Source organism: Sorex araneus, chromosome 2 (genome assembly GCF_027595985.1).
Source record: "Sorex araneus isolate mSorAra2 chromosome 2, mSorAra2.pri, whole genome shotgun sequence".
NCBI lineage: Eukaryota > Metazoa > Chordata > Mammalia > Eulipotyphla > Soricidae > Sorex > Sorex araneus.
The window spans coordinates 338,552,289-338,624,377 of NC_073303.1; the positions used below are offsets into that span (position 1 = coordinate 338,552,289).

The 72,089-nt window shown below is 37.5% G+C and overlaps 1 pseudogene; it reads right to left on the reverse strand.

The window, feature by feature from the left end:
• Nucleotides 1-19,175: 19,175 nt before the first annotated feature.
• Nucleotides 19,176-45,933, reverse strand: LOC101548215 (hsp90 co-chaperone Cdc37-like; annotated as a pseudogene).
• Nucleotides 45,934-72,089: the final 26,156 nt, after the last annotated feature.

A 72,089-nucleotide genomic window follows, 5' to 3' on the forward strand; every position in this document is an offset into this window, starting at 1 on the left:
TACTTATTTCAATAGTAAAGTTTCCTTTTGAGCAAGGAGCAAGAAAATTTGTTATAATATGCTTTTACAAATGTCTAGGGACTATTCTGATACCTTTTCAGCCCAAACTGGAATGAAAAAGATAGATGGTCAACAGTGATTCTGATTATGGCCAAAGTTAACAGACATGGAAGCTAAATGCAAAGTTATGTCACTACTGTGATAGAAGCCAAACTCTTGCTTTTAAAATAGACATAAATTTGGGTAGATTTTTATCAGCTACCCCAAATGCCTTCATATTCTGAAGCTGATCCATCTTTTTAGATGAATGGTCTTTCCTGCTTCATGAAGTCACATAGCCCAATATAGATGAATTAAGCATATTATGATGGAAATGGCTTTTAAAAAGCCTGAGAGGTAATGCTGTCACAGCATTTGGCTGTACCAACACTTCATTTAGGAATCAGCATTAATCTCTCATTTGCATGGACACTGCCTTCTTTCCCCAAATGACATTAATAGGCATTATAAATCTACTTTTTTACTTGCCAGTGGTATGCCAAGATATAATGCTGTAGAAAAAAATTATGTGGGAAATGTTTTGGACAGTGAATCTCTGTAGCTTGTCAGCTTCATTTGATTTCCCTGCCAGTCAGAACATGGTAACAAAAGGTAGGGCACAGAACACAAACAAATATGACAACTTTGATAAAATTAAGAGAAGACTGATACATAAAAGACAAGGATCTCACTAAAACCTTCAGAATATAGGTCAGAGAAGAATCTTGGTGAGTGTCAATAAAATGGGGTAAAAGATGCAATAATGGGAAATTTCGAGGGCTAGAGAGATGCTAAGGTGCTTCTTTTACAAGAGAAGATAAGGTGCTTGTCTTATAAGTAGCTGACTCTGGTTTAATTCCTGGCATTTAATACGGTTCCTTGAGCCCCACTAGGAGTGATCCCTGAGCAACAGTCAGGAGTAAACCCTGAGCAGAGCTGGGTATGACCCAATCCTTTCCACAAAAACAAAGAAGAAAAACTTCTAGAAAACACATATGTAGTATCAATAGCATCATTTAAATTAGTAAATTCTATTATTGTGAGGTTTATAGCCCTGATAAAATACTTATCACCATCACTGTCATTCCATTTCTCATCAATTTGCTTGAGCGGGCACCAGTAACATCTTCATTTTGACACTTGTTGTTAATGTTTTTGGCATACCGAATATGCCAGGGGTAGCTTGCCAGGCTCTCTGAGAGGGGCAGAGGAATTGAACCCAGGTCATCCACGTGCATGGTAAATTCCCTGTCGCTGTGCTATAGTCCATGTTAAATAATTATGTGGTATCAATTGATTTAAATTAATTTACAATAAAGACAAGTAGAGAAAGCAGAAGATAAGAAGTTTTGTTTTTATGCCCCAGAAACTTTTTATGTAACTATCACATTATGTCACTGAAAGTGAAACTTAAAAAAAAAAAACTTTGTGGCCACACGACCTCATATCTCTTCATTCTCAGCAATGGAAAACAAATTATCAAATGCTTCCTTTCCAGCAGGTCTGACTTTTGGGGAGGGGGGAACTCCAAACAATAATAGTGAGTTTTTTGTTGAAATATTGAATGTAATCAAAGTAAAGAGAAAGTAAAATGAAATTTATCAGCTACACAGGCAGGGTGGGGGGCAGGAGGGGTGGGGGTGGGGGGAAGGTTTACTGTGGTTCTTGGTGGTGGATTATGTGCACTAGTGAAAGGATGGGTGTTCAAGCATTGTGTAACTGAGACTTAAGCCTGAAAGCTTTGTAACTTTTCATATGGTAATTAAAATAAATAAATAAATAAATAAATAAATAAATAAATAAATAAATAAATAAACCTTTATTTTAAAGAAAAAAAAACTTTTAAAAAAACATAAAAAAAGAATCTGGATATAGAACTAAAGTGATCACTCACAGTGGCTAGATTCTAAGTCTCATATTTCTTATACTTATGTTAGATTGCTTCTGTAACTTCTGTTATCCTTCCATAGGCTATAGCTTTCCTCCTTTTTTGAAAATCCAGAACTATTCTCTTAAATATGTCTGATGAGAAGTTTTTAGAATCTGTAAAATTTTTTATTTCCAGATTGGTTTGGGCAGGCCAATGTACACACTGAGAATAACTAGAAAGACTATAACATAAAAATATCTCTTTGGAAGGGTACTGGAGAATTCTCTATGAAAGGAAGACAAGGGGAGCTTAGTTCTATAAGGAAGAGAACAGTAGCTGGTGGTCTGTTTTCCCCTGGAGGGACTAGCTATTTTTTGTTATAGGACAATAGTGTCTTGGATCTAACTAGATAGAGTTACTGCTGAGGAGACACAAATCATGAAGCATTTGAAGAGTTTATGGAATAGAAGTGAAAAATGTAGAGAAGTGAGTGCCTTTCAGCAGACATTTGTTTTTCCTTCGAATCATTTGCTGAATTCTGAAGGTACAGTGCAAATATTAAAGGCACCTCTAGACCTACAGAAATACATTGGGATTTTTTTAATCTGGTGATTTTGAGAAGACAAACATTTATATTGAGAATGTGTTAAAGTCAAGGATCTTAATAATTGCTACTCTTATACTTATAATCCCTAGAGTGTTCCAACTCAGGAAAGGGATGAAAAAAAAAAAGGTAAAGTCATTGTCAACAAAAATACAATGCAGTTCAACTCATGAGCTGATTAGGCTTAGTCGATGAGCTTCCTAAGCCAACATACTGAGAAGGGGCAGCTCATCCTTTTTTGGAAGAAGGTAACAGCACTTATGAGGTCTTTGATTATTTTATACAAATGCATATCACTTCTTATTAAAAATTATTAGAAATTGGGCTAAGTGATAGTATAGCAGGCATGGTGTTTACCTTGAGTGTGACCAACTCAGGTTCAGTCCTAGCATGACATATAGGTGTCTGAACCCCGTCCCCATCCATAAGAGTGATCCCTGAGCACAGTGCCAGGAGTAGCACTGTAGTAGCACTGTAGTAGCACTGTCAAGTGGGTACCAGTAACATCTCCATTTTGAGACTTCTTGTTACAGTTTTGGGCATATCGAATACGCCACAGATAACTTGCCAGCTCTGCTGTGCAGGCAAGATACACACGGTAGCTTGCTGGGCTCTCCAAGAGGGACAGAGAAATCGAACCTGGGTCAACCACGTGCAAGGCAAATGCCATAGTCACTGTTCTATCGCTTCAGTCCTCTAAAATGGAAATACAAGATAAAAATACAGTATTGTAGGAGAAAAAATACAGAGAATTTAAACTATCTTTCTTATAAAACTAAAATAATGTGATACAAAACAGGAAAATACAACTAAAACTGAAAACAATAAGATATATGGCTACTTGATTTATTATAATACATATGTTATTATTATAACATACATAATATGGTGGGAAATTATGGTCTAAGTGGCAGAGAGTCGTTTAAATACCTTTATTTTGTGGTTATTATTTTTCTTCCTTCCTTTCTTTTTCTTTGCTTTTCTGGGGTCACAGCTGGCAATTCTCAGGGGTTACTCCTGGCTCTGCACTCAGGAATCACTCCTGGCAGTGCTGGGGGACCATATGGGATACCAGGGATTGAATCCAGGTCGGCCACATGTAAGGCAAACACTCTACCCACTGTACTATTGTTTTGGCCCCTGTGGGATTATTTTTCTTATGCTTTTGTTTGTTTGTTTTTGGTCCACACCTGACTGTACTCAAGCCTCACTTCTGGCTCTGCTCAGGGATAACTCCTGGCCGGGCCAGCAGACCATATGTGGTACCATGGAATAAAGCCTAGTGGGCCACATGCAAGCCAATTGCCTTGCCCCCTGTACTATCTCTTCAGTCCCTGGATATCCATATTTTAACAGTATTAACCTTAGCCCTGTACCTCACAAGACACACTAAAATGATTTTCATATTGGTTGAAGGTATAAATATACCAATAATGAGGCATTTTACAATAACATAGAAAAATACCTTTCACTGGGAAGTTTGCCATTATTAGCAAAATCTGAGTAGAGCTTGGGGAAGAGTAAGACATTCCCAGAAAAGATCTGGCTGCATGGCGGGTCCAGGCATATTAGGACTCAGGCAGTTTTACTGAGCCCTTCTAGGTAAAGTGTTGATCAGATGGACAGGAGTGAGCAGCCAGGTTGCCTATGTAAGAAAGGCCTGATACAAGGAATGATTGACTTCATCTTAAAATCCAAAAGGAAAATTCAGGCCCATACAGAAAATCAGCATCTGAAATTTACACTTGCACACACCTTCCATACTTCAACTATCAAACTTTTGGCTATCTTGTTTGTATCACATAGTACTAATGAAGCTAGCATTTATTTTAAAGTTTACTATGTGATAAACACATTGAATATCTTACATTTTAATTTACTTCATCCTACCCAAACCCCAAAATGGAATTATTGGTATTATACTCATTTCACAAATAAATTTCCTCAGGAATAAAAATATAGAATAACTCATGTGAGATCTTAGAAATAGTTATTGTGGAGGAGGTGGGGATGGGTGACCAGGATTTATCAGGTATTTTGATCCCAAGCAGAACAGTTTTTATTACTTCAGAAGCAATCATGAAGTACGGATTTATATGCAACCTCCACCACCTTGATTGAATGGAAACTCAATACCCTTGACTTCAGCACTAAGCATTAAAAAAATTATATATCCATGTAATGGTTCATATATGTTCGGGTTTGTGGACTGCTGTTGATAAGCTTTATTCTAATAAGTAAACTTAGATAAAATACTCTGAAAAGTATATATACTACATGCTAGGCATTGTTCCATGGACATTCTGGACAGAAAATAATTTTACTTACTTTAATGAAGAAACTTAGAATTAATAGATTTATATGTGTATGTAAATATATAATATATATATGATTTCAATTCATTTTTTTTCACAATCACCAATCCCAATTTATTCTGAAAACAATTTGGGGAAAAAACTGATTTAATTATTCACTGTATCACTGTATCACTGTCATTCCATTGCTCATCTATTTGCTCCAGTGGGCAACAGAAAGGTCTCCATTGTGAAACTTGTTGTCACTGTTTTTGGCATATAGAATATACTACGGGTAGCTTGCCAGGCTCTGTGGTGTGGGCGGGATACTCTTGGTAGCTTGCCAGACTCTCCGAAAGGGACGGAAGAATCGAATCCAGGTTGGCCACGTGCAAGGCAAAGGCCCTACCCACTGTGCTATCGCTCCAGCAATATATATATATATATGTATATATATATACACACATATATATATACATATATACAAAATTTATTAGATTTAAAAATACATTCAAGTGTTTTTTGCTTTTTGGTTCTATGTGATTATAAAAAAAAGCATCAGTGTGGGGCTGGAGCGAAAGCACAGCGGTAGGGCGTTTGCCTTGCACGTGGTCGAACCGGGTTTGGTTCCCTGAGCACCACCAGGGGTAATTCATGAGTGAAGAGCCAGGAATAACCCCTGTGCATTGCAGGGTGTGACACAAAAAGCAAAAAAAAAAAAAAAAAGCATCAGTGAGTGATAACTTATTTTCTTATTTAGATATATACATGATCTAGTCAAGAAAAATATTCTATGATTTACCATGGTTTCTAACCCACCTTCTGTTAATGCTGATTTTTCTTTGACCAAAGATTCCAAGATTTTTCAGCATTCTTAAATCCCCTTCTGTTTAGATAAGCCATTTTGAAGAAGAATGAGCACAACAATAATTGCCTTATGTTAGTTAGGAAAAAAGGAAAAGTGAGAGGCCACGAAAGAAAGAAAAGACTCCTTTTCTGAATCATGATTCTGTTTACTGCTGCATTTATACTCATCACTGTTCACCAGGAGTTAAATGATGCATCTTCCCACCTTTTTCCTCTGAAACTTTAGCATAGATTTTGGAATTCAAGGTCTGATCTCAATGTCATCATGGATTAGTAGGAATCCTTAATATGAAAAGGTTGAGTGGAAGGTTTCCAATTTGAAGATGACGGCCTATGATTGATAATCTCAGTGATAATATTGATGAGTTTTACAGATAATCCTTATGTCATTTAATATTTGCAATAAATCAAAAGGAAGTTTTTCTTCTCAAGTTACAGAGGAAAACAGCCCGTTTCAAAGGGACCTTGTGGCTAACCCAGTACTACATAATGAATAAATGCTGGTGCTAAGAGTTGAACCAAAGTGGTCTCTCACACTTCAAAATTCATGTTTTAGTCTCCTGCCTTTGGGGCAAAGTGTCACTTCTATTTTTCATAAGGTAGCAAATGGGGATTTGATGCATTGATATATTGGAATTTTTTAAAGACTGACATTTGAGCTGCAATTAACAATTTAAAACTGTTAACTTGATGAATGATATATAATGATTGAACATGAATTATATAACACCTGTTCACAATTTCCTGAATAATTGGACAGCTCACTCTTACTGTAGTACATTCACATCCAGAGGTATTCCAAAGTAATACACACTGCTTCTTGTATCATCCGTGTTAAAATAAATAGAATCTCAAATCACCTAATAGGCCTTCAGAGAAAGAGAATGCATTTCACTTTAAAGCAACTAGAAATCTTATGTCTTTCACTAAATTAATGCATTATGTCTCAGTCAATATAGTTTTTAGTTCAAAGAAAACATTCCATGCAATAAGGGCTAATTGCTGTAAGTGTTCAGGTTGATGGCGGTGTATTAGTTTCCTGTTGCTGCTGTAACAAATTACTACAAACTTAGTTGCTTAAAGCAACACAAATTTATTATCTTACAGTTCAGAAGCCAAAATGTGTTTTGCAGGGTGGAAAACAAAGTGTTGGCAGGGCTGCATTCCCTCAGGAGGCACTAGGGTGTTAAAAGAAAACCAACTGTGTAAATTTTGAAAATCCTACTGATTTTATTCAATGATTCATGGATCATCCAGCATCCAGTCTAGCAGACAAAAAGAAGCTTCAAAGAGCTGTACAAAATGAAAGATGTTTATAGGTTGAAGGGAGGTAAAAAAGAAATTGCACCAAGCAAGAAAAGGGGGTTGTTCATTGAGTGTTTCAATCCTTCTAAAGGATGTGATGACAGGAGTCTATTATTCAAGTAATGTTTATTGAATTTTGGGAGCTAGAAGTATAGATAGATAAAGAAAGGGCAGTCTTCTGGACCTTTCAATCCAGAGTGCTGGTGTTCAGAGGTAGAATGATCCCACCAGAGGGCTTCTCTATCTCTTCTTAGTTTCCTTCCTTGAAAGAACTTCCTGCTGTAAAAGGCCTTTACAAAGACCATGATTACCATGACTTTCATCATCATCATCATCATCATCCCATTGATCATCGAATTTCTCGAGCTGTCTCAGTAACGTCTCCATTCGTCCTAGCCCTGAAATTTTAGCAGCCTCTTTTTACTTGTCTTTCCCAACGATGCCGCATTGGAGGCTCTTTCAGGGTCAGGGGAATGAGACCCAGCATTGTTACTGGTTTTGGTATATGAATACACCATGGAGAGTTTGCGAGGCTCTCCCATGCGGGCAGGAAACGCTCGGTAGCTTGCCAGGTTCTCACAGAGGGAGAACTAGGCTATACAATGTCGCTCGGATCATGAATTTAGGCCCTCAGACATGTAAAAATCTACTATAGTTTAGCGAAAGAATGTTCTCCTTTTTTGTAATGACTGGTTCTAGGCTCTAAGCAATAAATATTGATTGTACTTGGAGGACAGGGCTCTCAGTCTGATGTCGGTGGACCCCACTCTGGCTCACATGAGTCGAGAAGAAAAAGCCATCACTTTCTCTTGATCCGCCTCTGCTACCCGGGACCCAGGATTATTGGGTTCTTGTCTCACTCACAGAAAAGAATTTCAGGAGTAGACAAGCAGTGAAGTAAAATTGATTTTATTTGTAGGTTTTTTTTTTTTTTGAAGGGAAGGAGGGAGAGAAAGTGGGAGAGAGTGGAGAGAAAGAGAGACAGAGTAACATGCTCAGGAATGAACATGAGATTCTCCAAGGGCAGAGCATTAGATAGGAAAGCATAAAAGTACACATCTCAAGAGGGAGATGCGGGAGACACCTCATGTGCTCGGCCACACAGGCACAAGCAGCACGAACTGGGGCAGCATATAGCACCCTTCCTTTGTTCAAGGTGACTTTTATAGGCTCTTCTCGGGTTGGCTTGATCTGGAAGTTCTGGAGTCTTCTTGAGACTGGATCACATATTAACCAGATTAAGGGAGAGGTCTGAAGTTTGAGGAACTTCACAGGAAGGGGTCCAACCTCCTCAGCATCTACTGAAGGTCTTACCAGCTCTGTTTTCTATATCCACAGGGTGGATCAGTCTTAGGATTTTCCTCCCAGAAGTTCTGTTGACCTAAATTTTATTGCAGAGGGCCTTTCCCTGTCTATTTGCCTACATCAAGTCCATGAGGCTGTTAACTCCCTGGCCACAGGCCTTTTATATTTTAGTTTTGTCTCTATCTTTAACCCTTATGGTTCCCCTGCTTCAGGTCAGTTCACTGGGGCTAGTCCTCCCAGCAATTGGATGGTTATGATGTAGGCAGGCAGCTAGACAGAGAAGGGTCCCATGGCAATGGAATTACGATATCACAGTAGGTAGCACGTTTGCCTTGCACACGGCCGACCCGGGTTCGATTCCCCTGTCCCTCTCAGAGAGCCTGGCAAGCTACCTAGAGTATCCCGCCTGCACGGCAGAGCATGGCAAGCTAACCATGGAGTATTCAAAATGCCAAAAACAGGGGCCGGAGCGATAGCACAGCGGGTAGGGCGTTTGCCTTGCACGCGGCCGACCCGGGTTCGATCCCCGGCATCCCATATGGTCCCCCAAGCACCGCCAGGAGTAATTCCTGAGTGCAGAGCCAGGAGTAACCCCTGAGCATCGCTGGGTGTGACCCAAAAAGCAAAAAAAAAAACAAAAAAAACAAAATGCCAAAAACAGTAACAACAGGTCTCACAATGGAGAAGTTACTGGTGCCTGCTCGAGCAAATCAATGAGCAATGGGATGACAGTGACAGTGACAGAATAAAACTACCCATCCTAAGGCTCTCAAGACCCACCTTATGGATATAGAAACCAAGACCTGATGAGAGAACCACCAGTGCCAGCTGCTGAGGAGGCTGGATCCCTGAGGACAGAAAGGACAAATTTCTGCAGACAAAGACCTTGATAAGAATCTGAAGACAGACCTGAAGGAAATTCCTAGAGAGCTCCCAATTCCTTCCTTAATCTGATTAACCCTCAAGGCCCAGCTGGCAGTACACTCCAGGCCAAGGCAACCTGAAGAATTTACTTATACAAAATCCAATCTTAAAAGCCATTCAGAACTCTCCAACTTTGGAGAAGCCTGTATGCACTCTCTTTCCCTCCTTCTCCTTCCTAAAAAAATCCTCCAAATAAATGTTTTTACTTCACTGTTCATCTCTTGATATTCTTTTCTATGAGAAGTACATGACCTGTATGCCCTGGGTAAGGCCCAAGTGTGGCTTTCTTGTCCTAAAAAGAACAATTCCTCACTCCAGCCTGAGTCCGAGGCTCCCCAAGGAATTGGGTGGTGGAGATTGACTCCTGTGCTGAGAAGGTCAAGTGGACATCAGATGTGGCTTGACAGACACCTAGTGGGGCTGGTGGGGCTCTGGCCCGTGTCGTGAAGAGGCCATCGCAGACTTTACCAGCCCTAGCCTTCCCAGCTGGTCCCAGGGTGGCAGAGGTGGATCAGGAGAAAGTGACTTCTCTCTCCTCTCTGCCTCACATAAGCCATTTGCAGGGGGCCACGGACTTGTTATTTTTTTTCTAGTTTAAGATCCCATTTCTGGAGAAGTTTGAAATTCTTAGTAAGTTAGGTCTAAATTGGCAATGTGGGGCTCCATCTTAAGCCTGTCGCCTTTCCTTGGCTTTTTCAGTTCTTACAGCTATGTTTGTCTACTAACGGCCCTTTGTCCCTGTTCAATGGCAGAAATGTAGTATACTTAAAATAATCTTTCAAATTTCATCATTCCATAGGCTTCTTAGCCCCCGATCAATCTTCTTCCTATTATAAGGTCAGCTATAGTTGTTTAAACCTGTCTAGAATGGTTAGGATATTTATTCCATTACAGGGTCTTTACCTGCAAGATCTCTTTTGTCATACTAGATAAACTTCATATGTCCTGAGATTAGGTATTAGTACTTGGATATCAAGATGCATGTGTGTGAGGTGGAGCAATGGGGAGTAATATTTAACTAATCACTATAAGATATTTTTAAATTTTATATCGCAAATAGAGGAAAGGATACTTTAGGGCATTTATACTATCTGCATCAAACCATTTGTAAGCATTTTAGGAATGGTTTATTTTTCAACCAGGATAATTGTAAATAGTCATTATTTTATAATAGTACTTCCCTTGGAAAAGCTAATAATAAACTAAAGCAACAGTAATGAATTAAGCTCTGCTTCCATGCGAATTGCATGGTAATTGTTTCACCAAAGATATACTGCTATTTATTTCTTTGGTGAAGTAATGTTAAATGTTAAATGCTCAAATGTTAAAGAATCATAAAAATAAAAATGAAAACATTTAATATCAGCCACGTGAGATTTGTAGGGTTTTAGTTTAGCTTTAAAAGCTTTTCAAAAACCAGGAAGTTGCGATAATATTTGAATCAATGTCATTCAGATGTCTGTGCAAGGCAAACAAAGCTCTATCAATTGAACAACCAAACCACTGTTCAAATTAATCAGTAGGAACTTGATAAATTCCACTGATGTAGAAAATTAGCACTTTGCATGTTTCCCAGATTCTGATTTCATTTGGGCGTCTGGTCATGAATTATAACCACTCTTCTTGGACTCGAGCTATTTCACTTGAAATCCATTATTTCTAGCAGAATTATGAGTCTTGTTAGGGAAATGCCAGCTATTTCCATTTTGAGCATCTGCACTGCAGTTCTATTATTAACATGGAGCTCATTTAAAAAGGGGGAAAGAATTAGATTTGTGTCTTTGGGGCAGTGGGGGATGGGTATGTGGTGGTGATTGGAGCTTCAGTGAAACAAACAAGCTCACGGGGCTGCTTCCAATTGACACAGCTGTCATGTAAATATCTGTCCCTGCTGTATAGCTAAGGGATCCTGGGCTTAAAGACCTTGTAGCCATATGTAAACAATGCAGCACTGATGACAGGTTTACAGCACTGGAGACAATATGTGCAGCTGTTTCTTCTCTCCTTCCTATAGTGAGATACAAATGTTCCGAAAGCAGATTACAGATGCTTAGAACAGTTCTAACTTCCAGGGCTAGTCCTCCTTTTGTGATGAGCTTTGCATCACTGCCTTGCAGGCCATGCCCCGCAACCCAGAGCGTGAATGCTTGCGCAGTCTCTCTGCCAGATTTCTGTCGCCTCTTCCTTTCTTCTAGTGGTTGGACCATTGTTTCGTCTGAAGGACAGTTGGCAAAGTATCTCAGGGCCTGATTCACACACCCTTCATAGGCTGTGCTGATCATAGGATTCCTCAGACCCATTATCTATGAGGTGAATGTTCAGATAAGTTATCTGCTCTTTGCACTTACTGCTGCATTTTCTTCACTACATTTTTTAAGTCTTAAGCCCAGACTCATTACAAAAGAATCAAACAGGAAACCAACTGTTATTTCAGCCGAGGTTCACTTAGTACAACTGAAAGCTACTGTGGATGTGACCAGGAAGGCAATTATTAGACTGACATCAATTCAGAGAAAAAAAATTATTTTCTTTCTTAGTTCTTTATATTAAAACTGGGGTGACCAAGCGTATTTCTTCAGACTTATAAAATCCTCATTATGACTTTGGATATGTTTCTATATTCTTTCAGTCATTTTTTTTTTTTGTAAATTGTAAATTACCCAACTATTTGGTTTTTCATAGTCCATTATGTGTTTTTGGACCAGCTCAGTAACAATGATAACTTTTAAATTTTCCCTTTTATTTTAGCCATTATTCATCAGAAGCAATAAATAATGCATTCTAATTTTTGAGTTTTACTATTACACTGGACTGGAGCGATAGCACAGGGGCCAGGGCATTTGTCTTTCACGAGGCCGACCCAGGTTCAATTTCTCTGTCGCTCTCGGAGAGCTAGGCAAGCTACCAAGAGTATCCTGAGTATTCAATATGCCAAAAACAGTAACAAGTCTCACAATGGAGATATTACTGGTGCCCACTCAAGCAAAATAGATGAACAACGGGATGATAATGACAGTGTTACTATTACACTAAATCAATGGTTGTTACTTAAGTATAGGGATAAATATTAATTAAACTTGTGATTTGGGTTGCTATTAAAACTAAGCTAAGGACTCATGGCAAAATAGTTTACTCATCTATTTATATACATAAGGACAACTTGGTTGTTCCAAGGCTTAGGGAATTATGAATAAAGTTTCCAAAAAAAATACTCATGTGCAGATATTGATGTGAACATTAATTATTTGAGTAACATTTTAGGTACAAAATTTGTTATTGATTTTTCAATCTGTTGAACTCTTTTAAGGTGCAAAAGTTGGTGTTAATTTTAATTTTAACTTTTAACTGTGTTTGAAATAAAAGTATGTTGATACAGAGAAAAATAAATAAATAAATAATTAAGGAGATTTATATGAGTTAGCAGAAGTCCTGAAGGGTCCATATAGAAATAAGTCTGGAATAAGTTAATTTGACTCAGATATCAAATTACAGACAAAAGATAATTATTAATGGCATTGAACAATGATCATTACAATTTGAAGCAAAATTACTAAGTGGTGTTTTTGGTTGTAGATCAACAACTTACCTTTTGCCTGTGTAACAATGGTGGCTGACACAAATATTTGATTTATACTGTAATTCAAAAATCATAATTTATGGGACAAACTAACGAACCAAAGAATACTGCATTTCTATCCATTTCTATCTTCCTCCAAATACAGAAATATCTTCTCTAATTCCTAAGTACATTGATCCCTGATACTGTTCTTTGACTGTCACAATGCTTCTGCAGAACTTCAACTAAACTGTTGTTCAATAATGTTACCTTTCTTTTGTTCTGTATTCTATGCTCCTGATCAATTGTGACTTCATATCATCAAATGGATGCAGTTGTAGCATCATTCATAAGTAACAGAAGGGCTGATATGTCTAATTGCCTCAGATGGATTGCATTTTAATAAAAGCTCTTCTGAATCCAAAATAGTGTCCATATGATAAAATGTATTAGTTAAACATCATCTTAAGACTAGAAAGCTTCTCAGACTTTCTTTACATGACTGCACTCTGGTAGAAAAGAGAATTGCATCATTTGTTATTCTCCTTTTTTTGAATGAAAGGGAATTGGATAGATTGCTATGATTTCAACTGTGACTGCTGTGTTTCAGAAGTATGCTGGACGCTTTTAAAATGACAGATCTCTGGTTTTACTTTCCAAATATTTGTCTTCCATACTTCATGACTCAGTGAGTTTCAATGACCTACCCAAGGTCAGGCAGACAACTGAAGAACCTCTGCAACTTGCTTTCTGATGCCATCTACACAGTACTGTTCTAGGAAACAGACTGAAAACAGGTTTCAAAACTTTACTATATCTGTCTTAAAAAGTCAAGTTCTTTTAAAAAGTAGTTTTCAAAACCTTAAGCTATTTACAAAAGGTATTTTGAAGGACAATATTTTGATCATTTGATGCTAACAGAAAATTATCTCAAGTTAACTGCATGTATCCACATAACAAAAGTTATATAGATATGAGACATAGGTGCTTTTCCATTAATTTTACACAGCATTCATGTATTCACAATATATTCTAATAATTGAATTATTAAAATTAGAATATGAATATTAACAATATTCACTGAGTGGAAATTATGTACCAGTACTAGCCTAACCCTTGTATACATATGTTATAAGAAACTCAAGATATAGATAATATTATAAACTAAGCAGTAAATGAATAAATAAATGGAGGGAATGATAAATAGATGAAGCTATGGAATTCAGTCTCTATTTGGGATTTATTAATTGTACATTACTAGAAATCTATAAAACATTACAAACAGAATAGAATTGTCTTGAAATAAATTGCTAGCAAAAAGACTTCACAACTGGACCCTCTGCGCCTAAAGACTTTGATTACAGAGATGTAACACATTCGAGCATCCAGCGCAGCATCTGATAGCAATGCACTGGGACTGCGAACTGGGCTACAACTCTGTGCTGCCGGGGGTGGATTTTTTTCCCCCCCACCCTGTCTTCCTGCATGGAAAGCAGCGGCCTGGCGGCACCCACGTGGCAGGCACCATCTTCTGTGACTCCAAACCCAGAGGTATTCGGTTTTTACTTTTGGGGCTTCCAGGAACTCATGGGAAGAGGGCGTAACTGGCACGCCCTCGGCCCAGATAAATCCGGAGCCGCTGAGCACGAATCAGACACTCTGCGCCTAAAGACTTTGAATTCAGAGACTTCTTACAGCAATGCACTGGGACTGTGAGATGGGCTATGTAATTTCTGACAGAATTTTCCCTGGATTTTATATAGAAATCCAAAACCGCGCGGACGCGGCAGCGTCCATGCGGCTTAACATTTATAATTGTCAGCAATGTAAAACGGTTCCTTTTGAACAGGTCTGACTTGGGGGGGAAACTCGAAATAATAACAGTAAGTTTTTGTTGAAATATTGAAGGTTTTTAATGTAGCAGCCACCTCTCTGGACTGTGAATTAAGCAAAAGCCCCACGCTGGCCGATGCGGCGTGGCATACACCATACTATGAGGCACGGGAAGGGGGATGAGGGGGAAAAAGAAAAAAAAAAAAGGAAAAGGAAAAAGGGAAAAAAAAAAAGAGAGAGAGTGAGAGTTATGTACTTGTAGCAGTGGGGCTACATATCTCTTCATTTCCAGCAATGAAAAACTAATTATCAAATGTAGTAGGTCTGTCTCTCTTGGTTGGAAACTCCAACAACTATAGTGAGTTTTGTGTTGAATTATGGAATGTAATCAAGGTAAAGAAAAAATGAAGTGAAATTCATTAGTTATACAGTAGGGGGTAGGGGGTGGGGGCGGGGGGTATACTGGGGTTTCTGGTGGTGGAATATGGGCACTGGTGAAGGGATGGGTGTTTGAATATTGTATAACTGACATATAAACCTGAGAACTTTGTAACTTTCCACATGGTGATTTAATAAAAAGTTTAAAAAAAAAGACTTCACAACTGTATGCTAAGTTATGATGAATATCTAGCAGTGGAGAAAATTAAATGTAGCCAACAAAGCAATAACTAACATAAGATTGTCAAAAAGGAGAAAAAAATAATAGCTAAAGTTATATGACTATGAACTTTCAAAAGCATCTGATTTTGTCAATTTGTGTCTTGGAGAGAACTAATAAAATTAAAATAAATCTATCTTTCATCTCTGAAAGAAGAATTTACCTTCAGCTCAATAAATTCACAATAATAATGTCAAAGTCAAAATATTAGAGATAACATACTCAAGACCAGGAGTTTTCAAATATTTCTAATTGTATTGTTATTATAATGAATATACTATAAGTAATGTATTTACCTAAGAGGAAATTCACAAGGTATGCTATATTAAACTGCAGAGTCTGTACAGTTCAGGTTTTACAGTTGATAGATTTATAGCCTCACATTCATCCTGAAAAAGTGGTTATTTACTCTCTTTTATCTTGTGACTTTAATTTGAAGGTTTCCATATCCTTGCTGATACTGGTAATTTTCAGTATGTGCTAGAAATAATGACTGTGTTTATGACACACTGAATATTTTTATACTGTGCTCTCTCTCTAATGGGGTCACAAAGCATTTAAGCACAAAGAATTTATAGTCACTCTGCTATCTAAAAAAAAACAATGCAAGGAATTTTAGCGTGAAATTCTATACATAAGTATTTCTTATTTCTTATGCCAGAAATAGGCAGTGGAGACTATTTAATAGAATAAATTAAGTCCTTTTTAATAGGCAAGCTTCTTCTGGAACGAGATATTATATATAATAGAGGTTTATAAAATCAGGACAAAAGTTTCAAATTCTTAGTTTATTATGCATGCATTACCTTACATTTTATAGTTCAATGGCAGCAGAGTATAGCTCTCCCAATCTATGCTGACTACGCTCCTCCATCGAATAAAGTATAAAACAAATCTACCAGTCCTACTGTTTCTCTGCTAATGAGATCTACTTGGTGAAATGCTTAGTCACTAAAAACTTAAGAACAGAAATAATAGGATACATGGGAATTGAAGTTCTGGCATGCCTTAACACTTAAAAAGAGTAAAAGTAATAGTCAAATCATATTTAATAAATAGCCACATAGACCCAGACGTTTTAGCCGTCATGTTGCCAGGGGTCATGCAGTAAATAAATTTTCTCTACCTCACTTCTAGGACATAAAATCTAGGCAATGTCTTAATTAGATAGTGACTTGGGAACTGGACGTGACAGCCAGTAATGGATTCACAACAGGAGCAAACGTTTTGTTCTCTCTTAATATTGCAGGTGTATACAAGTTAATGTCAAACCCAAATCAGATAGACTCTGATATTAGAGAAAGTATGGAATTAAAAAAACATAACAGACATATTAATCAGTGGTAATAAGCCTAGTGTGACAAAAGAAATAACATCTAAAACAAACTTTAAAATCTCTATAGGGTGGAAAAAGGACAAAGATTTTGGGGAGTCAAAATTTGAGAGTAGGTCAGCTCCTTGCTTTGCTATTTTTGCCTGAGAATGGAATGCAATTGCTGAATGAATCAGGGAAGCTGAAACTCCTGTGTGTGTTCCATTCCCATTCCTAATACATAAGTCCTACATCCCAATTGACTTTACTTGGAGTTAAAGTTTTAAGGAAAATGGTTGAATTAGGTCATCTGATAGGACTGATACTTTTATAAGAAAGTAGAGAGATACCATCATGCTTTCTCTCCATCAGTATTAGCCCTTATCTATTCCGTCAGAAGCAGTTCATCTCCACAATGAGCACTATATTATCATCACATAGAGTGAAGAGTTTGTGAATGGTCTGTCATTTGTCACAAAGAGAGGTTTCACCAGAGCTAGCTCTAATGACTCCTTGAACTTGGACTTCCAAGAACTGTGCAACCAGAACTGTGAGAAAACATATTTTGTTGTTTGCCTGAGCCAGTCTGTACTCGTTTGTTATGATATCCAAGCTACTGCAATAACTTTTTTGTTTAAATTCTAACAAAGGCTCTGGGCTGAACAATAATATGTTTAAAGTAGCCTGCAGTTAAAGACTGAAATATCAGAACTGAGACTTGAGCTATATCACCCATTATGAGAAAATTCTTTTCACCTTGAAGTATTTCTCCTCTTGCTTACTCTAGGCTTTAGCAAGTCTTTGGAATGAATTTTAATTAAATCATAGCGGGGCCTAATATTTTCTGTTTTACCATAGTCTTCGAAAGGTCTTTGACTTTGTAATTGGTTGACCCTTGCAGCCTTCTGGGATGCATAGGGTCTCTCATCTCTTTTACTTTGCCCTTCTTCTCATGCAGACAGCTGTTTTCAACTCAGTAAGAGTTTCATATGCTTTGGAGAACTCAATGAATTCCTATGAGAAGAGTGGGAGGTAGCTGTACAACATATGTGAAATTCACTAATCTGATTTTTCATGTCAATCCACACATTGTTAGTAAAACTGTGAATCTAGGCCTATGCCTCCCTTTTTCTATTTCTCCCAGAGATGAAAGCAGCCAATGTATTGTTCTCTTCTAAAATTGTTCATTTTATTCTTTACTTGCATATTTTATGCTTTGTAATAAGCAAAAAAAAAAAGAAAGAGAGAACAAGAAATCCAGCCTATGTTAAAAGCTGTTTCACAATCCTTATTATGTTAGCTTGAATGTGATAAGTCTAGTAATTTTCATTTTATAAAATAACAAAAAATTAAATTTATATTATTTTCCTTACAGAGAAAATAGTCAGGCTTCTTCTCTCTATAAAAATGAGTAAATGAAAAAAGTCATAGCTAGAACACTTAGATGATTTTCATACACATTTTAATTTTTTAACATAAGCAATTTTTGAGCAGGCAAATTAAAATGCACTGCAGTTGCAAAATTACTTTTGTTCAGAATGCTTAAATTTGTTTGGTATGAATGAGCTTACTACGTGACATATTTTCAAGCTTTTAATAATTTTTAATCATTTGTATAGAGAATGCATCATTATAGAGCTAACCAAAGACACCAATAGTATCATTAAACAGAAACAATGAAGCAAGCAGGAAAGAAAATTACTCTTTCTTATTATAAAAGAAATTATGTCAATGTTGTTTTCAGGAAGACATGTTCCAAATATGACTTTACTACCACTTTTTTTTTTTTTTAGCTTCTTCTTTTTTTTTTTTATTGAATCACCATGTGGAAAGTTACAAAGCTTTCAGGCTTAAATCTCAGTTACATAATGCTCGAACACCCATCCCTTCGCCAATGCACATATGCACATATTTCACCACCAACTACCACTTTCTTAATCTTTCTTATTTTCATTATTTTGCTAAAATTTCAAAAGTCTTAAGTATGTGAACCAGGAAGTGTGGTGCTAGCCAAAAGGTTAGTGTATTAGGCCAATAAATACAGGGCCCATGATATTTAACTTTATGTTGTATGTAAATTAAGTTTTCAAAATACTTGTTTGGTTTATTATAATACAATTAATGCTTGTCACAATCGCTGAGACCTAGTGAAATCTCAGCTGACTGACATATCCTGACAATATAAGTCTTCAGTTTATTAATCTTATGTTAGAATCAGTTCATATTTTCAAAAACCTCAATTGTTCTTCAATGAATATTGCCTAAAAAATTTCATTCTATCACCATAATTCATTCCATCACTATATGTATCTGAAGAATTAAAAGTTACAAATTTACAAAGTTACAAATTTTAATGAAAATACTTGGGAACCTTATAGGGAACTTTAGCTCACACCTTAATTATGTGCAAAATTTTATAAACATTAAGGTTTATTGAGTTTTTGCATTTGCTCAAAGTAACAATGATAATGACTATTTGTAGCATACTTAGACATACAAGTCTGCATTTCTTTTTCTTCGGGGGGAGACAGTATCTATTTTCGTTTTCTGAAAAGGAGTGCACTGGGGGAAGGGGGGAAGGCAAGGCCTGTAGGCGAGGGCCGGCGGGTTATGCGCTGACATCCTTCTGGTCCCTGGCCTTGGGGCTGGCGTCCGCCGCGGGGTCCTTGGGGGCTCCCTCCTCTCCATTCTTGGCCTCACTTGACTTGGAGTTGGGGACCCAGAGACCCGAGTCGATGCAGCGCTGCATGTGGTACTAGGCGTCCGTGGGGTCCATCTTGCTGGTGGCATCTTGGAGCATCTGCACACCCTTCACGTCGAAGCATCTCTGGAGCTCCTAGGGGAGGGACTGACAGACTTCGACGGAGTCCAGGCCACTGGGGCCCAGCCGCTTCTGGTGCTCCTCCTCCTCGTACTCCTTCACCACCTTCTCCATGCGCAGCTTGGCGCAGCCGCACATGCGCTCCTTGAACGCCTCCAGCTCATCATTGAAGCCCTCCACGTACTGGCGGTCGGAGGTCTTGATCTTGGTGAAGGACTGCCGGAAACAGGCCCTGAGGTCCACCTTCAGACTCCTGTCCAGCTCCAGGATGGACTGCATGACGATGGTCTGGTGGGCCATCTGCTCCACGAGTGCGCACTTCTCCTCCACCTCCAGGCCGATGCACCAGGTGACCAGGTAGTTGGCGGTCTCCTCGCACGCCAGGTGCACGTTGGCCGACAGGTACTTCTGGCTGTAGTCCCAGGGGTGCCGCATGCCAAAGTGCTTGATCTGTTTCTCGCTGCTTCTCCACTCAGGTTTTGTGCTTCTGCTCCTGCACCTCCTCCGACTCCTCCTCCCCCTGCTCCGGCTTGGTGTTGACCATGCTCTTGCTGAAAGCCGTCCTTGCTGAGCGTGTCCACATTCCAGGGCATGCTCTTCTCCTTGCACCGCAGCTCTTCCATTCTGCTCCGCTCCCAGCCCTGCACCTCCTTGCGCAGCTTCTGTGCCTCGGCTTGCAACCGCTCTAGCTCGCGCGGCCACCCTCGCCCTCGGCCACCTCCAGCTCCCTCAGCTGGCGCTGGCACTCGGCCACCTTGCGCTGGCACTCGAGGCAGCCCCAGTCCAGCTCCTCTTTCTCCTGCTGGAACTGCTCCATGCGCTCTACGCGGGCCTGGTGCCGCCAGTGGAAGAGGCTGGCCGTGTCGATGTTGGGGTGCGTCTCGTCCTCATCGTCGGACACCTTGATGTGGTCCTACACGCTGTAGTTGACCGTCTTGCCTCTGCGGCCCAACCCGCTCTGGCTCAGGCTAAGGCGGCCACAAGTCTGTATTCTTTCAATTTCTCTGGATAAGAATGTTAAGTTTGGAAGTAGATATGAATTCAAATTCTGGCTTTGCTAATTACTTACTTAATGAGTTTCAATATGTTGTGGATGGTTCCTGAACTTTAGTTTCTTCTTTGTCAGGTGGTAATAATATCTGTTATTCTAGAATCTGTAATTCTAGGATTATTATGGAGCAAAGGAAGAAAATATGCAAACATCTCCATATCATGGTTTCATATAACACTTAATAAATTACCACTGTGGTTATTATTATGATTTGGGGAGGTGGTTAACCTGACAGTGCTCAGGGTGACTCCTGGTTCTGTATGTCCTCAGGAATCACTCTTGGCAGGCCTCAGCAACCATGGGGCTCTAGGGATCAAATCCGAGTTGGCTGTATGCCAGTTAAGTGTTCTGCCCACTGTGTACTCACTCTGGAATCTGATATTACTATCATATACCCTCCACCCAGAAACAGACTTACTTCTTTGAACTCAAGATAAAATACAGCTGATTAAATACCATTAAGAAGTTAATAAGGAAGAATCCGGGCCATTCCGGTAGCACCGCAGGCCAGAGAACGCTCCGGACCCCAGACTGGGCCAACAACACCGGGGTGCCAGACAGGGAAGGTTCAACCAGCACGCCTTCTCCAGATGGAGCCCCGGTGACACTGAGCTTCTACAAACACGGCTTGGGTATGCGGGACTGGACATCTCCAAACCGCGCGGCCGCGTGACCTTTCCTTATATACAAAATATATGCTCTGGAATGGCTCCGCCACTCCTGAGCATCCATTATCCCAGAGGCACAGAAACCAATCTCAGAATGCAGCGGCTGCTGGCAGATATACTCCTGGACTCTGAACTAAGCTACAGCCCCATGCAGTCCCGGGAGGGAAAGGGTTTCTGTCCCTCGGCCTTTTCCCCCCTGTGACATAATGGCGCCCACCACTGTTCAGAATCAATTGGACCGAGAGGTAGGAGTTTGCAGTGATGGAACAGGATACACGGGAATCTTGCGATGGGGGAGGCAGAACCGGCCCTGCCTCCTGCCCAAATGAGACCCCAAGCAGTTGCCTATGGACAGCTCCTCTGCTCCTGAACAGCCATGATCCCAGTGCAACAAAAACCAATCTCGGAATGCAGTGGCTGCTGGCCAAAATACTTCTGGATTTAATACCAGAATTCCAAATCTGGGCGGCAGCTTCGTGACCGTGCAACATCATATGCTCTTTGTTACCAACAATTGAAAACATACAATCTAATGATGTCATTCCGACAGGTCTGACTGTTGGGGGTAAAACACCAAATAATGATAGTGAATTTCCTGTCGAAAATTGAATGTAATCAAAGTAAGGAAAGAGTAAAGTGCTAATCATCTGCCACAAAGGCAGAGGGGGAGTGGGAGGGGGGTATGCTGGGGTTATTGGTGGTGGAACATGTGCACTGGTGAAGGGATGGGTGTTTGAGCATAGTATGACTGAAACTCGATCCTAAAAGCCCTGTAACTGTTCTCGCGTTAACTCAATTAAAAAATAAATATAAATAAATAAATAACTTGTCTCAAAAAAGGAAGTTAATAAGCAATTTTAAGCATGATTATCATAGATTTCTGTGATTTGTTCCTTATTTTAAAAGCTGTGTTCACTATAAAAATGTGGTTTCTTTCTTGAATAAACTCAAAATTCTGTTCTTTGGAAATTTCATTTCTAATGGTAGCACTGCACTCTACCACTGTCGTCCCATTGTTCTTCGATTTGCTCGAGTGGGCACTAGTAACGTCTCCGTTTTGAGACTTGTTACTGTTTTTGGCATATTGAATATGTCACGGGTAACTTGCCAGGCTCTGCCTTGAGGGTGGGATATTCTTGGTACCTTGCTGGGCTCTCCAAGAGGGATGGAGGAATCGGACCCCCGTAGGCCTCGTGCAAGGCAAACGCCCTACCCGCTGTGCTATCGCTCCAGTTCATTCCTAATTTCTAATTTCTAATGGTATGTATTATAATACAAGATACATGCCATTTACCATTGTTTCGATTTAATCAGGTATCAGATCAATAACTAGTCCACACACTTCAATTGTATCTCTTGAGAGGGCAGAGAGATAGTACAACTGGCAGTACACTTGCTTTATACATAGCCAACCTGGGTTTTTTTGTACAGCACGTTTTATGCTATATGGTCCCCTGAGCCCTGTCAGGAATGATCCCTGGGATGGGGAGTAAGCCTTGAGCACAGCGAGGCATGGCCCCCAATTTTTTTTAAAAGTATTTTGATTCTGGCGAGAGATTCTTGTACAAAATAAATCCAGGTGTCTTCAACAGAGTAAGGATTTTTGGATACAGCTTTGATAATATAAATAAACATGCGAATCAGATTAACTTCAGACCTAGACCTGAATTTCCTTTTATCAGTGTACCATAGCTTATTCACATCAACCACCTTAATACATATTTTAAAAACTCCCATACATAATATTTTATGTTCATTTGGAGATAATTTAATAAAAAGTGAGGCTAGATTTAGATTTCACAAATAAGAGTAATTAGGATAAAGGTGATAATTGGAGATAAAGCAATAAATTAAATTTTCCCAGGAAAGAAAAGAACTCAGGTTTGACTTTTAGAAAATATTCTAAATATGGGAGTAATTAAAGCAAGTGAGCTATAAAAAGAAAAACAACAGGACCTTCTGCTGATGCTCCACCATCCACTGGAGGCAGAACCCCTCCCTACTGGGCAAATTCCAGCAACTTCCATATATGACTTGCACCATATTAAAGACCCACACTACATCTGATCCTGAAGTAACAGATCTACTCAATAAATTACATGATGCTCACAGTTATTCTTCCTGTAATTCTGTGACAATGGGCAAAGAACCAATGGGGAAAACACATAGAAGCCCACCAAGCTCGAAGAGTGAAACGATATCACTGGAGACATAAAAAGCACCAGTAAATCTTCAGACAGGTCTTTAGCAACTCTATGATGAGGATATCCAATGAGTTCAAAGAAGCAATAACATAGCTAGTCTGCGAAGCACAGGAAAGTATCAGAGTCAAACTGGGAAAAAAAAACAACCATAGTCAGAAATGGCATAAATTAAGAACATGGTAAGTGATATTAAAAAGTCAATAGAGGGGCTGGAGAGATAGCACAGCGGGTAGGGCGTTTGCCTTGCACGTGGCTGACCCGGGTTCAAATCCCAGCATCCCATATGGTCCCCTGAGCACGGCCAGGGGTAATTCCTGAGTGCAGAGCCAGGAGTAACCCCTGTGCATCGCCAGGTGTGACCCAAAAAGCAAAAAAAAAAAAAAAAAAAAGTCAATAGAAACTCTGAATAACAGAAGCTGAGCAAAAGATCAGGAGCTCCAAATGAGAGGGAGAAAACTGCTTGGAAACAGCAGAAGGTAGAAAATAGCCTGAAAAGAAATGAACGGCATACCAGAGAAGTATAAAATGTGTTTAAGAGGAATGATTCATGAATCATTGGAGTCCCTGAAGAACAGAAAGGCAAACATGATACAGAAACAGCAATTAGAAAAGTCAGCAATAAGAACTTCCCAGAATTAAGGAGAATAGGCACTGAGATTCAAGAGGTCTGAAGAGTGCCAGTGAACATAGACCCAATCAGGAAAATTTCAAGACATATTATACTCAAAATGACAAAATCCAAAGACATATATACAGGGTACTGAATGTAACAAGATTTAAAAAGGAACTTAGGAACAAGGAAACAAAGGAAAACCAATTAGAGGTAGAGCAGAAAAATATGGAAGGTTATTCTACAAAAACTCAATCAAATGAACACCTCATCAAGAATACTCTATCCAGCTAGATTATCCTTTAGATTTGAATGACCTATACAGAGTTTCTTAGACAGGCAGCATAGGGAATTCATCACCTTGAATCTATTTTTGCAAGAAGAGCTAAAAGAGGACAAGTGAAACTTCCTATAACGTGGCTTTGAGTATGGCAGTCACTAATAGTGCATATGGTTGTCGTCTACTAGATTAACAAATGTTAAAAACATATCACAGCTCATCATCACAAATTGACACCTATTGATTCATTTTATGATAACTCTATTTGCCATATATTTAAGTTTTATTGGATGACATAATCTGAAATAAATTTGTTATATGCCTGCCAACCGGGTAGGCTGGGGCTTTGGAGGGAAACTGGGGACATTGGTGGTTAAACAGGTGTTTGAATGTTGTATGTCTGAAACAAAATTATTATAAAAAAACTTGTAAATCACAGTGTCTCAATAGACATTCCTGGGGCAGGATGGGGGCAGGAAAAAAACTGAATAACAGCATTTGAAGAAAGAGTAGAAAAGAATAGCTTCATTTTGAAGGCAGAAAAATTTTTTAAAAGGAAGTGGAACATCAAAAAGAACAAAACTACCAATAATCATGCAGATATTGGGAGAAAGGGTCTCTCACTCATTGTTAGTGAGAATGCCAACTGATCCTCTCCTTTTGTAAAATAATATGGGCAAATGTCGTCAAAAAAACTGCAAATTGATCTTACCTGTGGCCTAGCAATACCATTTTGGGAATATACCCTGGGGGCTCAAAAACACACAGCAGAAATGCCATCTGCACATTTATGTTCATTGCAGCATAATTCACAATATCCACAATTGGAAACAACCTCAGTACCTTAGAACAGATGAGTGGATAAAGAAACTATGGTACATCAACACAATGGGGTACTAGGCAGTCACCAGGTAAAAATAAAGTCATGAAATTTTATTATAATTGGATGAACATGAAGAGTGTCATGAGTCAGAGAACGAGGGACAGACACAGAATCATTGCACTCATTTGTGAAATATATAAAAAACACAATATAATACTAATACCATGGTCAGTAGAAGCAAAAGGCAGGAGGAATGGTCCATGCTTGGAACTGTGCCACAAATGGTCATGGAGGAGGGCAGTTAGGATAGATGGTCCTACAACAAGGATGGTTGGAAATGATCACTGGACAAGAGTTGAGCACTGAATGTTAGTAAAGGGGCAAACATAACAACCTTCAGTACCTATAGTGCAAACCATAATGCTAAAATGAGAGAAGGAGAAAGAAACAGAGAAAGAGAGAGAAAGAGAGAAATAGAAATAAAGAGAGAGAGCTCTACTATAGAGGCAGACTTGGGTTGGGGGTGGCAGGAGAGAAACTGGGGACATGGGTGTTAGGAAATGTACATTGGTGACGGAATGAGTAATGGATTATTGTATGACTGAAATCCAATCATGAACAACTTTGTAACAGTGTATCTTATGGTGATTCAACAACAACAATTTAAAAAATAAAGAAGTGAATAATTGGTAATATTAAATGTTATAGCACACACATATCAGAATTCTTATACATTGCACGTTTAAGGATGAAACAATAGTAGGTTTCTGAGTTTTCAGTTGAATTTCCAGCAGAAGAATATAATTAAAAATTCAAATTGCATTGTATTGCATATAGTTTTCACAGGCTATGCAGTTAGTAGCAGAAAAATAAGGTGAGAGACTAGTAGTCTCCAAGCCATACTTGGTGCCAGAGCCAGGAAATAGAAAGACAGAGTTGTATAAATAAATGAGAAAGAACCAAGAAACCAGTTGCGGATGTGGTTCAGACTTAAAGGGAATGTCTTACTTGTGTGAGATCTGGGATTTGATTCCCAGAACCACTCATAGGATTCTTTTCTATTTCAATAAAGTGACCATTATAGACTATTCTCATGGGAATGAGGCAAAGTTGATACCAAGACTTATATTCACTAAAAGTAAAAGTTAGTTGGCACAGTAACGTTAAAGAAGATTATAATGGGGGGAAAAGAGCAAGAGCTAGAGGAAATTATCATGGATGATAATAAATGAAGCTGGAGATATTTACAAATGGCACGCATCCACTTTAGTTGCCATGATTGTATCAGTGAAGTCGGAGGCAAAGTCAGCCAAGCATGAGTGCTCTTAAGTAAAATTATGAATTTGAAACAAATGGAAAAATATTCAGATTATTTGCCGTACAGAATAAGCCAGGGAGTTAAATAGGGGTGAATAAGAGTCATGATGAATGTATCAAAGGCTTGGTTAAGGTTGAGTAATAACTGCAAATGGCATTGCACCAAATTAAGTGGTAAGATTTTAACAAATGACCCAATAAGGTAGAGTCTATTATTATGTTGAGCAATAAGACCTCACAATGGATCATTGAGCTGGAAGTTAATCTGTGAAAGCACATCTGAAGTTACTTTCATAACTTTAAATGCTGCCTCTAGACAGCATTTAAGCAGGGATAGCTTTGAGACAGATGAAAATATTTTAACGTTCGAGCAAAGAACTATACTTTGTTTTTATAGGAAAAGGGAATAAATCTCCTTTTTTTAAATTCTGACAACTTGCTTATAGAGATTTCCAAATAATAAGTATATATAGACAATTTAGAACCAATTCTTGTGGATTGACTTATGAGCTGGAACAAGGTTAAACTTCCTGTAACTGGAGAACTGGTGACACAATTATTACCAAATCAACTGACCATTTCAAACTAGATTGCGCATGCTCAGAGTGTTGGGCCATAGACTCAACTGATCAGATGAGCTGAATGCCTATTCTATATTAGATCAGAGTTTGATAATATCAAGATGGTTGGCTTCTTTCTTTCAAGGGTCTTACAATAAAGATACCATGATAAGTTAAAAAAACAGAGATAAAATGTATGTGGGATGCTACTTTTAAAGTGTGCCTTGGGAACTGTGGTCACACATGAGGGCATCTCAATCCTAAATGATTATTTTTTTTAATTGAATCACACAGTATTACCAGTATGACAGTAATATCTGGGAACTCCTAGCTCCTGTTTTCTCTGTCCATGGACATTAGTCTTCTACTATAGTAAAACTAAAGGTATCTTCAAAGATGAAATGCCACTGACCAAGCAAGTGAAAACAAAGATAAACAAATGGGACTATTTTAAACTAAGAATCTTCTGCACCTCAAAAGAAACAGCGACTAAGACACAAACACAGCCTATAGAATGGGAAAGGTTATTCACCCAATACCCTTCTGATAAGGGGCTAATATCAAAGTTATACAAGGCACTAGTTGGACTCTATAAGAGATAAACATTCAACACCAACAGAAAATGGGGAGAAGAAATGAACAGAAACTTTTTCAAAGAAGAAATTAGAATGGCCAAAAGGCACATGAAAAAATGCTTCTATATCACTAATCATTAGGGAGATGCAAACTGAAACGACAGTGAGCTATCATCTCATACCACAGAGACTAGCAGACAACAACAAGAACAAGAACAACCAGTCCTGGTGTGGATATGGGGGAAAAGGGACTCTTCATTATCATTGGGAATGCCGACTGGTCCAGCCTTTTTGGAAAAATAATATGACCATTCCTCAAAACACTAGAAATTGAGCTCCCATTTGACTAGGCAATACCACTTCTGGGAATATACCCTGGGGCCCAAAAACACAGAGCAGAAACACCATCTGCACTCCTATGTTCATTGTAGCACTATTTACAATAACCAGAATCTGGAAACAACCTGAGTGCCTGACAACAGACTGTTTAAAGAAACTTTGGTATATCTACACAATGGAATACAATGCAGCTGTTAGGAAAGATGAAGTCATAACCTATATATGGATGGAATGGAGAGCATCATGCTGAGTGAAATGAGTCAGAAGGAGAGGGACAGATATAGAATGACTGCATTCATTAGTGAGATTGCTTTTAGAGCAGGGAGGGGTGAATCTTACTTCCATTTCGCATAGCACATGAGAAAGAAAAAAAACAGCATTATGAAAAAGTATATCTCCAATTCTAAACATGTCTATCAAATACATATTTATTTTTTTACATTTCCTTAGAATTTCTACAGATTCATATTTATAATAGTCATAGCATCAGAAAAATATATGTGCTAATTTTAATTCTATGTATTGATTTAGAAGGAGAGAATTCTGTCAGACTTGCAAAGATTTTAATAAAATGATGAAACAGAATAAAGGGAAATAATAAGCAAAACATTTGCATATGAGAGGAGCTAATTTCTCATGTTTAAATAGCTTAAAATATTTGCTTATCTGTCAACTATATCTATATCAGAATTAACTATTAGATAGCAGATTAGCAAAATGATAGTTTGTAATAAATTCTCTGGATTGATAACATGATGAAAGCATAGCTAAGGTTCTTTGAACCTTTGAACAAATTTCCTAGTGGTTAATTCTGATTATGTTGAGAACTCTCTGATATATGGTGAGATTATTTTGTTCTTAAAAATATTAAAGTGAAGACTGGAGTAATAGTATAGAATGTAGGGCACTTGCCTTGCATGGAGCCAAACCAAGATCAACCCTTGGAGCACAGAGTCAGGAATCACTCCTGGGCAGTTCTCATGACATAATCAGGTGTGGCTAAAAACCAAAAATGTGAGTGGATTCAACATCTTGGAAATCACCTGCATCTCAAACAGAGTTGTGTAAAAGAAACCACTTTTATTTTTTTATTTTATTTTATTTTATTAATCTTATGACACAATCATTATCTTGGAGATAGGCCTGCATCTTAACCTTACAAAATGTGTAATTTTAGCTATTTTCCCTCCAGAAGAGCCCATGTTCTCTCTTGAAAAATTATTTTTATCCCATCATGTCTCTAAATAAAATTGTCTTTCTTTCTGATAATTTCATTTTCCATTTCACTGTAAGCTATATGGAGTAAGTCTGTTTGTGATTAATAAGGGGGCAGGCTTGAGAGGGGGTTGGTGGGAAACTAGGGATGTTAATGGAGGGAACATATATTGGTGGTGGGATTGGTACTGGAACATTTAATGACAGAAAGAACCACATTCTTAGTAAGTTTGTAAATCATGATATTGAAATTTTTTTTAATAATAAAATATTGGGGACAGAGAGAATGTAGAAGGTTAGGTGCTTGCCTTGCATTTGGTAGACCAAGTTTCATCCCAGGTATCCTAGAAGTGTTCCCTGAGCACAGAGCCAGAATAAAGTCATGAGCACTTTCAGGTGTGGTGCAAAAAACCAAATAAATATACAGGAAAGTATGAAAATTATGTGTTTTTTGCAGGCTGCCAAATTCACAGTCCAGTAAATCATCATTAAATGATATTCATTAGCCAAATTTGCCATGATCCATCTAATTCTGATGCTTAGAAACAATATTGAAAAAACAGATGAGTCTTTTTTTTTTCATTAATGCAGCTAACAAACTGGGCATGAAGAGAAATTATGGCAATGTGATAAAAATTGGAACAAGGTTATTAACATGAGATAATTTAATAGTGTATACCTGAGGTGAGAGGAAAATGAACTTCTAAACTGTATACTATTAAACCATAGCAAAAACAAAGGAAGCAATAAAATCCTGCAAAAGCTACTTAACCCTGGATATCTCCCAGTGCAGCCGGACAACAGTCCCTTGATGAAAAATGATTTTTATCAACCTCATGAACTGGACACATAATGGAAGCCATTATAGTATTGACCTATCAAACTTGATGAAAAGATCCACAGTGAAAAGTAGAGGGCATAAATAAAAAAATATGAAAATGTCTTCTTAGATATTTTTCTCATCAAACAAAAGAAATTGAAAGAGAACATCCAAACAATGTAGGAGCCAAAGCACAAAGACAGGTAAGCTAATTATTTCCCAAGTCTTCTCAAAGGGTCTTATTTCTAAGGAATGAGGCTTTTGGTCAGGAATAACTAGTTTATAAGATTACACAGATATTAAAACCTCAAATTTATAGGTTTTTTGTTTCTATACAATTTCTTTTAAAATATGATATTGAGGATTTATATCTCTAAATAAAATTGTCTAAGTAAAATTTAGACATAGCACAGCGGTTGGGCATTCGCCTTTCAAGAAGCCGACCCGAGTTCAATTCCTCCGCCCCTCTCAGAGAGCCGGGCAAGCTACCGAGAGTATTGAGCCCGCGCGGCAGAGCTGGCAAGTATTCCATGTGGATATGCCACAAACAGTAACAGTAAGTCTATTGATGAGAGACCTTACTGGTGCCTGCTTGAACAAATCGATGAGCAACGGTATGACAATGATACAATGACAGTGAATGTAAGACATAGGAGACCCGATTATAACCTTCAGTGCATGAAATACAGTAAATGTTTACTGTGTGTAGATTTCAGTAGTCAACTTATTTCAATCTTAGAAGATTTTTAGATTTCTTTTTAACTTATATTATAAACAACAAAAAAGGAGAAAAGATTAGACTTTTCTAAAAACCATTGGAAAAGGGGACTGATTTAATTGAATAGAATATCATTTTTAAAGAAGATCTTAAATTGAATTTCATTTTCTGACCTAGAGATATATATGCATACAATTAATGGTTAATGAATGCCAGAAAATAGAGGTCTTTCCAAACTGGATATAATATAGAGAAGCTGATTATTTATGAATGAGCATATTATGAAAAATTTGGTAGGATCATACTGTTTAAATAGATTAAAATTTTGTGATTAAACCTGTAGGTTAAATCATTAGAGGTAAATGGTAGTTAAGGTCAGCTCTGAATTATCCACATTCTGCATTTTAAATTTTGAATTAATAAGATTTTATTATAGAAGAGCAAAATATTAACACCCCAAAATATGTCTTTGGCTACAGGTAAATTTCATAGCATTGGCCTTAAGGATAGAATGAAGGTCACCCTTGAAAGATATTTGCTTGTAAATATCTCCCTTCAGAAGACAATCAATGAAGAAGGCTGAATCTGCATACATTTGTTTTACTGTACTCCTGTAAGACCTCTCTAACTGATCCTTTCCTTTCCCCAAAGTCTTTTTCACTAACTAAGCTAAAGATGGTGCTTAAGAACAGATAGGAAGTCACATCGTTTTTCTGGGTCTCTCCCATGTCATAGGAATTCTATATGGTATTAATAAATTCCATCTTACATTTCTTCTTAACAAACTATCTGATGCTCTTTGGATTAGATGTCTGGCTAGTTAAGATCCCAAGCAAGTAAAGAGTAATTTATTTTCTCAACAGTTTAGCTGAACTTTTTAATGTTGAAGGAGAAACCTAATTCTATGAAATTGCATACTCCAAAAACTTGGACTGGGAGAATGAATAGAATAAGGTCATTAAGTAGTATCTAACGTCTGTGACTTGGGAAAAGAATATTTTCAAATTTATAAAAATAACAGACAGTAAGATATTTATTTTTTTTAAGTATTTTTAAAAGGGGGGGTGGCTAGAAGCTTGGGCTATATTTAGTGGTAATCAGGGGGCTATTCTTGCTTCAGCTCAGTAGTGACCCCTGGTGCTGACAGAGATTTGAACCAGGGTCTGTGGAATGAAAGGGAAGAACCTTAGCCCCTATACTACCTCCCTGTCCCCAAAGTTTAAAAAAATTGAGGGTCTCTCAAGCAGTGCTCAGGGGGCCTAGGACCAATCCCTGTTACACCAGGCCAATTGGGCCAGATGGTTCAGCGCTAAAGCCCTGTGATGTATGTCAGACCCAACGTGCTGAGGCCACTGTTGCTATGCCCAGTGGTGCTTATGAAAGAGGAAGCCTCAATTTATCCTTGCCAGCTGCTCTGATAAGTACCATTTTTTTTTTTGCTGGTGCATCGTACATTTTTGACTTCCAGCAAATTCCTGGGTTTCCTGATAAATAGGGAGTAAACAATTATCAATCATAAAATCCTGCCCCAGAGCTTAGGCTCACAAGAAGGCTACGATAATGGCCAATAACCTGAGCCAGACGGCCAGAAGTTTCGAACCGGCCAGACCACCCTGTAGATTTCCTGCATTCTCTGTAATATTGTCTATTAGTAAGAAATGCAAAGGAACTTTAAAAAGGCCTACACAAAACTTTTACTTTTTAACTTAGTCCTATACTAAGTTCCTCCCCACCTTGGGAGTTCTTTTTCCTTCTTTTACTTTTATTTTCTAGAAAAAAAGTTATTTTTCTTCTACTTTCCAAAAAAACTTTTCGACTTTCCAACTCTGAGTCTGATCATCTTTATTATTCAATATTTTCAAGAGTGAAAATATGAAGAACCTGGAAATTTCAAACCAACAGAGACCTGCCGCTGCAGCTTCTTCATCATCTGCATCCCGTGGAGGACTATATACAAAGTGCTGGGGAGTGAACCTATGCATGTGCTCCTGACCCCAAATTATCTCCCTGGATACTAAGATATTTATTCCTGATACATTCAGTCACATGTTAAAATGAAAAGCAGAAATGTATTTTTAATATCATATATTTGGGGGATGGAAAGACAGTATAGTGGGTAAAGCACCTATCTTGGCTGCAGACACCCTGATTGAATATCCAGCATCACATATTGTTCCTTGAGCCCCACCAATGGTGATCTTTGAACACAGAGTCAGGAGTACTTGAGTGCAGTCCTGAGTACTGCCTGGTATGATTCAAAAACTAAAAAATAAACCAAATTTAAAAAATTATTATATATATTATCCATAAAGTGTACACTAATCTGTATGCCCATTTAGTTAAAAACAAACAAATAAGTATCTTCAACAACACTTTAAACTCAAGGTAAATCACATGCCAACTCTGAAGAATGAGTTACTCTTTCATTCTGTAATAATAGATTGAGAGCTTGTTTGGAGGTTCTAGCAGGGGAGCACAGCTACTCGTATACTCTTGACCGAAGGTCGCTCTCTATTTGGGGAAGGCTTTCCTCTTTGAACAAGCGAGCAGCTTAGGGAAGGACGCACATGGAGTGGTGAGGGAGGAAGGGGACACCCGCCTAGCCAGCCAGAGCAGAATAAACCCTGGTGATCAATGGGATGACAGATGTCGCAGCCAGATTGCCCTCACATCCAGATTGGACTGGAGTGATAGCACAGCGGGTAGGGCATTTGCTGACGGAGATTCGATTCCTCCGTCCCTCTCAGAGAGTCCCAGCAAGCTACCGAGAGTATCCCGCCCGCCTGGCAGAGCCTGGCAAGCTCCCTGTGGCGTATTCGATATGCCAAAAACAGTAACAAGTCTTACAATGGAGATGTTACTGGTGCCTGCTAGAGCAAATCAATGAACAATCGGACGAGAGTGCTACAGTACTAATATTAGATTGTAAAGGAATAATTGAAATATCTTTAGGATGCATGTCATTTTACAAAGTTGTTTTCTTTTTTAGACAACTATCATTCTCCACTCTGAATTAACAGCTTTAGCAATTATATTCCACAAAAGTGTGCAATTTTTTAAATTTATGAATTCAGTAAAAAGGACTCTTATTTAATTCTAAGAGATGTGTGATAACCCATTTTTACTACTTTCCTCACATTCTTTGCCCTTTCTAACCCAGTGTTTTGTCCAAAGAGTCTTACAATAAAATCTGCCTTCATTTTACTTTTTCCCAAATGGACTACTTTTCTCAGTATTTCTCCCTTTCCCCTTATTCTTACTATTCTCCATAAAGCATGTCTGAGCAGTCCTTCTCTGCACTTCAGGATTTAGTAATCTGAGAATTATATTACCCAAAGAGCATTTTGAAAAAGTATTAATGATTTAACTTGTCTCCCATTTCAATAAACAACTTTTTATGATTCACGTTGAGTATTCAAATAAAATTCAATAAGCATATATTATGATGTGGTCAAGAATATATTTTGCAATACCATCTTCTAGCTTTATGAAGTCTGAAGAGACTTGAATTAAGTAAATTCCTGAAAGTCACATAGACATTTCATACTGGATTCAAAACCATTATTTGTGACTGTAATATAATCAATATTATAATCTAATTTGATCTAACAGAATTATTAAACACGGATCTAGAAAAGCTGTAGGAGAGCTGTTTTGACAAAAATGCATGCTGTGATAGTTTGAGAGCTCACCTGGACAGGCAGATTTGTGCTCTTTCATTGTCTAAACCGGTGGTATTAGCACACTAAGCTTTTGAAAGATGGCTGGTGCAACTGAGAGGAGCTGGAAGAATAAACTGCACAGCAGAGTTCAAAGGCATAATATTACAAATAATGCAAATGACTTCATTAACATATTGATTGATACTTTAGATATAAAGAGTTGATGCAGAGGACAGGAAACCCCCCTCCCACCAATTGCAATGATATCTTGGGAAGTAATAAAAAGCAACTAGCCTTAAAGCTGCCATAAACCCCACCTAGTGAGCAAAGAAATTAAAGCCTGATATGACTTTTACCTCTAGTCAGCAGAGACCCAGGAAGACTGGACAACTCTCTTAGAGAAGGTTCAGCAGGAACGTAGGAACAATGGGCAGGAAAGGCATGTCTATGGAGACCATCAACTACTCCCAACTCTATCCCGTGGCAACCAGCCTAGTAATGGACTGATCTTGCCTAGGTAGATAGCCCCACATGGAACAGATTGGGAGAAACCCTGTAAAAGGCAAATTGAACAAAGGAAAGGCATGTGCACATGCTGCCTGAATCCATGTGCTGCCTGAATCTATGTGCCGCTTGTGCCCATGTTGCTCAACACACGTAGTTTCTGAATACACGTGTGATCCCTTATTGAAATCAATAATTTCATAAATTTCATAAATTTATTCTGGCATGTATACTGGGGCTCTCTCCACTGGAGGGGCCTGCATTCTGGAGTCCCCAGACTTGCATCCACTGGGGTTTGTTGAAAACCAGAATACTGAATGAATCACAAGAAGTACTGAGTCAGTCTGCATTTTTAACAAGATGTCATAATATGAGTATTTCTAGTACAGCTTGAAAACAACTTTCTTGACCAGCAATGTTTCAGGGCAGACACTGATCCTTATTTTTCTATACCTTTGTAATTTCTTGAACATATAGTGTCCACTGACAGCACAATTTCATGTAAAGGCCTTGGTCAAGGCTTACTAACTACTGGTTTTATACATAATCAGCTATTTATAGAAGGTTTGCTCCAAACCAAATGGCGAAGGTGCAGGACCAAATGGTGACTGGCTGATGAGATAGTCACATCCCCAGAATCAAAGATTCTGCCCCCAGAACAGAAGACAGAATTTATGGCCTGTCAACTGGTAACCGAAAACCACCAGGCTGTGTTCCTCACACTCATCCTTTACAGATAGCAGAAGGTCAGACCAGGCACACTGATGGAACCAGTCTGGGCTTTGTTTCCTTTTCTCGTCCAAGACAACTTAAAATCATGCTTAGCCTTTCCCAGGGAGAAGCTCAAATGCAGCCTTGCCATGGGCCTGTTGGATACACCAGGAGCGCACCCCAATAAACTTCTATTTCTTCACCTTATTCGTCTCAGCCCCTCTGTCTATGCCGACTGAAGTCAGTCATCTATCAATTTATTTTCTATTACTCTTACTACTTTTTCCATGTCAAAATGCTGTTAGTTACCAATATCACCTTTGTGAGAGTAATATTGAGTTAAATTTTTTTCCATGCTTCAAACACTAAAGATAGCAGAAGACAATGGCCTGTGACAAGTGAGTAATATGACATATGAAAGTCATGTAGATATTTCACTTCTTGAAATAGGAAAACCTGGAACTAAACAATTGTAATGAGTAAATCCAACAATGCTGCAAGGGCATAATTGTCAGCCAGTTCTCCTCAGAGAGTGGAGAATATGAAGGTTATTGTTCAACAGTGCAGGGAGACAGGCTGTTGCCTTGGTCTGTTTTGTAATTTGCAATTTGGGGATGAAGGGAAACGAAGCAATAATCTTTTCTGTTCCTTTTCCCCTTGTTCTTGTTACAAATAGTTCTCATTCCAGTTCACAACTCCGCCCCTACTTATGGAGGAATTTAGATAGAGTTTGTTGCTTCTGAAAGCAAAGTATCATGCTAATGAATCACTAAAAAGAAAGCTGGTCTAATTATAGCCAAATGGTGCAAAATAATCTTACTTATGATTGCCCTTGATTAGGTGTAGGCTGCTATGTTCACTGCAGGGGACTGTGGATGATCACTGAAAAGCAAGGTGCCCACTGGCTGTCAGAGGGGGGAGGACTTACAGAAAACAAAAATACTGCAGTTATATTCTATTATTTTGTGGTTAAAATGATATTTTATGGTTTCCTATACTCATTAGCTCACTGGCATTGCTTCATTAAAGCTCACTAGTGAATTGATCCCATGTTCAATAGGTGCATATTAATCAACTAATAATTAACTATTTACCCATAAGCTATGGTTGTATTGTGGTCAGATTTTATTCGTATATGCATAGTGATTTGTTTAAGTCACTACTAACAAAGGGTGATTTACTGGAAATCTAAGTGGAATTTCATGAAACTCAGAAGTCTGGCTTGAAGAGTGTCATTCTAGAATAGATTTCAGATAGCCCAGAACTAGCTGTAGCTCTGAGAAGGTCCAGAGGATTCAATGGCTACTCTGAGACTTTCCATTTATTGCCCTGCCCCTCCTTCACCACACACACATCCCATCACACCTCTACAAGGCTCAATCTCCAAACATATTTTTTTAATTACTTGTTCCCTGACTTTTACTTCAACATCATCATCTCCCTCCTGTTCCCCATGTCAACTGCCAGGGCTATTCTCAGCAGAGAAGCACACAGCCCAAGTTTTTGAGCTCCCTCCTATACAAAACATTCACTCATCTCTGCTAAAATTGCTTCTTCAAAGATGTCAACGGGGCCAGAGAGATAGTAGAACAAGTGAGGTCTTTGCTTTGTTTGCTTTCCTTGCTTTATTGGGTTCAATCTCGAGAACCACATAGGATCATCCCCTCTGTCTAAAAGTTCTTGAACAACCTGGTCAGTCACTCACCTCCAGACATTTCAACAGGTAAATCCTTTGCATCCTTCAAGTCTTCAGTAAAATTTCATGTTTTGAAAGGTAAGTTCGATAAAGTCTGTTATGATTATTCTGTTTATTATTGTGAGCTACCTCTGTTAAATCCTATGACCTTGATTTTTATAAAAATGTGTTACTGCATTTCAATGTGCCATATGTTTATTTATGATGAACATTGTTTATCTCTCTTTTTCAGTGAGTATTTAAGTTCCTTAAGGACAGTGTTTTTTTTTTATTTGTATAATGATATGTCCCTTGCGTCTATACCACAGGAAGTTTCAATAAATATTGAATGAATGAATAATAGAGTCCTACCTCACAGGCACAGCATTCATTTGGCACTTCTGAATCCTGCCACATCCCTGTGTGCTGCTGAAGAATAAAATGGGTCATCACGACTCAAGGGTTCCATGATCTTTAGTCTCCATCCTGTTTGGGAACCATATCTTCTTTCTCTTGGAGCTTCTGTTCTCCTTCTGATATAACCCTTTTAGGAAACAAAGCCATGAGGGAGGTTATTTTTAAACAGTGGAAGCTTTTCACCTTGGCTCAAACCTCTGTTAGAAATGAGAAGAGAAAATAAAAAATAAATAGTAATTGATCCAACACCCATAGCTGCCCCTGTCTTTCTTAGGAGAGACAGTTGTGAAAAGCCTCAGGGCTATGGTGAATCCAAAATTTGTGGGAGAAAAATTTAGAAGTCTCAGTTTTCAGCCTATTGATACTGACTTAGCTTTCTAAGTGGCTTTGTAACTAAAACATGGTGTCATTTCTGTTTATAAGACCTTGTTTAGTACTCTATGTCAGCTGGGCATTGAAAGTTAGTTTATATTTTCTGATACAAAATATTTTTAAGCCCATGTCTCACAGTGTCATATGAAATGCACTGTAGCACTGTAGCAACTGTCTTCCCGTTTTTCATCAATTTGCTCAAGCGGGCACCAGTAACGTCTCCATTGTGAGACTTGTTGTTACTGTTTTTGGCTTATTGAATATGCCACAGGTAGTTTGCCAGGCTCTGCTGTGTGGGTAAGATACTCATGGTAGTTTTCCAGGCTCTCCAAGAGGGACAGAGGAATCAAACCCGGGTCACCTGCGTGCAAGGTAAACGCCCTACCTGTTGTGCTATTGCTCCAGTCCGTTAACTGATATTAAAATAGACCTTTTTTTTTCTGAATTTACCTTGCTAGGTAACAAACAATTACTTGATTACATAAATATGTTTAACAATGAAAATATGGTGCAAGACTTCTCAAGGATAAAGACATATTTAATTGAATGTTAGATTTCAACATCTAATGGGTTTAGATTTTACTAAGCTAAAGATTAAAACTATATTATCAGAGAGAAACTTTCAAATTCTACTTTAAAATATATGTAATTCTAAGAGGATAATACCAAGCAGAAAATTCACATTAAGGAGAATGGTTAAAAAAATACATTTGTTGTTAGTTGACCTAAGTGAAAAGTTTTATTTGCCCACAAAAAGAGAATTCCCTCCTGCATGGAAGAGTCTGGCAAGCTCTCTGTGGCATATTCAATATGCCAAATCAGTAATAATAACAGGTCTCATTCCCCTGACCCTGAAAAGAGCCTCCAATTGTTGGGAAAAACGAGTAAGGAAAGGCTGCTAAAATCTCAGGGCTGGAAGAAGAGGATGTTGGGAGGACACATTCAGGTTGGAAGATGAAAACTAAAAGTAGACTATAGACCGAACATGAAGGCCACTCAATACCTCTATTGAAAACTACAGCACCCAAAAGGAGATAGAACAAAAGGGAATGCCCTGCCACAGAGGCTGGGTGGGGTGGTAGGGGATGGGGTGGGGGTGGTGAGAGAGATACTGGGATCACTGGTGGAGGAGAACGGGCACTGGTGGAGGGATGGGTAAATGATCATTGTATGAGTGAAATGCAAACACAAAAGTTCATGTTTATAACTGTACATCACAGTGATTCTCGAATAAAAAATTTAAAAAAAAATCTCAGGCCTGGGACGAATGGAGACGTTACTTGTGCCTGCTCGAGTAAATTGATGAACAACAGGATGACAGTGATGACAGTGATGACCTATAAAGCACCTAGATGGGTTTAAAATCAGTATAATAAATTCAGTAAATGCTAGATGATGTCATTGCTTTATTTCTAAGTAAACACTATGAACATAGCTTTAGAAACAGGATATTTTTCTGTGTGCATTCAAGTTTAAAAACTTAACTATGTTAATGGTATCTTCTTATTAAGTTTAATCTATGTATATTATTAGAATTACCACAGATTAACTTTCTTATCATCTAATCTCTCTACTATCCCTTCTAACCTCATACTGTTCATGATTATAATTTTATGTCACATAAATCTTCACCCAAATTATTTATAAATCTTTCAGGGAAAACAAGATAATGTTCAGATCCCTAAATTTCAGCCTTGTGAACTTAATTGATGGTCTCCAAAATTAGCTTTTTTTGGATAAAATTATTCTATCTGTTAAGAATATTGCAGCTTTATTTTAGTCAACATTGCATTTCTTATGTTCATATTTTGAATAACAGTAAGCTTTACATATTTTTATATTCCTTGCTAGATTTTATAATTCTTGTTATTAGGACCAGGACACATCAATTTTATAATTCATTCATTTAATCCATAGTATGTTCGAGCTGGAGTGCTAGCAGAGTGGGTAAGGTGTTTACCTTGCACAGTGTACAACTCAGGTTTGAACCCTATTTCCCATATTGTCCCCAGAACTCACCAGGAGTGATTCATGAGCCCAGACCCAGGACTCCTACCAGTGGTGAGTACCACCAGTGGTGCCGAAAAGAAAAAACATATCCATAGTACATACCAAAGTGCTTTATATATATATACACATATATACATATATACACATATATGTATATATACATATATATGTATATATATACACACATACACACATATATAATCCTCAGTAGATTTTTCCTGCGTTAACATGATAAAAATTGATTTAAGGCAAAATTTATATGTCATTGACACTAAAACATTATTATGCTTCAATCAGAAAAATTTCACCATATTTCAGGCAATAAATATACAACTTCTAGAAGATGATCGAGCTTGTATTGTATGCAATACAAGCCCCCTACCTGCTATGTATCTTTCCAGCCCTGATTCCCACCTTAGAGATCAGTAAAGTGGCAGTGATCACAGCAAAGTCTTTCTAACAACAACTTTATTTTCCAAACATTACATGATTTTTTTTTCTTCATAAACTTCCTTTCCTAATTCTTCCATCTTAAATTCCTCTGGTTCGTATTTTAATGAAAACATGTTTGCAAAGCATAATAAACTCTTTAGAATAAAACATAATAAAATTACATTATATGTACAGTAATGTGATATCTTGGTTACTGCCATAAATTCCAGACTACTCCAAATTGGAAGCAGCAAAGCAATGTACAACGGGAAGTTATACATAATACATAGCACATGTCCACTGAGTGTCCAGAAAACTAGAAGCACTTTTCTGCTGGCTTTCCTAGAAAATTTTAGGAATGTGTTTTATCTAGCACATGAAAAAATTTGCTCTTTATTAAATTGGAACAAATTGAAATTGGAAGCTAATTTTAGCTCAGTAATGTTAATTTTGATTTATTGAACCATCATGGAAAAATTGAATAATCTTGGACAATAATTTTGAATTTCAAACCTCGGTTTCTTTATCTGTGAAATGTGGAATTAGAATCGGTCATCTCATTTACTTTCGAGATCTGCCAAAATGTCAAGCAAACAGGCTAGCACAATTTCTTATGTAGAGATTTATGTATACACTATTGTATATGACATTACCATGATAATTTGAGGTCTGAATGATGAGGATGAAAAATGAGTTCATGGTTTAAACATAAGTGACTTGCAGAAGATTGCAAAATTTAAATGATTGTCTTAAATATTCACTATCTGCAATATCTTCTCACTTATTCTTAACATCAGATACACTCTGGGTACCCTTTCAAGTATAGAACTAATAAGATTTTGTCTTCTAGGCTGTCCCTTATTGCTATTTCACTTTCATTCCTTACATGCATTCATCCACCACCCAAATCATAAATTCATTAAAGAAAGGCATAAGTTTTGGACTTTCGATCTTTGAAAGGGATTTTATATCTAGGCATCAGAGACTGAGCTCTCAGTGAATCAGTAGCTTTTATCTGATCATCATATCAGCTACATTACCATTACCATTAAATTTGAGCCACCTTAAGTGCCTGTGTAATATATCATAAGGAGAATCAATATGGTTCCAAAGACCAACTATGCTAAGTCTTCTACCTTGTAATTTTCAGATTTGAAAAATCATAAATCGCTGCCTGCCTTTTAGAGATGTCACAAGGATTATGTGAAATAATATGATCAATGTTGACATATAATAGATAAGTTCTAACTATCAGTAAGTTATTATTAAAGTGATTAGAGCAATCCGTTTGCTTCTGTACATTTATAAAAGTAATTGGTGGTTTCTGACTTCTATGTGCAGCAAGATTTAAGACTCTTTCCTAATATTTTAACTCTTAGAACTCAGTCTCTGAAGTATGACTTTATTGCTCCTTGGGATTAAGAATGCTATTTTACAGATTATTTTTAAAATAACAGCCATATTTTTAAATACTTCAGTTAGGGCATTCCTCAGAGTCCCAAAGGTATCAAACATTTGATTTTCTATTGTTAAAATATTGAAATAATTTGATATTTGTTAGCTTTCAAGTTAGGCATATTCTTGAAACAACCTGGAAGCTATTAACTTGAAAAAATGGAGATAAAATTATCTAGTATAACTTTTTGACCAAAAATCATAATTGTTTTCTCATAACCCTACGTTATACAAGAGGCCTCCACCCTTCATATTATACCATCACATCAAATTTTCTAGTTTGATTAAGGTTTCAGCTTATCCACATATTCTTTAAATTTCACTATTTTAGGATTTTTTTTTCTTTTTGGGTCATACCGGGGATGCTCAGGGGTTACTTCTGGCTCTGCACTCAGGAATTACTCCTGGCGGTGCTCGGGGAATCATATGGGATGCTGGGAATCAATCCGGGTCAGGTGCATGCAAGGCAAATGCCCTACCCGTTATGCTATCACTCCAGCCCCAGGAAATATTTTTTATGGTGAGGTTTATAGTGGTTTTCATTTTCTTCCTTGTCAAATGGCAATATCGATATATAATTGAGATTAAGTTGATTTCAGTAAAGTACTTCAAGGCTTTTGACACATTATTCCTTTGCTCAACTTTCAAGTACTATAGAATTTTGAACAGCAGTGATAAGAAGTTTCTTAAAGCACAGATTTAAATTCTAAATTGTTTCACAGTTAAAATATTCTTAGTACTTAAAGTCCCAGTTTTTTCTTAAAAAAAACACTAAGATATTCAGATATTATAAAACACGAGTGATTTTATTCCTCCCAAATATCATTTCTTAATGTATTGATTAAGATATAAGTTTGATTGCTTTAAGACAAAAATCAAAATAATGATTGCTGCTCCAAAGAAACAATACAGAGAGTAAGAAACTTGTCTTGCACATAACAGGCCCGTATTTCATCCGTAGAAAAATATGGGTCTCCAAGCATTGATAGGAGTCATCCCTACGCTTACTCCAGACAAGAGTCAAGAGTCAGTTCTGAACATAGACAGGTGTGGCAACAACAACACAAACACAAACACACACAAATAACCCTTAAGAAGACTGAAGTTATTTCCTCCTCACATGAAACGTGAGGACTGTAGGAAATACTACAATCAGCAAAGACACACTCCTATCTTGCCTCAGCATTAACTTGCATTTTACTGTACGAAGTAGGTATCAGTTCCTATCGATAAATCCACATAACAACTCATGGGAAGTGCTCATTAGAGAAATAAGATGTGCTCTAGAGTTTGAAGTGCACAATCATAAATGGTCCCTATAAGTTTCATTCACATCCCGGTAGACAAAACTTAGTCATCGGAAGTCATCTAATTTGAATGGAAGATATTAAAAAATATATAAGGTTTAGCTGAATTGTCACGTAAATTCTTTTTAAACTAGATTCTATGATTTATACCTTTCATTTTCTAAGTAGTGAAAAATAGACATTAGGAAAAATCTAATTTTTTTCTATCACTGATAATCAGTAAACTCAAGTGAATTGGTGAAATGCACAATGAGCCCTATTTGGTCTATGTACTGGCTAGGGAATTTAGGATACCCTGATGAGTTTCTGACAAATGTAACAACAACAAAAAAGTAATAGGAAAGAGGAAGCTGAGATATTAGAAACAAAGTGTGGTTACTTTTTGTAGTATTTTACCTAAAGGTCAGTGTGATGAATGAAACATCTAAAGTGTTCGGATCTCTACTGCTAAATGTATAACCTGAAAACAAATTAAGGGAAGGAGCATTTTTATTACATATAACAATAACTTAGGTGGAGAAATGTGGACCTTGTTAAACTAGTACAAACCTAATGTCAGATATTCAATTTCATCACCAAGTCAGTACAAATTCCCCAAAGTGCTAAAATTTGAAGATATGTATTTACTTTGCAGTATAGGTTATGAGTATGCTACAGAAGTAAGCAAGTAATTTCCCCTTTTACAGTTATTTAATATTTGTTTATATAAATGTATCACTAATATTCAGCTAATTCTCCGCTAATGATAATTTCTTCCTTACTGTTGCAAGTAGTGTGAAACAAATGACTTGTGTGTATATTATATATCACAATATTGGCACCATATCTGTAGGACACTATTAAATATTATACTGTATACACATATGTATTCTAATATTTAAAAAAGAACAGTGGTGTTATTTAATCTTATATTGTACCCATGATCCTTACTTCTGCAGGGATAGATAATTGTTATGTATATCATGAGCAAAAATGAAATTAACCAGTAATTACTTGATACTCTCTTGCATCTGTTTTGACATGATATGCTTTACGCTGTATTAACACTTAGGAGACTATTAGTGAGCCTATTATACATTTACATTACTATTCTCAAACTTCTCTCATATTTCATTGATTGTCAGCAAATATAACTGTTACATTTTATACCATATTCCTTAAAACTATCATTTAGTCTTTGGTAGGGTACCAGAGGAACAATATTTAATGAATTTTTGAAAGTTCATAGACATTGTCTTTGACTTTTTCAACACAATGATCATTTTGGATCATTTTTTTTCCTGAGTAATCCAGATAAATCATTCCATTTACTTTCTGCTTAAAAGCTAAATATTCTTTCCCTTAACAGTTATCTGTTCCTTTTGGCTGGATGCACAACTATATAATATGTGCATATATAAATCATATATACTTATATATGAATGTAAATTGCATATTTATTATTATGCCCAATAGAGTTTCTTTGATAGATTCTGTTTTAAACTTCCTCTGATCTCTTTTGTCTCTCTTTAGTTCTTGAACTTAAATTTTTTCATTAATTTTATCATTCTTTTTATTTTTTAAATTTATTTTGGGATTGGAGCCACACTCAACAATGTCCAGGAGCAACTTCTGACAGAGAGCTAAGAGTTATTCCTCTGGTGCTCAGGAATTAGACCTGGGCCTCTGCATGGAAACCATGAGTCCCAGCCCTTTGAACAATCATGCAGCACCACCATTATTTTTAAGGCATTTCATATGGGGTTTATTCACTTGAGTTTCTTATAATTTAATGTTTATTTGTCTCTCATATTTCTAAATCTTACTTGGGTCTCTTACAGATCTCTTTATAAACTTTCTTTATCCTCTTATTGTTTTTTCTGGTTATTCAAAGCTTCTAGCATTTTATAAATTTCTTTTATGTCATACCAAATACTAGGCTAGGAATTTCAGTTGTCCTGGATCCATATCTTTCTGTTCTTTCTTTGTATGTAAGAAATTGTTCCGTTATTTTGTTCTGGTACTATATTATATGTGGTTGGCGCGATAGCACAGCAGTTGGGCGTTCGCCTTTCACGAGGCCGACCCGAGTTCGATTTCTCCGCCCCTCTTGGAGAGCCCGACAAGCTACCCGGTGTATCGAGCCCGCATGGCAGAGCCTGGCAAGCTACCCGTGCATATTGGATATGCCAAAAACAGTAACAATAAGTCTCTCAATGAGAGACGTTACTGGTGCCTGCTCGAACAAATCGATGAGCAACGGGATGACAGTGACAGTGACTGTATTATGTAGCAGTGCACTGTCATAGCGCTCTCGTCATGTTGTTCATCCATTTGCTCAAGCAGGCACCAGTAATGTCACCATTGTGAGATTTGTTCTTACTGTTTTTGGCATATCAAGTATTCCACAGACAGCTTGCCAGGCTCTGCCATGCGGGCAGGATACTCTTGGTAGCTTGCCGGACTCTCTAAGAGGGACGGAGGAATTTAACCTGGGTTGACCTCGTGCAAGGCAAACACCCTACCTGCTGTATTTTTATCTTGTTTTAAGAAATGACTGAGGCTAGAGTAGATTTCCAGTTTCATAGCAATATGTCACCTCCTTTTGTTATGTTTCTGAGATATTCAAAGATGTTCTAGTATATACATAAATCTAATTCTCTTACTCTATCAATTTTATTTGGAACTTCTCTTTTCTTCACTTAATATCTCACTTTGGACAAATTTTAATTTTACTCTTGGAATATTCAAATCCCTGTTAGATTTTATTCTTCTGGGGTGTTGGTCCATTGGGGTACAAACCACTCCATTCTTGACCACCTCAGTCTGTTCTTCATGCATCCACCCATAATTTGGGAGCTGCACAGACTCTCTCCTTTTGTCTGCTCACTATCATATTTGTATGTGAGCTTTGTATTCTGTGTTCATTAGCTATCCTGAGTTTGCCAGTTGTCAAGGCAAGTCTCTTCTGAGTGTGTCACATCATCAGTATCTTGTTGGTATTGCTGAATTATTCTACTTTGTTCTCATTTAGAGTTTACGGATATCCATGTTATTCAGTCATGTTATACGGAGTTACTGAGTGGCTTTTGTTTGACTGTTATAGTGATTCTGTTTGTTTCTTTGTGGGATTTCATGCAATTATCTTGGAATTTTCCTTGATTCTTTATCTCTAAACACATGTTATTTTATAAAATAGAGTGAAAAACAATTTATAGAATTTGATTCATATAATTTGATTCATTTTTCCATGAGATTACTCAATTGAAAGTATTTTAATTTGTGTATTTATATATATGATTCCATATGGCTGCATTATTTTTCTTTTCTCATCTGCACTGTCAGTAAGTGGTGGTACAAGTTATCTTAGTTTCTGAAACAGCAGAGATTTGGCAACCAACTATTTCATGTCTCTCAAAATAAATAAAATTTCAGTAAGCAGTAATGAGACAAGTGGAAGTAGCTTCTAAGTGATGAGATAAAGAGAAGATAAAGAGTATTGAATCAAAGATTATAAAATGAAATAAAGAAGAAATAACACAGAATAAACTATATAAGTATAGAATAGATTATAGAACAGGTAGAATATACAATAGAGTATAGAAGAAAGATTATGTATGTTGTAGCCAAATCTTTAGGATTTTGAATATGATGCCAATGTATGAACTTGTCCTTACTTTATATTTTAGGAAGATAGCCTGTTAGTGATGAAAAGGAAAGAGAAAAGTACTGTGAACACTACCAGAGGCCACTGCAATGAAGAACTTACTGTATTTTGGGTACACAGAGTTAGCACTGAAGAGAAAGCATTTAATGTAAGTGACACAGTTATATAAAACTATGTCATTTTTACCTTTCGAAAAGTATTACAAGTCATAAAAATGTTTAGGCTGGAGTGAACTTCTATCTGCATAGAGATAATCACCTTTTATGTTGTTTACTATTTTTTCCTGATTTTATTTATTTTTTTTTTTGCAGTATAAGGGATTGAAGGCAGAGACTAAGATATACAAGTCAAGCTTTCTATCACTGAGTACATCCCTAGCCCCGTTGTTTGCTCTTGCATATTAAACCCCACCAAAGTCTGTTGGAACAGAATAATGGGAAACTACCTTCCATCATGGACTGCTTTAAAGAAGAAAAACTTATCTTTTGCTGAGGAAATTACTCATATTACAACTAAAGAAAGTTGAGGAAAGAAATACAGGATAAGAGGATCAGAGAACTAGTAAAGGGATTAAAACACTTCCCTAGTGTAATGCAGTCCCGGGTTTAATCTATGGTACAGTGTGATCACCTGAGTACTGCCAGGTGGGATCACTGAGTGCAGAGCCAGAAATAAGCCCTTTAAACAATGGGTGCGCCTTATTCCAGAATCATCTATGTATTATCTACAATATTTACTTATTTAGAATCAACTACACTTCTTCTGTAGAAGCTGAGATTTAAGTAACAGAGCAGTGTTCCAGTAAGAATGAAAACTAGGAAATATCACTGAAAGTCCTGAACTTTGAAAAATAATATCTCCATGGTAGATCTTAGTGCTGTCCTGTCTTAGATATTTTGAGCTCATATTTTGGTTCTCCTTTGAGCTGTTGGAAGACAATATACATTCTGAATGCATCTATGGTGGATGTTGTCTCTTTCTTATTAGCCAGAAAACAATTTCCCCATCACACAAGAATTTTCTAAGCTTTTCATCTGAGGATGCAATTCCAGCATATATTCTTTAATAAATGATGGAGATCAGTCAGTGGATAAAGATCCCCAGCTTTCTCGTTTCTTGAGGGGGAAGTCTAAGCTGCTTCTAGAAAGTGCCTCAAAGTATTCCCACCTAAGGTTGAGGCCCCAATTACTCACAGTCTACTCATCAACACACTTATTGAGCTCCATTCCATGTTTAATTTGCTTTATGTTACTTTATACATCCTGGACCCACACTTCAAATTATCTTTTTATCTAAACCTTTGTCTCTATAAGAGAATCCTGGTGATAAGGAGCACTTTATTTTTTAAAATTTTGTCCCAAAATATTTGATATTTTGGTTCAAGTCTTGCTGGAAAATCTCTGCCATTTAAACCTTCTGAATAGTCATTAACAGAATTTCTTCCTCAGCATAGGAACTATCTAATATCTAATGTGCATAACATTGGATAGAATAGCTAGATATTAAATAATTATATATTGAATGAATGAATAAATAAAAATAATTCTGATAGGCAAGTCGGTTGTTCATGAAATTTAGTAGTAAGCAACCATAGGAGGTTTATGCAGAAACATGACATCAAAAAGTGATAGGCATTTCAGAAAGCAGGCAACTAGCAAGAAGAAGCAGAAAAAGGATTTGAGGAATAGGATTTTGATTCCAAAAAAGAAATTAATGCTCAACTTGTGAGCAGAAAGAAAATGATGAATCCTGTTGTAGTGTTCATTTAATTCTTACAATGTTAATGTAATTCAGGTCTTATCTGTTTCAATTAATGAGTAAAAAAAAATTGTAGAAAAGTGAAGATAACTGTCCAAGTTTATGCAGTAAGTAGTGATTGGAGAATGATGAAACATGTCGCATGTTAGTGCTAGCTGTCATTGATTAGTAGAAGTGAAAACTCCTGCAAAGACATGAAGAGCCTCCTATTCTGAAAAAATCAGCCACAGAAGCTCTGTTAGTCTAATTCCACCTGGGAAAGTCTGTCCTCTGTGAAGAAATACTGTCAAGGTAGAGTTTGGTGAATAGACCTGCTGTCCCAGCAGGATTTTTTCAGAATTTACTGTAATTTGTTTTTGAAAAAGTAGGAGTGCCCAATGGTGTTATAAATGCAACCAATATAGCCAATGCTTAAAAATAAATTTAAATACTTAAAAAATGGCAACACAGAACATTTATTTTCTTCTTCCTCAGTTTATTCTGTATTACTGAACATAATTTCCTCAATTATAACTGAAGCAAATACTCTCTTTTTAAATGTGTGCTCCCTCTCTAACATTAGAATTACAGTGTTTCACATGCATCGTTGTACTGCCGTGGTAGCAATTTCTCCAAATCTTTGCCTTGTGACCTCAATGAATGCATTTGGCAGGCGGAGGAGGCTGATTGGAAAAGGAAGAGCTTTTGTGAACATCAAGTACCCCGGGAAATCAGCAGTGATGTGAAAAGAAATATATAATAGCTTCCCAGGGCAATGTATCTGCTTTTAAGGGAACTTCATTAAAAGTACATATTCCTTAAAGTTTATCTTGGACTGATAGTGGTTTTCTACAGATAAAACTTTGAGAGCATTTAAAGTTATTTTCACCTCTCTCTTTTTCAAAGATTTTTTGTTGTTGTTGTTGTTGTTGTTTTAAATCTTGGGGCCACACCCAGAGATGCTCAGGGCTTACTTCTAGCTCTGCACTCAGGAATCACTCCTATGGGGCTTGGGGAAACATATGGGTTGTCAGGGATCAAACCAGTGTCAGCATGAGCAAGCCAGTGCTTTACCCTCTGACTAACACTCTGGCGTCTCAGTCTCATTTCTCTTATTTTTTATTCACTCACTATAATCACTAATAGAGAAAAGGAGAAGAACATATTTTCTTTGCAATAGGACTCATTCCATCTGCCATTGATTTTCTTAAAATTATCAAATCAAAACTAAAGAGAAGATCTGATTTTTGAAATTGAAGTTGAGTCACCAAAAGTTGTACAAACGGAGATGAGATTTGTTTCAGAGGAGGTATTTATCTTGGTATGTTCTAGAATTCAGACCTTACGATGTTTCATCTCGGAAGAGCATTCTGAATCCAAGAAATGTGTGGCACACAATTGGCCCTCAGTGAGGGCCAATCAGTGAGCATCTTATGAAACAATGAATGAATGAGTAGTCTACCAGATGGGGCAAAATAAAACAAAAACCAGAACTCATATATGGACATGGTGAGTGAAATGAGTCAGAAGGAGAAGAACAGACATAGAATGATTGCACTCATTTGTTGAATATTTTAAAAAAAATATAGCATGAGACTAATACCCAAGGATAGGAAAAACAAGGGCAAGGAAGATTATTCTATGGCTGGAAACCTGTTGCAAGTGCTGGGGGAGAAGGCAAGAGAGATAGAGAAGGGACCATTTTGACAAAGATAGTTGGAAATGATCACTCTGGGTAGTAATTATGTGCCGAAAGTAGGTAAAGAAACAAACACAATAATCTCTCAGCATCTGTGTTGCAAACCATAGTTCCCAGAAAGAGAGAGAGTGGAGGGGAGGGTAGAAGACGGGAGGAGAGGGGAGGAAAGGGGAGGAAAGGGGGGAGGGGAAGGGAGGGGAGGGGAGGGGAGGGGATGAGAGGGGGAGAGGAGAGGAGAGGAGAGGAGAGGAGAGGAGAGGAGAGGAGAGGAGAGGAGAGGAGAGGAGAGGAGAGGAGAGGAGAGGAGAGGAGAGGAGAGGAGAGGAGAGGAGAGGGGAGGGGAGGGGAGGGGATGAGAGGGGGAGAGGAGAGGAGAGGAGAGGAGAGGAGAGGAGAGGAGAGGAGAGGAGAGGAGAGGAGAGGAGAGGAGAGGAGAGGAGAGGGGAGGGGAGGGGAGGGGAGGGGAGGAAAGGGGAGGAAAGGGGAGGAAAGGGGGGAGGGGAAGGGAGGGGAGGGGAGGGGAGGGGATGAGAGGGGGAGAGGAGAGGAGAGGAGAGGAGAGGAGAGGAGAGGAGAGGAGAGGAGAGGAGAGGAGAGGAGAGGAGAGGAGAGGAGAGGAGAGGAGAGGAGAGGAGAGGAGAGGAGAGGAGAGGAGAGGAGAGGAGAGGGGAGGGGAGGGGAGGGGATGAGAGGGGGAGAGGAGAGGAGAGGAGAGGAGAGGAGAGGAGAGGAGAGGAGAGGAGAGGAGAGGAGAGGAGAGGAGAGACATGTTAGTCTAAAAATATTGACTATTTAAATGTTACAGAAAATGTAGAGAGTGTTTTTGTCCTTCATTCCTTCACCATTGTTGAATATGAATGGATTGTGGTGGGATGTAATGCATTCACCAAGAATGTCCATGGTAGAGTGACGTTGATCTTGGTGCAAATGGCTTATGGCAGCAAGGTAGACAGCATGGTTCAATGCAATTGATCAAATGAGCTCTACAATTAGTGTGACAGTTTGTAAAGCATAAGGTGAAAATAAGAGTGAAGCTGAGGACTATTTATCTAGGCCTACAACTTGTAATACACTATAACTGATATTTTTTTTAAGTTTTAAACGAAAGGTGGCAAAGTGTTTTACATCAGTATAAAAAAACTAACAAAGTTTGTATGTGTAAACTAGGTCAGGAAGCTATGCTACTAATGTTCCCTGTCCAAATGTGGTGATTCCAAAAATTCTACTAGGGATTCTGAATTAATTGATAGAACTGTATGGAATGTGTGTGTTTTTTGTGGGGTGTGTGTGTATACTTAATGAGTAGAAGTCTTGATGATTTCTACATTGTAAAAACATAAAATGAGCAGGATATTCTAAAATTTAAAGAACTGCACTACATTATATTACTCAGTCTTAGTGACCAGCTATGTAGCACTGTCGTCCCATTGTTCATTGATTTTCTCAAGTGGGCACCAGTAATGTCTCCATTTTGAGACTTGTTACTGTTTTTGGCATATCGAATAGGCCACAGGTAGCTTGCCAGACTCTGCTGTGCGGGCGGGATACTCTCGGTAGCTTGCCGAGCTCTCCGAGAGGGACAGCTATGTAACAAATAGAAAAGCAAATGAACAAGAGCTGGAGAAACAACACAGGGGTTAAGGCACACACCTTGAATGCAGCTAACCCAGTTTTTTTTTATTTTTTATTAGAGAATCACTGTGATGTACAGTTACAAACTTATGAACTTTTGTGTTTGCGTTTTACTCATACAGTGATCGTTTGCCCATCCCTCCACCAGTGCCCATTCACCTCCACCAATGATCCCATAATCTGAAGGTCCTGAGCAACTGACCCAGTTTCATTCCCCAGAATCTAATGGTTATTAGATTCTGAGTATTTATGAGCATAGTTTTTGAAATCTTTGTGCATTACCAGGTATGGGCCCTGCACCCCTAAGTACCACTGGGTCGTCCAGGGAATGAAATGTCCATCCTCAGGCCTTTTAATTTAACCACCACTTGTCTTGGCAGAAAATAATTGGACAGCTGGGCCTCCTGAGCACTGTATGGACACACACACACACACACACACACACACACACACACACACACACACACACACACACACACACACACACTGAACACTAGCCAGGGCAAGCTCAGTACTGATATACATGGTCTTATCGGTTCACAAGTGTGAAATACTGAGTTTGATCCTCACCCTAAAAATCCTCAAGACTACAACAAAAAAGTATACTCCAGTGTTGCCATTAAGGATGTTTTCATAACTCTAGTCAGTATTTTAAATGGTTTTGAGCAAAATAATGTGAAAATAACACCACTTTAGTGGACCTTAGAGTCAGAAACTGGAATTTGTGTGGATGCAGAGGCACTCTCCAAAGAAGTGGCACGTTTGTCTGGACTCCTTGTAACAGAATAGACGCTATCACTGCATTTCAAAGCATGCTCTGTTCCCTCCGTTCATGCTGAGTGTACCATAGAGGGAAGGGCCGCTGTTTAGTCAACATGTCTAATGATGACAGGTCAGTTTGTTATCCAAACTCCCTGTATACATTATTTTTCTGCTCTGCTAGACAAAGAAAATTATTGTTAACTGGGAGAAACAGGTACAGAAAAGAGTTATGACCCTCTACACACTCTTATTTTTTAATTTACAAGTGAAGAAACTTTAGGCAGAAACAATGTTGTCTTGGGTACCTCGAGGACATTATACAATTGAGATGGAAGACTTTGGCCTTCTCTGGAGACAAATGATGGGATCCTCCAAATGTTGTTCATAACCCAAGGCTTTATTTCAGTATAAATAAGGAAGAAGCCTCTAGAAACAATGTGTGTGGTAAATCTTCCCAAAGAACAAAGTAGGTGTGCTAAGACTGTGTAGCAGAAGGCCTCAAATGACAGTAACTTTTACATGTACCCAATTATCTCTAATAATAACAATGCCCCAAACCTGAGAAAGTGAGTTGCCCAGGGTCCTAATCAGTGTTGAAGCTGCAATCCACAGAGACTTGAAGTCTGAGTCTCAGCTCTGTGATATCCCTCTAAGGCACCATGGTTAGCGGTGTCCTCGCTAACAGGGGAAACAGACGATCTTGGTTAGAGTGACTAAGCACACAGGGTATTCTATCTCATTCTTGCTTAGCCTCCTTCTTAGAGCTCCCACATTGTTTCAGTTAAGATGGTCTTAGTAACTCACTTTGCTAAGTCGTCAGAGGAGTGTTTTCTGCATGTCTAGTTGGCTGGGTTGAATAGGCATACATCATTCTACCAAACAGCAGAATGCTGAAGCTTCTCATTGGACTCTATCTAACATAAAGATGGATGAGCGGGCTATAGTAAGGAAAAGACTGTTTTATATTTCAATTGTATTTTATCAATATGACCAGTTGTATGAACCCTCTTAAAAGGCAAATTTAATTCATAAATTAATTTTCCACCTATAATAACATTTTAATAAAATTATTTTTAAAATTAAGGCCTTGTGCCATATAAAAATCAAATTGTTGGTTTCCTACCTTTATTGATTCATAGAGAGTTCATAAACCATTTAAACTAATCATCTAATACTACAGTGTAGGATAACATAGCCTCTGATAGTTAAGGTTTATTGAGTAACTCCTATCACAGTGCTCTCATTCCTCTGTGCTTATTTATAGCTTCTTAGTGTTCTGTTGACTTGTAAATATTGTTTTTCTCTCCTCCCTGAGTCCTTTGCATAGTTTATTCAGAGCAATGTCCTTTTTCTATGGACACAGGAAGACTTAGCAAATGCTATGCTTTTGTAACTTGGGAGTCATTTGACTCTACATGATATTTTCCTCCGGGGCATCTGTTCTCTCAGCTAAGCCTCAGCTGCCCTTACTTCCTAGCACCCCCAAAATCTGGGTCCCGACGAGGGACGGGACAGACCCAGGGCAAGCGGTGAGTTGTGTGCTACCCTGGCATCGAGATGGGCCTGGCCAAAGTGCCTAATGCTTAACTATAAGTTAAGAGCTTGGTCATGGACAAATGCTGTCATGACCCAAACAGTGATAACTAGATTTGGACCCTGCTAGGGTTAGGAATGATTAATCTGGCCTGAGCGCTGTAGTCTGAGTCTGGCAAGATGTTGCCAGGAGAGCTGCCTTGCAAGCCTCAATGTATCTCTTGCTATGTCCATACAAAAATAACTAGTATTCAGATTTGAATAAGTTTTTGGACTAAGGAAAGAAGAAAAAACCTTAAGAGGTATTTTACCTGCCAGCCCTCAGGAAGGGCTTTCTTATGTTGATTTTGCTACCTGGCTGTGTGTAGCCTAGAGGGCAAGGTGGAGAGAGACAAGTAGCAGCGGGAGAGACTAGTGAAGGAGAATCCAGGCTGCAGTAGATCCAGAGAGAGGACGGAGCTAGGAGTGCTGGTGAGGAGAAAGATGGAAGATTAAATAAATGGTGACTAGTCAGCAACCAGCTTGGTCCTCGTTCTTCCTTTGCCTGTCCTTGGCCAACTACCGTTCCGATCATGATCCAGTCCACACATGGCGGTTCCAGAGCACCGAACGCGGGCGGTGAGACAGAGCTGCCCAGAGAGCCCACGAGTGCACACACTCGTTGGCGTGCTTTAGTTTTTTACACTACAGCATATACTAGAAATGATAAAAATAGTAAAGTGAATAGTTAGTTCTTATAAAATACCAATATTTCTAAATGGGATTACTTTTATTTTAAATTTCTTTATGTTTTTGTCTCTTTAAGGCTATCTTGATGCAATTATTTTACCTTTAACAATGGCTTAGTTTTCATCCTTTTCATCAATATTAGAGCATTAAGCCATTTTCTCTGTAAGTGTGATTTGGGAAGATTCAAGAAACTCAGATATAGGACTTACATCAGATTTTGTCTCCATTGAGTTTACCTGAAAAGAAGGTGAGATTTTCTTTTTTTTTTTTTTTTTTTTTGCTTTTTGGGTCACACCTGGCGATGCACAGGGGTTACTCCTGGCTTTGCACTCAGGAATTACCCCTGGCCGTGCTCAGGGGACCATATGGGATGCTGGGATTTGAACCCGGGTCGGCCGCGTGCAAGGCAAACGCCCTACCCGCTGTGCTATCTCTCCAGCCCCGAAGGTGAGATTTTCAAACTCCCATATTAATTTTATAAATTTGAATCCTAGGAAGTAGCATCTAAACTTCTTAGAGATTCTCTCAAGACATTCAAGGCTGAAGACCAGTAAACTTTCTCAAAGTAAAATAAACTTTTTCTGAACCAAAAAATTCCAAACACATCTCAGATATAAGATTATTAAGTAACAAAAAATGAGCATTTGTAAAAAGTTGCCACTTTACAGGGTTTTTATTTATTTAAGTTAGATTTCTCTAATCTAACCTAAACCACATTTTCCAACACTGTACTAACCACCAAAAAAAAAAAAAAAAGAAGAAGAAACTAGACTATGGTTTTGATCTCCAAGTGAAGCAAATAAAATGATCTCTATTAGATATTGGGATCAAAACCAAGTAAATCTATTTTATTTTACTGGTCCACTATCCTAAGTAATTTCAACAAAAAAAGATTTGTGTGTATGGTTGTGAAGGGTGGAGGGTGTTAAGTGAGCATGAAATAATTACCAGTAGGAACATGGCTGCTGATGAGTTTGCCTAAGAGATATTCTGAATATCACCATCATTACCAGTTCTGCTTATTGATGGTTTAAAGTCAGTTTCATTGAGATATTACTGACATACATTAAAATGAATTCATTTTAGGTGTACATGCTTGAGATTTGACAAATTATTTAGTCAAACAACCATCACCACAACTAAGACATAAACTATTTTCACCTTCTTGGAGTTCCATTAAGATGGCCATCTCTTTCTACCCCCAGATCTTGGCAATCTCTAGTCTGTTTCCTGTATCTGCACTTTTGTCTTTTCCAGAAAGTCACATAATAGAATTATGCAGTGATTTGCCTTTTAAGTCAGGCTTCTTTCACTCTGCACAATGATTTTGAGATTCATCCAGGTATTTGTTATAGCACCAGGACATTTATTTTTATTGATTTTTGTAGTCTAAGAGTATAACACACTTTGTGTATTCATTTGTTGGTAGATGACATTTTTGCAATTATTTTATAACTATAGTTTTTATAAATATTTCACAGAAGTTTTTCATGGGTAAGTGATTTCATTTCTCTTGAATAAGAGCTGAAGAATATTGCTGAGTCATAAAGTCTACATTTAACTTTTGAAGAAAATGCCAGTTATCCTAAGTGGCTATAGCATTTTGTTTTCCTGCCAACAATATATGAGAATTTCTATGTTGGTATGCTTGCTAGCACTTTGTATTTTCATTTTGGCTTATAAAGACACTCTAATATGTAAGTAATATCTCTTTAATTTTACTTGGAATTTCTTTAATATTTAATAATTTCCCCAATGTGCTTATTTGACATATCTTTTTTTGGTAATAAAATGTCTGTTCAAATCATCTGTCCTTTCATTAGAGTTGTCTTTTAATTATTTTATTATGAACATTGTTTACATGTTCTAAATATGAGTCTTCAATTGGATATGTGTTTTGTAAATATTTTCTCCAAATTTGTAGTTTGTTTTTATTTCCTTAATTACTTTCAAAGAAAGAACATTTTGATTTCAACAAATTTCCCAAGTATTTTATGACTCATACTTGCTATATCATACATAAGTGTATATACAAATACACACATACAAAACTTTGCCCGACTACAAAGTAGATTTTATAATTTCACTTTCATGGATTTAGTTATTATATTTCCTTGATGCGTTTTGAGTTAATTTTATAACAGTATGAAATATACAATCAGTCTTCATTTTTTACATATGTATGACTCATTATTTTATCAATGATAATATACATAGAAAATCCTAAATGCTCATTAAAATCTCTTAGAAACAATAAATAGGTAGATCAAGTAGCAGACTTATAAATTTAATTTTTAAAAATTGGTCGCATTTTAATATACAATGAAAAAGAAAATAAATAAAAAGAGAATTCCATTTAAACTAGTGTTTCAAACCATCAATGGAGCCAGAGGAATAGTATAGCAAATAGGGCATTTGCTTTGCACATGGATAACCGGTGGTTGATCCCTAGCACCCCATATGAGCCTGCCATGAGTGGTCCCTGAGCACAGTTTCAGGAGTAGACCTTGAGCACTGCCATCTGTGGACCTAAAAAACCAGATGTAAATAATAATAAATTGAAAATAAAGAAAAAATAAATACTTCAAATTAACTTCACCAAGAAGATATTTTAGGTTTTAATTTTTGTTCTGTTTTGGGGTCACACACAGGACTGCTTTGGGGACTCTGTGATGTGGGAGATTGAACAGGGTTGGGTCAACAGTGTCCAAGGCAAGAAACTTAACACGTCTACTGTCTTCAGCCTCAGTTTTTTTTTTAAATAATTGCTCTTTCTGGGCCACAACAGGATGTGCTCAAAACTTACTCCTCACTCTATGCTTAGAGATAATACTTGGTAATACTTGGGGGAACTTGTATTGGTGATGAAACCTGACTTGTCACATGTAAGGCAAACACCTTAACATCTGTACTATCTTTGCAAACCTACAAAGTATTTTTTATGAATTAAAAACACACTTAAAAACTATCATTTATTCAATGGATCGTCCAGCGGGTAGGGCGTTTGCCTTGCATGCAATCGACCCGGGTTCGATTTCTTTGTCCCTCTCAGAAAGCCTGGCAAGATAATGAGAGTATCCCACCCACATGGAGAGCCTGGAAAGCTACCTGTGGCTATTGGATATGCCAAAATTAGTAACCGCAAATCTCACAAGGGAGATGTTACTGGTGCCTGCTCCAGCAAATCGATGAACAATGGGATGACAGTGACAGTTTTGATACATTTTATATATTAAGATAACTATATAAGTACTCATCTATATATAGCTTCTGTTTTATTCCCCAACTCAATATAGAATGTATCTATATTTTGCTTGTGCCTTGATTATTTTAGCTTTATAGTAAGTTTTAGCTTTATAGTAAGTATTTATACCAAGTTGCAAAAGATTTCCATCTATATTGTTTGCATTAGCTATTTACTATTACTTCTTTTTCCACATAACCTTTATAATTGGATTATTGATTAATTTAAAAAATTCTACTGGCATTTTATTTTTATGTACTAATTCTGCAGATCAATGTATGATAGCGGACATGTCTAAAACTGTTTCTCTTCTAATTAGTAAGCATGGTATAACCTCACTATTTATATAGATCTTATTGAATTTCTCTTGTTATTTTATATATATCAGCATATAAAATTGTTACATACTTTAGATTTATCCTTAAGGGTGTTAAGTTAAATGGAACTTACAAATTTATAATGTATATAATCTTCATTATTTATAGAGAGCATTTAGAAATACAATAAACATTATTTTATATGTTGACTATCCTGCAACTCAGCTAAACTCACTTAATAGCCCTATAATATTTTTATGGGATTTTTTGAGGTTTATACATTGATAATAATATCTTACAAATCAAGACAGTTTTATTTCATTTCCAAGCACTTTTATAATTGCTTCTTGCATTATTGTATAACCTAGGACTTTGAGAAGTAGAGAAGACAGTTATTCTTGCCTTGCTTAAAATCTTGGCCAGTGGCATGAGGTGGAGTGAGATGCAGAATTAGTATTTCAATGCCAAACTGTGATTGATTACTTTGTCATTGAAATAATTTAATTTCAAAGTTAGTTGTAGATCTTTCAATAGACATCATATATAAATTTGAAGAATTTCCCTTTTGCTTCTAAATTTCTAACAGTTTTCATGACTGGATATTGATTTTACCAAATGCATGTTTTGTATCTACTATAACGACTAGAGATTCTCTTTTTAGTTGGTTGACATAATGAATTTCATTACTCTGAATCCTATAAGTTCCAGAAATAACTGTTGTTTGCATTTTTATAAATTTCCTTTCAGTCTTTATAAATGTAACTTATTTATCGCTACATCACTGTCATCCCGTTGATAATCAATTTGCTCAGGTGGGCACCAGTAATGTTTCCATTCTTCCTAGCTCTGAGATTTTAGCAGCCTCTCTTTACTCCTCCTTTCCACAGGTGCCTCATTGGAGGCTCTTTCAGGGTAAAGGAAAGGAGACCCATCATTATTATTGTATTTAGCATGGCAAATACCCCACGGATTGCTTGCCAGGCTCTGCCTGTGGGCAGGATGCTCTCGGTACCTTGCCAGGTTCTCAGAGAGGGAGAACTGGAGCAGACAGTAATAATAACAGTAAAACAATGTTCCTGACACTGGGAAGGCAGAAGCAGCGGCAGGGCACCAGCACTGCCCATGGGGAAGCACCGTGCCATGACCCCACGCCCAGGCCCTGTCCCTGACCAGTGACATGACCCAGCACTGCCCGCAGAAACCTCCCACGACTCAGGGTCCTTTCCCAGAAGCGACCCCCACATGCAAGCTTCGGGTGCCCAGGACCCTCGCACCAACACGCGACGGGTCGCGTCGGGTCTGACATCTGGGAGCAAGATAGCGGTCACACTCCACTCACACCCGGGGCAGGTTCTCAGCACCGGCTCGGACGGACACAGGGGCCCAGGGAACTGCTGGGCCTCTGGGGAAGGGGAGCCGTGCAGGGGCACCCACGCCACAACTCACGCCCGCCAAGGCCCTGGGCCCTGCCAGCTGGTGATTGGGCTGCTCAGACCCACCCGGCGGACATCTGCCCTTCGGAAGGCTGGGACCCGCCCACGGGCACCCCTGTACAGAAGGCTGGGACCCGCCCGCGGGCACCCCTGTATACAGAAGGCTGGGACCCGCTCGCGGGCACCCCTGTATACAGAAGGCTGGGACCCGACCGCGGGCACCCCTGTATACAGAAGGCTGGGACCCGCCCACGGGCACCCCTGTACAGAAGGCTGGGACCCGCTCGCGGGCACCCCTGTATACAGAAGGCTGGGACCCGACCGCGGGCACCCCTGTATACAGAAGACTGGGACCCGACGCAGCAGGCCCCCCTGTATACAGAAGGCTGGGACCGCGGGCACCCCTGCACAGAAGGATTGGACCCGCCCACGGGCACCCGAGTTCAGAAGGCTGGGACCTGCCTGGAGATTAGTGCCTTGCCACGCAGAGATTAGTGCCGCTTCTCAGAGGGGACCCACAGAAGGTGCAGTCAAGAAATTCGGGGTAAAATACTAGGAAAAAAATAAAATACAGGAGCTGGAGTGATAATACACCGGGTAGGGCGTTTGCCTTGCACGCGATTGACCTGGGTTCGATTCCCAGCATCCCACATGGTCCCTCGAACACCGCCAGGAGTAATTCCTGAGTGCAGAGCCAGGAGTAACCCCTGTGCATCATCCGGTGTGACCCAAAAAGCAAATAAATAAATAAATAGCCAGAGGTAGAGCCAGGAGTAAGCCCCGAGCATTGCCAGGTGTGGCTCAAACAACAAAGATGCCAACCAAACAAAAAGAGCGTCAGTGCCAACCCTAGTGTCAGCACGTAACTGAAACTATAGTAAGTGTGTGTTTTAAATCAGGACCCGAGACATGGGACAGGAGGGTACCCCCAGCCCCGCCAGGAGGGGCCCTGAACACCCCCAGGTGGACCCCAAAAAAGACCTTTACGAAAATAAACTTTGCCGCCGCACGCGGGGAACCCGGTTCCATCCCCGACACCCGATAAAGTCCCTGTGTGCAGGGCGGAGGAGCAACGCCCAGAGCTGCACCTCCAACCCCAGGGCTCACCCGCCAACTGCCCACACGGGGCGCTCTCGGGGCCTGGCCCAGCAGCACGCCCCGCCCCAGGCGACAGTGCCAGTGGCACCCGCCCCCAGCAGTGACACGGAGACTCAACCCCGAGGGAAGCGGACGCTCCAGACCTCACCGCTGTCTTGGCAAAAATGCAAAATTAGCTCAAAAATATTTGAATTTCTTTTAGCACACCATTCATTTTCGATGGGATTCTGTGTCCAGTGACTCCCCTGTGGGCCAGTCCCTCCCTCCTTCTCTCCCTCCCTCCCCATGCACTCACGCCTACACTCACAGGGACAGCCTCCTGGACACCAGAGGCAGGTCCCAGCTGGGCTTTCACTCCAGCAGGGCACCTCTGGGCCCAAGTCACAATCTCCCAGGCCGGCTGTGGATTGGGCAGGGGCTAGCCCGCATGCTCGGGTATTCTCAGGTACTTGTTTATCAAAATAGGAAATGATATTCATACAATTTACATATTACTTTTGAACATTTTAAGAACCACCTAATGTCATTAAGTTTTAGGAACACAGTATTTCCAGATTAAAAAAAAAAACTCATGCTATCTATCTGTATATTATATCATAGTGATAATAAGCATAAGATGACAAGGATCATTACAATAACTAAAGTCATGCCCTCCTGTACCCATTTTACTCTACTGTACACATGTTAATATTTTATTCCTAGATTAACTCTAAGAGCTATATAGTGTTGTTGATGATGATGGTATATTAGATCAACTATAGTTATGTATTTTAATTAGGTATTTCATAGATTGGGTTTCAAAATTTTACACAAAATTACCCTCTTTGTATGTTATATTGAGGAGCTAAACATAGATTTTTACTAAAGAGCAAATGAATTATCCCAACATTATAAATTCTATATTTCCCTAATTAATAGATAACAATTTATCTTGTACTAAGTTATTATATCTGCTCTCTATGTTGCTTATTAGTTTATTTTTACTTTGGCAAACATACACAATACAGTGTGAAATAATCTGGATTCTGGTGCGGTATTGCAACTGTCATATGACCTTGAATAAATTACTTACTCTCTTGGAAACTAGTTTTTCTCATTTGCATATTATTGTTTTAAACATTAAATGAATTATAGCACAAAAAGCACTTAGTTTAATGCATAGTGCATAATAAATTCCTAGGAATATTTGCAACTTTTATTATTTCCTTTACTGTGCCAGGCTTACAATTTTAATTTATTATACTTGTGAGAAATACTCCTAATTCCATTTCATCATTTCTTTTCTCCTCATTCCCAATTCAGAGTCATGTAACTATTATGATTAAATTCTGGTGAATGTGCAATATCTTCCCTTATAGAAAACGGAGATTATAATTTTTCCCATTCACTTCCATTCCTTATTTTTCATTTGGGCAGCTCACTCCGCTGTGCTCAGAGCTTATTCCCAACTCTATACTCAGGGATCACTCCCAGCGGTCCTTAAGGGAACCGATGGGTTTCTGGGGATCAAGTCCAGGCAAACCATATGCACAGCCAAATTTGGTACCTGGTGTACTGTTGCCCAATTTCCTTAGTTTAGAATAAAATATAGAATATATGGTTCATGAACCCTCTTTGACCTCCAGGTAAAGATGGTAGTCAAGAACTATGATGTCAGAACGAAAAAGAAAAATTTGATATCTTATAATTTTGAAGCTTCTGATCACCATTTCTTTTTCTGAATGTAAAATAATAAATTAATGTAAAAAAATAAATTCTCGCTTCTTTAATACATTGTAGTAGACGTTCTCCTTCTCAGAATATCTAATTTTCAATGATATGTTTGAATATTACATCTATGAAGATGCCTAATGAAACATTTAAATGTTTTGCGCTTTGAGAAGCATCCATATGGTTTTCCAAAAGGGTTGAACCAGTCAGTATTCCCACTAGCAATGAAGGAGGGTCCCTTTCTCCCCACAACTTCAGCAACACCGGTTGCTTTTGTTCTTTTGAATGTGTGTCAGTCTTTGTGGTGTAAGATGATATCTCATTGTTGTTTCGATCTGCATCTCCCTGACAATTAGTGATGATGAACATTTTTTCATGTGCCTTTTGGCATTCAGATTTCTTCTTTGAGAAAGTTTCTGTTAATTTCATCAACCCATTTTCTGATTTCTGATGGGGTTGGATGTTTTCTTTTTGCAGAGTCCAACCAGTGCCTTCATATCAGCCCCTTATCAGATGGGTATTGGGTGAATATCCTTTCCCATTCTGTAGATTGTTTTTGTATTCTGGTCATGGTATCTTTTGATCAGTGTATGACTGAAACGAAAGCATGAAAGCATGAAAGTTTGTAAGTCTATAACTGTACCTCACAGTAATTCATGTAAATTTTTTTTAAAAATGTAAAAATAAAAAAAAGAATGAATGGGGCTTACATAAACTGAATTAATAAATGTATGTGATACTTTGGAGGGAAAAAAGGTCAGCGGTTAGAATACATAAAGTAAAAAATAAAAATAAATTAAAAAAATAACCACTAAAAATGTTTTGCGTTTATTTTTAATTCATTAAGAAATGAAAAGTCTAATTTGAACATTTACAATTTAAAAAAATTATTTAATTTTTTTCATTAAAAAACCATGATTTACAAAATTATTGATAACTGAGGTTTTTCTTTTTCCTTCTGTTTTATTTTTTGCTTGGGGGCCACTGGGCTTACCCCTGGCTCTGTACTCAAGTGTCACTCTTTGCTTGCTTGGGGGAACAAATGGGGCAGTGGGATTGAACTGGCAAGCAAGTTCCCAGCATACTGTACCATCCATCACACTCGGCACTGATAGTTGCATTTTAGGCGTACAATATTTCAACACAAATCCCATCATCAATGTTAACTTCCCTCTACTAGCTTTTCCCATGCAATGCCCACCCCACCTTCACCTTCTGGCAAAATTTCAAAGTTTGATGGTTGCAGTTTAGATCTCATGTTTTCAGTGTTATTGAATCTGTGCTTTATACCAGTCTCCAATATTTACAACTTCAACAGGTGATGTTGGAGAGTGGTATAAAATTTTTATTTTTTCCTTTAAAAAAAATTTGGCAGGGGTCACACTCTTCATAGTGTTGCTTCTTTCTGCATTGTGCTTAGGAAGAATGTGGTGCTCAAGGGAAAATGTGGTTCTGAGGATCGTGCCAGGAACTCTTACATGCATTACAGGCATTCATTCAGTCCTTTGAACATGATATATATATATTTAAAAATTGTATTAAAATTATACTTTAAACTAAGTTATGAATTGATATGTTGTCAATTGTCGCCAGTTTTCACAAGAAAGGTAAAGAGAATCTTAAACAGAAGGCAAAGAACACTGATTTTTTGAAGCTCCTCTAATATGAACTTCATATAAAAAAGTGTTAGAAATAAATATATTATCCATTATTGCTTAAAGACTCAGTCATACAAAATAGATTAACTGTCAATAAAAAGAGCAAAACAGTTTCCAAAAGAGTTTTAAGTAATGAATTATGTGTTTGGCATTTTGCATTGATCACATAACCACAATAATTAGAAATCTTCTTATTTATAGTCTATAGAAAACTGAAGTTCAGAATTACACCTCATTTATTATTTTGAATTGTAAGCATCAGTCATTTATAAAATATCTCCATGTTGCTTTCTAATAAGGTCAAGTTTCACCAAGTTAATAAATTACTTTAGCTTGAAGAAATGGATTATTTCAGGGATCCATATATTTATGTGCTGTCTCTAGGTAAAAAGTGAAAATAAAGAAAGTTAATAGTCAATCATTCCATTACTTAAAAAAATAACTAGTATATTTAGACCCTGTAATGACTATTAATATTGAATTTATTCTCAGAGAAATACAACTAGAAAACAGAATGATTAGAGAAAAGGTATTTAGAACAGCACCCCCTCTCCCCCACAAGGTTACATTTGGGGACATTGCTCTGATGCCTATAATTCTCCTCATAAAAGCAAACTTCTATAGCTATTTTATCCTTTGGTCCCAGAAGATACCTATTAAGAAACTAGATTAGGTTAAACACATGCATTTAATTTTCGGTGATACATCATAATTAGACAATTTTGCACAACAGGAAAGTCCTCTTAATTTTTATGAAGTGGTTTTCATAGTAAATTTCTTTTGTTTTTTGTCCCAATGAAATATACCTATATGTCTTACTGGAGATTTAGACTGATCCACATTTTATTTATTTTTTTATAACCCGCAACATTTAAGAGTGTTAAGATAGGAGATTCTAAACTTGTTTAACTCTATTATTATAACTATTGAAAAATTTCAAAGCAAATATAATTGCTTTAGGTTTTAAAAAAATTTCCTAGGAGGTACATATTATGTATGAGGTTGTGGCAATACATAATCTATATCTTTTGTTATTCTAATCTTGTAGGGGCAGACTAATGTGAGGATAATTTTACAATCCATTATACACAGAGGAAGCCAAGACTAGCCACTAGAAGTGAAAGGAATTTCTTGCAAGAAACTTAGGATGTGGGGAGAAAGGGACTCTCCTTCACTGCTGGTGGATATGCTGACTGGTTCAGCCCTTTTGGAAAACAGTATGGATGATTCTCAAAAAATTAGAAATTGATTTCCCATTTGACCCAGCAATACCATCCTGGGAATATATCCCAGAGAAGCAAGAAGGTATAGTAGAAATGACATCTGCATTTCTATGTTCATTGCAGCACTGTTTAAAATAGCCAAAAACTGGAAAAAAAACCTGAGTGCCCAAAAACAGATTACTGGTTAAAGAAACCTTGGTACATCTGCACAATGAAATACTATGCAGCTGTTAGAAATGATGAAGTCATGAAATTTGCATATAAAGGGATCAACATGGAAAGTATAATGTTAAATGAAATGAGTCAGAAAGAGACAGACATAGAAAGATCGCACTAATCTGTGAAATATAAAATAGCAGAGAGGGAAACTAACACCCCAGAATAGTATAGATAAGGACCAGGAGGTCTACCCCACAGCTTGGAAACTGGCCTCACACGCTGGGGGAGAAGGCAGCTGAGATATAGAAGGGAACATCAAGTAGAGGATGTTGGGAGGACCCATTCAGGTTGGAAGATGCGAACTGAAAGTAGACTATAGACCTAACACAAAGGCCACTCAATACCTCCATTGCAAACTACAACACCCCAAAGGAGAGAGAACAAAAGGGAATACCCTGCCACAGAGGCAGGGTGGGGTGGTAGGGGATGAAGTGGGAGTGGTGGGAGGGATACTGGGAACATTGGTGGAGGAGAATGGGCACTGGTGGAGGGATAGGTAAACAATCACTGTACTGAAATGCAAACACAAAAGTTCATAAATTTGTAACTGTACCTCACGGTGATTCACTAATAAATTTTTTTAATGATAAAAGTTTATGAGTAGAAAAGATAGATTAGAAGATAGTTTGCTTCTTCAAGTATTTTCTGAACTCATAAGATGCTAATTTATCCCAGATAATGTTTTAGTTAACTCTGAGCTATCTGAGAAGAGAAACAATAGAAAATTGTTTATGAGATTTGATGCTGAGTGATTTAATTCTAAGAGTTTTGTATTTTTCATCATATGTAATCTTAGCAATATACATGTAAGACATGAACTGTTATCCACGCACCCCTTGTTTTACAAATAAGTATAGTAAATTTAGAAAATTATAGTGTAACATATTTATTAATAAACAGAGCAGAATTTCCCCATTTTGTATAGTTACAGACTCATTCAAAAGACCAAAATCCCCTGCCTAATTTACTTCCATGTTTCTGATAATCGTCTATACCAAGAGATCAGAGAAACAGAGGGTCTGAAATTCCAGCAAGGGTCATATATCTCAGGATTTATACTAGATTTTAAAGTCAAGCAGTCCTGGGTTTAAATTCTTAACTTTGTGACTTGCAAGCTTCAGCAAGTAAATTAGAATGTTTAAAGTGCAGTTTCTTTGCAAAATGTGAATAATAAAAACATTCACCTTAAAGCAGCTCTTTGAGGGCTGGAGCAATAGGACAGTGGGTAGGGTATTTGCATTCATGTGACCAACCAGACCTGGGATTCCCAGCTTCCCATATGGTCCTTTCAGATTGTCAGGATTAATTCCTGAGTGCAGAGCCAGGAATTATCCCTGAGCATCACTGGATATGAACCCCCAAACCAAAATATTTTTTAAAGTAAAGCAGTTCTATAAAAATTATATTATAATTTCATAAAGAAACACTTAGCTCTATGGTTGACACATACATTTACTTAAATAATATTATCTCAAACTCTTTAAGCAACTGAACCTGCCCAGAACGATGTAAACGTGTGTAGCTTCTTGACAGATTCCAGGAGCTATTCCAAGTGCTCAGGATTCTCCTGAGGGTATTAGCTGTAAATTATACTCGATCTGTTGTAGAACTTTCTAGGCCAGCTAAGCATTGCTAAAAGTTAAGAGTGGTTAGGAGTGTTATGAAGTGTTATGGGATCATTCTAGGAAGTCTCATATATGTCATTGCTTACTGGGTCTCAGATGAGTGTTAAAACCTAACTGAAAAGCTACCATGGAGAACATCATACCACTTGTCAAGGGGAACATCATACCACTTGTCTTTAATAGACAGATGAACCCACAAGTAATTGAAATATTGCCTTCAAAACTCCTAATTGAGCCACTGGCTTCTTTAAAAAACCCAAGTAGAGAGAGATAGAGATTCTGATTTAAAAAGTATATGCTATCTATTGATAAAAATTCAATAGGTAAAGGTAAAATATCCCAAGGCTTGTACATTGTATACAAGTTATCATATACAAACTAAAAAGTTTTCATTTTTCTAAGAAAACTTGCAATGTGATCATCTTGGATAAAAACAGATATTTGCTTTTGTTCATAACAGTAACTCTCAGAAGGTACTAATAATAGAAAAGTATAGAATTGTAAATATAGTTAGAATATAAAAGAATATAAAAAGTTAATAGCTAGGTAGATGTAGAAATAAATATGATGTAGATAGATATATCTTAAATAGTGCTTTTAGTATTTTAAATATCCTACTGGATAGTTAATATTATGTTAAGAGTTTTTTCTATGAAATAAATTCTATATTTGATATAAATATAATTTAGCCAGTGGTTTGCTTTTTACAGATGCCTAATTACTTTAATGACATCAAATGAATTACAATGAAGATAAAAACATGAAAAATACTAAATAGCACAGGTGCTTGGTTTGCATAAGGATGGTGTCCTACAGGTACATCCATGGATAATATATATTGCCTTTCAATCTGCTTCAATTATTTGGAGCATTTAGCAAGCATATCTAGGAGGAAGTTTAGATTAAACAGCCCAATCTCTTATTTTAGAATCGAGAAAACTGATAGCCAGAGAGGCTATTTGCTTAAGGTAACCAAGTTAATTAACCACCCTTCTAAACATAGGAATTTCTTTTCCTATCCTATCTATATCATTATAAAATATGTCCCACACTGTAATCATTTGAATGATTTATACTAAAGGCCTACTATGAGAATAATAAAAAAATTCCCAAGACTCACAATTACTCAAACTCATACATTTTAGACATTAGCATGACTTTTTTCCATTGCTTTAAAAATATATTAACACTGACATTGTTTCAGGTTTTTATCGTAGTTGTTGTTTGTTTGGAGGCTAAATTCAGAATTTATTCTTGGCTCAGCGATTACTCCTGGTGGTGATGCTCAGAGACCATATGGGGGTTGCTGGGAATATATACTGGATCAACTGCATGCATGAGTTTTAAGAGAGTGCCTAGCTTTTAGAGAACACACTGGCAGAAATGCCTAAGGTATAGCAGCCTTATGACACATCTGTTTAAGCAATTTGAAAACTATCTTTGAATGTGTATATGTGAATTGTGTTCTTTGTCAAATTACTAAATTGAGTTGCTTTCCATTAGAACTGCCTGAATTGTGTATATGTATATAAAATTTTCAAATATATATATTTTCAAATGTATATAGAGAGAAGAATGAGAGAAAGAGACCACATCACATAACATATCATAGATCTTATAAACTAGTTTCTATTTTTCTCACTTTTCTCCTTTCTCCATGGCCCCTTCTTCTCCATTAAAGCTCCCTGAGAAGGTAATTCTCATTGATAATCTTCAATTTTTTTCAGGAATTTTAATTTTTGAAATTGCATATTTTTACTGATGAATTCCTGAAACCTAGAACAGCAATGAACACAGTTTATTCAACATAAGAACTCAGTTCATGTGATTTAAAGTAATTAATAGTTTTTTCATTCACCAGTAACAAATTTGGTTATTATGCTTTATGATACATCATCTCAAAGTGGATATTTAGAATCTGTAAGTGGCACAAATGGAATTTACTTTGAGAAAAAAAGAGAGAGCAAATATATCCAACCACAGTATTATTATATAGTGCAATAGCTATTATAGGCTCTTGAGGAATATTTTGATAACCTCTTTAATAACCTGTGCTCTGTGTCAAATTACAAATTGAGTTGCTTACCATTTAAGCAAACTAGTCATGATGAATGTCAAGAATAAATATAACACTTCCTCTTGTTTGAGTTTTAGTTTTTAAAAATGAGAGTGTTGGCCACTACTTAAGAATATATTACCAAATTTTATAACATTTAATTTTTAATTGTATGAACAGCAACAGCAATTGTTTGTTTTAATATTTATTAGTTTCTAAAGAAAATGAGAACACTTATTCCCTCAATATTCCATAGTGATGGTTCTTTCCCTCAAAATACCATATGAACTTCTATTTGGTGCTATTATACTTTTCTCAGAGGTTATAAGTAACAGATATCACGTGCCTTTGACAGCAGCAGTAGTTTTTCAGCAATGTATACCAAGGTGATAAATATTTAAAAACAATGGGCTAGTTTTTATGAGTGGCTTTGCTTTTTTCCCCTTTTATTGCTTCCATTTCTTCTTTTAATGAATAGCAGGAAATGTTGGTTATGTTGCCAGTTGACAACTGGTTTCTAGTATGCAATCATACTTCCAAGCAGCCTTATGTTTTGTTTTCTATTTGTGGTTGGTTGCCCCCTTTAACCTTATCAAAGCAGTTAAATTTGTTCAAACTGCCAACCAGAGCCATGTCAGCAACTTAAAGACAGCCACTGCTGACATGGCTCAGCAAAGCTGAATTGATCTTTTACCTCCTGGGACATTCCACATAGCCCACCATTGCATTCCCCACCTCCACCAAAGCATGATTTAAAATTCATTATTTTCCTCCGTATTGTGAGCAAAACAAACTATTCGAGTCAAGTTTGAAAAGCCAATGTAAGAGATGTTAGTTAATCCAATATATTGCGTTTTCAGTCACTTCATGATAATAAGACTAAGTACGATGTTGCTAATTTGAGCGATAAAGAGTGTTTTCTATATAAAACTTTATTTTCATTCCATTCTCTACCTCAAGTTTCCATTTGAGTTATTCTCTGCTTCATACTTTGTGCTTAAAGACTAATAATCATAAGTTTATATAACCCATTGATTAACAATATAAAACTAAGTTTTCTTAAAATTATATCTGGACTTTTTTTTTTTTTTGGCTTTTTGGGTCACACCTGGCGATGCACAGGGGTTACTCCTGGCTCTGCACTCAGGAATCACCCCTGGCCATGCTCAGGGGACCATATGGGATGCTGGGATTCGAACCCGGGTGGGCCGCGTGCAAGGCAAACGCCCTACCCGCTGTGCTATCTCTCCAGCCCCAAAATTATATCTGGACTTTTTAAATTAAGTTTCAAGGATGCATGGATTTGAGAATATTTTTAACTAAACAAGAATCTATAGCTCAGATAGTTTTATATTATTTTAAGAGTTTTTTCTATGAAATAAATTCTATATTTGATATAACATAATTTAGTCAGTGGTTTGCTTTTTACAGATGCCTAATTGCTTTAATGACATCAAATGAATTAGGATCAAGATAAAAAGTTGAAAAATACTAAATAGCATAGGTGCCTGGTTTGCATAAGGATGGTGTCCTACAGGTACATCCATGGATAATATATATTAATGTTATTGTTATTGATGTTATTGAAAAATATTTGTTAAAGACATGATAGTTTGAATAAAAATTTTCTTTGAACTTACGATGCTAAATAATTTGCAAAGTAGAATTTTATCATACTATCATAAACCCTATTGATAAAATCTCAATTTATTTTAAGTAGGTAACCATTTACTGAGTCTCTTCTATGAATCACACATTAGACATAGCTTTGTATTATAAAAATAAGTAAGTTTTTTCTGATTAAAAAACTCAGTATACTGAGAGGAAATAGATAATAAGCAGCTAACAAAGATGCCATGTGCTAACAGCTATGGGAAATGCTATAATTTCTATGGTTTGGTTACCAAAAATCTCCAACAATGAAAAATAAACAATATTCAACTCACTGACTGTGAAGTGGCTCTTATTTAAGACAGAATATTTGGCAACATAAATGACACAAAATTAAAGTAACTTATTGGTTCACCAAGTTATGGTTATCATTCTCATGCAGATAATATATTTAAGAGCCCAGAAGAGACTGAATGACCCCAGAGGAGATAAATTACCATTATATACATTTGTAATTCCACTTTGATTTCTCTTTTCAGCATGCCACATATTAATATCCCCTCAATCACAGAAATGTTCTGATTTTACCTTCTTTCAGTAATGATATCCTTTTATTTTCTCTTTCTTCTCTTTTCCTATACACATTTATGCTACTTACATATAATGTACATATTCATGTGAGGTTTTATGCTTAATTTGTCTGGTTACATAAACAATCCTCTAATGTTAGTGATTACCTTTAGCTTCCATTTTTTTCTGTATTATTTAATTTTATAGCTCCATCATATTAATGCCCTTCAAAGCCATGAGAGTCAAACCTTGGTTTAATGCTCAAAGGTCAAAATCATACAGGCATATCTTATAAGATTTTGATTGAAATGACCTTCAATGGCCTTGTTTGTTTATAATTTTAACACTGACGATTGTTGGATTTCATATATCACAGAAAGAAATTAAGACAAAGTCATTTTATAAAAGGATCAATCATCAAAAATATTATTTGTTGTGAAGTTATAAAATTGACAACTGGTAGAATTCTAACTG